General features: G+C 46.0%; 2 pseudogenes; both read right to left on the bottom strand.

The window, feature by feature from the left end:
* Nucleotides 1-17485: 17485 nt before the first annotated feature.
* Nucleotides 17486-31425, bottom strand: LOC146186874 (uncharacterized; annotated as a pseudogene).
* A 31517-nt stretch (nucleotides 31426-62942) lies between these two features.
* LOC146186875 (uncharacterized) lies at nucleotides 62943-67517 on the bottom strand (annotated as a pseudogene).
* Between the last annotated feature and the right edge of the window lie 4572 nt (nucleotides 67518-72089).

Here is a 72089-nt window from a genome sequence, read left to right on the forward strand (position 1 = left end):
TGTGCTAGCTGCATCCACTTAACCCGTGCGAACTTCTTATCCGCCCACCTAAAATTCACCCGCCTTCTGGTACGCTTTCCTTCGCTCGGTATTCAATTTGTTACCCTAAGCGACCATCGGTTGCCCTCTCTACGCACTACACGCCCTCTCCATGCCTATTTCTTCTTGATTAACATTAGCATGTCATTAACTCGAGTTATTTCTCTGACCCACTCTGCACACTTCCTATATCTTAACGTTACAACTACCATTCTTCGTTCCACAGTCCTCTGCGTTGTCCTGATTTTAAGTAGTAGCGTTTTCGTTAGCCTCTATGTTTCAGCATCATATGTGAGTACAGGTAAGGTGCAACGGTTGTATACTTTCTTATTGAGCGATACCGGTAAGCTGCTAGTAGTTGAGAAATGCGCTCGATCCTAATTTTATTCTCCCGTTCCATACAACTATCAATAAGTCTGCGTCCGTTTCTAGCATCCAATTGTTTTTCATATCAATGCCGCAAGTATGTTTACCCGTTTCATTGGTCCCGGTTTTTGTTCGGTGTGATATCTGTCGGCTATTATCTTCTTCTTTAAGAACTCAAACTCTGCTTTCACTCTTTCTAAACTGTACCCATCTTCAGACCACTGGTCTCTCGCAACTTCCCTATACCACTCCGTGAATGAAGCGGACACTCCGTGATTGGCATCAACATCTGCCCCTGCAGCATACAAACGACCATTACGTTCGCCACAGAGATAACTTTGGTTAACGCGTTTTTTTTTTTTCTCGCTACCATGAATGGCGTGAAATCCGAGGTTTAGCCTTGGTCGTCCCGACTGAAATACTATTATCATTTAGAAGTTTCATATTTTCTGATTCTGCACTCTGAGCTTTTTGTTCACGCACTTCCAGCCTCATGCGAACTGCTTTTGCGTTTTTTCATGCGATGCCATTTTTATTCAGTACTTCAACATTTGCCTCGCATTAGGTGGGCAGATCTCTCTAGGTAGGGCATAATATATTTTGTAGGCAATGGCACCATTTGTCGCATTTTCTACATTGCCCTCTTTAGACCTTTTTCATTTTACTTGTTGGACATAACAATTTTCTGATTTGCAGATTTAGACTTTATTTGTGTTATTTTTCTTTTAGCACGGTACAGTGCCCAAACTTGTATATGGGATATTATAGTCAGCTCATACCACAAGATCTACAAGCGATGGAAATTTACGTTTAGAAGAAAGGCAGGCGTATACTGACGTTGGGCAGTGCGTACAACGTTGTCCATTGGACAACGTGTCGAATATCGAAATGTACAGAAAGGGATTGAGAAAGCGAAAGACTCTGGTAGAACAATTATGATGGCAGCATCAGTAGCAGCAGCAACAGCAAACAGTATCACATGCATAATCAGCTAGGTACACGAAAACTATCAGCCTGGTGAAAAGCAAAGTACTATTTGGGTGCCTCCAGCTCTGCACCCCAAGGGTTGAAACACCTCACGTATGTAATTTATGGGTCTGGTATTATAGAAGGTATTGCTGGAAGTTTTGTGCTGAGCTATTGAGCAGGCAGGTACATCAACTAACCTGAGAAATTTAACTACTACATGCAGAACAAACAAGCTCACTTGGTTCTACTCTACATCACGAGACTTCTTAAATCAACTCAAACGATAAATAAAAAAAAAACGGTAATTCTACTGAGCATACTTCTCTTTATGCCAAATGCAAGAGCACGTATTTGAACGAAATGTGATGTCCAAACCTGCTTCCTTCCTTCGGCCACCGGCGCTAAGAGATGATTCCCGTCAGTTTATTAGGTATTTGAATCTTTCCGGGGCATAGCTTTCCATGCGTAACAGGCATCCGCAAACATGGCAGACAACGCACCTTTTTTAATTTCGTGCACGGGGGCTCTATTGCCTAGTAAGATGCCCAAAAGAAGCGAAGATTGACACATTTGGTTAGAGACGATAATTATGGTGGTTTCAAGTAAATTGAATACACACAGAAGCAAGGTCTTCTAAATTAAATCTCGAGCGATGCGAACTTGTGCTTCTGAGGGCACAACAGTTTATTACGCAAGCCTCATTTTATGCATTCAGTTCTTCCTAGAAGAGGTTTCAGCTTTTGCGCGTCATGTGACAATCACTAGCCCGGTTAACTGAGATGAGGGGTCGGCTTTTGGATGTGTAGCCTTCCTCTCATCAAGAGTCAAGGCTCTTCGTCAAGGATTAGTGTCAAGTGGCGCGTATCAAGTTCCGTTCAACTCTCAGCTTCTGCTGAGAATGAAATATCAGAGCTTGGCGAAAACTTGGTCAGTCTTTTCTGTGTTACTTTACAGCGCAGTTCGACTGTAAGTGACGTATGACACCAAACCTTTGCTGAAGTGTAGGTATAAATGAAATCGGGGTCTCAGACTTCGGCGAAACCGGACACTGAGAAGATAGCAGCTTGAAGGACAAATAAAATAAAAAGGAATACAGACTGGTGAGCGCCGTGAGATGGAAGGCCAGTTCGGACCAACGTGACATCCATGGCCGAACCCTTTCTTTCTGTTAGTTCGCTGTATCTCGCTTCTCACGACAGTCAGCTTCGAATTGTACGAGTGACAAGCACAAAAAGACTAGGAGCACCAGAAGATGTAAAAAAGTAACAGACAAAGCGTAATGTTGGATGTCCGGTGATCGATCGGCATCACTCCGAACGACCGTTCCTTATCGGTCCGTTTTGAGTGAAGGCACCTGGACTCGTACGTGCAAGCGCCGAAGGCCGCGGCAATGGATGAGTGACGCTCGAAATTCAGCACCGGAATGGGAACGTCTATCGACCGACAGGGATCCCATGGCAACCCGATAAACGCCGGCTCAGCACATCTTCCTCTCCCGTTGAAGCGCAGCTGCAGTGACGGCCCCGATGTCCCAAGCTGCTCGCTTCCTTCGGCCACCTGAGCTAAGAGACGATTCCCGTCAGTTTATTACTCCGTCCGACTTCTTTTTTCGCCGTCGATGGAAAACTTCAGCCAACTTCTTGCAAAAATGAAAGGAAAAAGTAGCTAGAGCAGAAACAAAACTTAGTCCTTAGGGTGGCCTCTTTTACGACTTTTTCAGTATGTTTGTTCGTCGGGGCTCTGAAACGCACTGCAAGAATTCCTGGCAGCACAGTTGGCTGGGAAGAACTCTTTGCAGTTTATTGCAGAAATATTTATGGCATTGTTTAAAGTAACAAAGCCGAAAAATCTTTGCGCGCCCTGTAATCTAATCAGGCTGTGGAATAAATTTTAGCATCTTTGTCCATGACAATTTTTCATTGTTGATTAGTATCACTTGGTATTCGAATGAGAACCAGAAAGACACACTGAAAGATGACCGCGCACTTTTTCATGCACGCACGGAACCTCATTTTGGTGTCCGCTGTATGGCTCAAGCCACTCATGCGTGATAACCTAACTGTTCTTAGGGATGCTGATTTAAACTAGTGGCTCCTTTATTTATTTTTCGTTAATTAGGTAAAAAGGATCCATCACTTAACAACAGTACACTAAAGGAATCTACTGGTGAAGAACCGGCGCATAGCACAAAACGGCGCACTAAAATGAAGCAATACAGAGCAATGCCACGAGGATATGTAAAGGCGGCTGCTTTTTGAAAGCGGCGACGTAGTAGGCTCTGACCAAGGCTGTAATAAAGGAATCGCTTAAGCGACTGCGCGCAATTTCTTTGGGAAGGCTATCTTGCTTAGAGATGTTGCGAAAATATCCTGAATGCCTAAACTTCATGACAGTCCTTGAGTACATCAGGGTCGATGAGGGTTCAAGGAATACTTTAATATTATAATTGAATTTAAGGCAAGATGATACATGGTTAGCATGATTACAAAACTCAGATTCCAAGCGTGCTCATCATCATCATCAGCCTGACTATACCCACTGCAGGGCGAAGGCCTCTCCCATATTTCTCCACTTAACCCGGTCCTGTGCTAGCTGCATCCACTTGACCCCTGCGTACTCAAACTGTAATGGAATAAAATTACTCACAATCCACCCGCTGTACAGGTCAGATTTCAAGAATTCAACTTAGTGAAACAATTTCTAACTTTTATGCGGCTCGTTCAGGGTAGATCAAGCTAGATGCTTTGGTAAGATGGGAGCGGGGTGGTATAGGATAGTTGCTTTTGATGTCAAAAAGAAAGGCCGTTGTTTTTAAACACGCCCTCTCAGTGCTCGCAGGTCAACACACTCGGGTGCACATAGGTAATGGGCCAATAGGCCATCTGCAGAATTTACGCACAAACGTCCTGAAGGCGACAAAAGTAGTGCGATGAATTAGGCAGTATTCTGCCGCAAAATAAAATTGCTTAAAGCGAAATGCCACCAAAATACACAAAATTCTGCGTTCTGCTTCATCACATGAATCAGTGCATTTTCCATCGTAATAAGTATTTTTCGCAATCTTGAAGATCGTTTCACTGTCAGTCCCAGCAATCGCATGTCTCTGCCTGATCTGTCTCTACTGACGGAGTTTAATAAACTCCGTCATATTACGCAAAAAGTACTAGGGGTGTAGAAGTAGCTCCTTCACAAGCATAAGTAAATTACGAATATTGTGTAACTTAGGTGCAGAATAAAATACGAATTTAGTAGATAAACAATGCGAACAAAATCGATTCATGGTAAAACCTAGTCAAATGCGAACTAATTTTATGCGCGTATTTGGTGATAGTGCGAACATCGTGATGCAAATAATGATTGTGGAAGCAGTGATGTTCTATAGTTCTTTGGCATGGCGCCGTAAGCAGAAATTGGACTACCGGATTTTTATGTTCGGAAAATTCGACATACCATTTTCAGAGTTTACCTCGCAATACGTGGTTCGTTTTTTTTTTTTTTTTTTTTTTGAGGTAATATTTTCTACGGGCCAATTACCGACCGATTTTCATCGGTGTTTTATTGGCACAAACCAGTGTCTTCAAAGGTCACGTTGAACAAATGTCGCCGTTTTTTTGTCTGTATGAGCTATGTATTTACAACTATTATGCGCAAATGGCACTGAAGCTGTCCTTGAAGACGGAATAGTCATTAAAATCTAACCCAAGGTAAATTAGATAGCCGGCTAACAAAACACAACAGCAATTCTCTTCTAAAAATTATGTTTGCATGCTGTCTTTGAGTAACCGCACAGGCATTCGAAAGAAAAGATGCATAATGTAGTCTACGTGTTGATGCCAGCGATGGGTTGTGCCACTAAATCGTCGCTGTAGCAAGAATATAGTTTTCTGACGCTCGCAAACGTTTTTACTTCACAAACCATAGATGAACTGAAAAACCAAGTTAACGGACTAACGGAACGAACTGGGCAATTGCAATAAACAAAGAGTGCTTAGCGAGCTCTCATCGAGTAGATGGTAGTAGAAGGTTTTCACATAGTGCAATGTAGCGGAGAAATATGTGCAATCGCGCGGTTTCGTTGTTTATCCCAAAATTACAACTTCATATCAGACCCCTGGTTTTTACAGTTATCTACTCTGAGTGGTTTTAAACTGCACTCAGTGGTCAACTAGCTATACCTTGCGTGCCAGAAGTACCGGTCGTTTTTACCAGAAGTCTTATTTGGAAATCGAGATTGTACTTCTATCCTCTTTTTTTTTTTCGGCTTAAATTGAGAGGCCCAAGCTCTTGCTATACATTATTTAGCCATAGCTATAGCTGGTAAATAGCACCACATATTTCCAATATAAAGCATGCAACACTTTCAGAGCAATACGTGTATACCGTCGTGCCATATGCGATTTAAAAGTACCATTATGTACGGAAGAAGACTTTAAATAAGCAAGCGCCAGATCACAGTATATTAAAGGAGCAAGAGAGATGTGACATTATATCCGGGAGTGGACATGAAGACACGGTACACTTTGACTTGTTCCTGCCGCGTCAGCTAACCTATCAGGTCGAGCGTGAGTATTATGAACGCTACCACAAACCATTATGGGGTTTAAGCTAGGCTTTAACCCAGTGATGATTAAAGCGAAAGCTGTGAGTGTTGCAGAGATAGCCCCCTGTAACGCCGCCTTTTCAATCCGCGTTTTTTTCCATAAGATTTCTTTCTTTTTAATCCACGTTCTTTTTTCAGATTTTTTTTTTTTAAGTTAGGTGTTGGGGGTTAGCTTTATACTTTTGGGTGGTCATCACGGAATGATGGACACCTACACCTAACCTGGTCAAATTAGTTCTGGTTGATGTTTTTCTTGTAAATTGCAAATTGGTTTATAGGAAAGGAAAGGCGTGTATCTGTGAAGATTATTTGAAGGTCAAATTTGGTGCCACCCGAAGACCACCTCTACCTTCCTTAATGAAACTTTCGCTTCAAAATGGTGCGTCACCTCAGTACACCGTCTGTGCGTCGTAGGCTGACTGGAGCAACACGCTTTATAGGCTGTTCGAGTGAACCGCGTGCGCTCACATTTTAAAACAAAGATGCCGAAAAACACTGTGACATGTCTTATTCGAGCTTTGCGTCATCTCTTCAAGAAATATTCATGAAGGCTTAATTGATGGCTTGTCGATTGGATGATATTATGTGGATCTTGTTTAGCTCTAAATGTGCATATGTAATAAAAAGGAACACAGAAGACCAAAGACTACTCAACTACTTGAAAGTATATCATACATATTTAGAATGTTTTTGAGAATAGACTATTGAACCTGTTCGGTGAATCGAACAAGTAATATTTAATGCATCATTCGAAATTTTAAGGATTTTATTCTATTAACCACATCCTTTCGTTTTTCAGTTTTCTACCGAAGATTAAGCCAGAATTATTAATTTTGCAAGCCAACCGTGTCCATGTTTCCTTTGTGGTGTCCTCTGAAACTCCTAACATCACCTGACGTCTGTCTAGCAATGAGTTTTTAAAGTTGTCAATTTTGTGCAGTGATGGCTTGATCTCAAATAAGACAAACGCTGGTAGGGTCGGAACGTTTCTGTTAAAAATGTACTATTATGTATAAGTTCCAATCTTCCAAGAACCCATTACATTTGCCTCTAAAAAATATCTGAGAGCGACGGTATATTTAATTACTAGTAAACTTTGCGCTAACAAGCACATTCGGAAATAATGCGTGGCGAATCACGCAACAGCTGATCTCGCCTCAAAAAAAATTCCGAGCACTGTGGAATGTACACTGCAGAAATGTGAAAGCCTAAGCGTTGCTGCTGCACACAGTGCATCAGGTTGGTTCTCATCATCACTAAATGCACAGTAATTATCATTGCCAATGTTATCGTTTTCATTATCCCTAGCTGCAGCCTCTTCGTCATCGCTGCTATCATGCTCACGGTAGAAAAGGAGAATTGTGATGTGTGTTTAACGATCTCGGGCGTGGCGCAGGGCCATGCTAATCTTCTTTGTATTGTATTAGCCTGTGTAAGATCAGCATGATAGACGCAGAGCCAGCACGCTCTTTGAAGTCTCGGTTCAGAGAACAGTGTGTTATGGTGCGAGGGGTATATGCTGCGCAGGATCGACCTCCTGCCTGGTTACCTTTACTAGGTGCAGGTATATGTGCTCCGGAATTTTGATGTGTGATCAAAGTGAGAGCTCGATGTTGGTGTAACTGTGAATGACAGGTTGCGGATGCGACCTGCATAGTTTTAAATTGGCTCGAAGTACTTCTATGCAATAAAGAGAAAAAAAATTATCGGGTGGGGCGCAGTCGGCTAAAGCGCTTAGCAGAGATCCAAGGAATGGAGCTTCGATTCCCGGTCGAGATAGATTTTATTTATTTATTTATAACTGCCTTCCTCACGTTAAGCAAGGAGAATTATGATTAGTACGGTTAGTTTCGGTTTCGGCTGATGACGTCATTTGACCGACAGCTATAGTGTGCAACCTGCAACTATTTATTCACTTACGGTCGAGTAAATATATAAACCAAAGAGGGTAAGGGCAAAGAGGAAGATCCCATATGTGCATGATCGAAAAATTATAAAACAAAAAAGAAGAAAATGGCATCATAAACAAGTGTCTCAGAAAAATATAAAAAGAGAACATGGCTCGGAACTTATCCAAAAACACACTTTCATTTTTGTACAACGCAATCCAGGGAGTACTTATACAATCGTGTTATGCACAAATGAAAGTGTGTTTTTGGATAAGTTCTGATCCATGTTCTCTTTCTATATTTTTCTGAGATACGTGTTAATGATGCCATTTTCTTCTTTTTTGTTTTATAATGTTTCGATCATGCGCATACGGGATCTTTCTTTTTGCCCTTACCCTATTTGATCTATATATTGTTACGGTGCCGTAAGCAAGGGGGTGTTTATTTGCAGTGCTGTGGTAGCCGGACCAGGTGAAGCCTGCTAGGCCCAGGCGCCCCAGAAACAACGCTTCTTCCTCTACCTTCTTCCTTCCTCCGTGCTCTGCTTGAGACCGAGTCCGTAACAATATTCACTCGACCGTAAGTGAATAAACAGTTTCAAGGTGCTCATGTCTTTCTTCCCTCTGTGTCGTCTGTTTTACGCACTGTTTTTATTTTTAATCGTGCACCAACTGCCCCCAGAGCGTATTATTAAGCCGAACGGACGCCGACAGTATCAGAGATTAAAGGTTTTCGCCTTAAAAGCATTTCCACTAGCCGGTGGCTAGATGCAGTATTTAATAACCGAGAGTTCTCCGTTATCTGGGGCAGAACACGCATGAGGAATACGAGTTTCACAGTAAGCGTTTTTATTTGTTTCTTTTATACATGGACATAGAGGAATAGCGTGGTCGCAACGTAGCCTAACGGGCGAGATTTCATTGCATAATGTCCCTAGATAGAGGACCCTTGTGCAAGCGCTACAGCTCTTTGTCAGGCGTGGCAACCTGACGGAACTAGTGGCATCCGGTTTCGTGACGCGAATAAGCAATTATCAATGCATTCTTTGCTCTCTCCAGCATAAGCAGCCCACGTGACACCTTCTCAATCATGCTTAGGCCATTGTACGCGCTTTGTATGATGCACATACGAGTGCTGACTGAAGCAAAAGACAGCTAGCTAAATAGTAAGCAAACTTTACTGTTCCACGTTGCTTCTCCATACATCTGGCTTCCTGTCGCATCATAGTTATACTTTACGTTACAGTTGCGGGCCTCATCTCAGTTATTTATACTATGTGCTAACGGTGCACCCCAATTGTAGTTAATAGTATTTCGGTCTTATTTCGCATTAAAGATGGGCAACCTGACGGCATGTTTTGTCACATCAGTCACAAAAATTAATTTATTCTTTTAATGCCACTAAAGCTTTTTCAGCAGAAATATATTTTTACTTTCTCTGCGTTAGCACATAGCAATCAAGAAGAGTAGCTAGATAACCGAGATAATAACAACGGAATTGCCAGAAAAAAAATTAATGCGAGAGTTAGGTTCCGCCTTTAAGAGCATGACGTTGCCTCGTTAATAGTTCCCTTCTGCTGCTTTCCTTTGCAGATACCCATGCGCGTAGGCTTACTTTGCCACTCACCTACCCAGGCAGCGCAACACATGGGCTAAATATTTAAGCGTGTTAGCAGGACCGAACATTTCCAATACGTATGAAATTTGGGCCAATAGTTTGGGCTGCCTAGGTAAGAGCTAATGTTTTAACTTGTTTTTATTACATCACACATGCTAACAAGGGTACAATGATGTTACATTATGTGCAAGATCACTTCTAGTTAATTTCGGTCTTATTTCGCATTATAGATGGGCCACTTGACGGCATGTTTTGTCACATCAGTCACAAAAATTAATTTATGCTGTTAAGCTGTTTACCTCGCCGCCGTGGCTGTGAGGTTAGAGCACTCTACTACGGTTTCTAAGGATGCGCCCAGGCAGCAAGAATAGTGGCCCAATATTGCAACAGTGCTGGTCACGTACGGCCTTTGTAGAACAACTATATTGCCAATGTACTACAATATTGGCCCAAATGTTTGTGCTGCAGGTGTGTTCGGTCTCGGTCATGACTTCCGGTTTTTTTTTTTAGCTGTTCACCAGAAAAGTGGGCAAAACGTTAAATAAAATTTATTTTATTTCGCGCAGTAATATGTACGACAGTACCGGAGTTGTACGATTGATATCCCATGCGAGCTCGTTCCATTGAAGGGTGTACGGAAAGGAGTAATATGCGCTCCCGATATATTCGTGACAGCAAAAAGCTTTCAACAAATGGAATATTTCGGCGTGCTTTCAGAAATGCTGTTTGCGTATTTACGTAGGAACAGTAAGCTTTTTCTAAAGAAAAACCTAGCCAGCGACGCTTCAATGTGCGTCTGAGAGCGATGTGCCATTATGTATGGCGGATGCTGAAAGCGCCGCCGACTGCTGCCCCTGCCTCGGCCTTGTGGCAGCGCTCAAACAGCAAACCTGCTCAAGTAGGCGAGTTTCTAACGCGATAGTATTGAAGGCTCCCCTCCCTACAAAGTCTAGCATCGGCTGTGTAGGCGTTGTGAGCAAAAAAACCACGGGCACGCCAGGGGCAAGTGGTGTGGTACAAAGTGATGTGTGAGCACAGGCTGGTCCCCGGGTTGTGGGACATCGCGAATGGTGGAATCGGGGCAAGCGTTGTCGACTCGGGATGTTTTTATCGGATGTGAGGGGGAGGGGGTAACGCTCGAAACACAGGCCCTTGGATACTGAGTCAGACACGTAACCCCGGTAACAAAAGCATGATCGTACGGATCAGATAAAGAGTCCTTCAAGGCAAAAGCCTTATAGGCTCGTAGGCATGAGCAGAAAGTGTCCGTCCGTAGCATGTGTCCCTCCCTCTCTGTCGTAGCGTGATGTGATTTATTAGCAAAAAATGCTTTTATCATGCAGAGGGTGAAAAAATGTCTCTATGTGCAAAATTTCGCATATGTGAAGCAATTAGTTCGTTCATTAGAGCGAAAACTGTCAAATCGACGTCGGAATAGCCATAGACGTTGATATACTGTCAAGGAGTGTAAACAGCCACGGGCGTAGAAATTGCGCAAGAACCTGCGAAAATGTAAGCTTTAGTGTGAGGCCTCGTGAATGCGTTACAAAAACGAAGAGTCAGTCAAGAGTAAAAGGGGAACATTACTCGAAGAGAAAAAGAGTTAGAACAGTAAAACAAAAAAAAAAAGACGACGAAAAGATCAAAAATAGAGAGTAAAAAAAAACGTAAAAGAACAAAAGAAAGTTAGCGAAAAAGAAAATAAAGAAAAATGCAATTAATCGAGTAAAAAAGCATCAAACGAATGCAATGAATCGGAGTTAAGGCTTTCGCATTACAGCACTTAAGAGAGATGCCTCCAACGAATTTTTAGTTGTTTGTCGGGTGGTATTTCATTAAATGGGGTATCTCGGGACTGCATGCTTCTTAGTATGTTCTGAATCATAGAGAGACACATTAATTGATTGCTGAATAAGTGAGTAGCAAATAGCATGTATACGCGAATCCGCAATGGGAGCCGGCAGACGGGAGCCTTTGATACTAATAAATGAACTAGAGTCTTGAATTGGCCTTATTGGTGAGAATACATGCTAATAAGTGGCAGCCCGAATAGACACGGGCGAACACACAACAACAGGACAGGCGCTTTGACGCTGTCGTGTTATCCCCAAAAAGACGAAGCTTAAGCGTCCCAAACGTTTGTTTAGCCATTGAGTCAGTTCCCCGTTCATTGTTATATATTGCGGTACACCGCTCGTGAGATGGTGCCCTATAAAGTGGGAAATAATTTCACACCATCCCGCGCCACCGGCGGCTATTTGACTCATTTCGGAGACAGCCCTTAAAGTTGTAAAGTTGCGAATCAGGTCACAGGTCAGGTGAAGCCACCGCATATTTGGGAGTATACATGTTGCGAACATGCCTATAATTAATAAACCAGTTATCGGAAGTGCATGTGCGTTTCTTGTTTGTGTGTTCCTTTCGTCTACCCGGTCATTAACGTTAAATAAGATATGAACACATGCCAACTAGGCGATCGGTGCCATTTTGACGTATGTCTTGGTTAAACAAAGCAAGATGGCGAAAAGCACGTAAAAGAGTTGCGAAAGCGACAGCACAAGCGCCATGGGAATTTTGGTAAATATGCAGCTTAATGAAGTGAGTAGTCGTCGAACGTGCCCTCTCCACGTGTACTATATGTCAGATAGCGCACCTGTGAGACTTCGCAAGACATCTAGGCTTAGCAGTGATCGAATGTGATCAGTCGGTGTAATGAACAACGGAGACGAAAACAGTCAGCGTAGCTTTTCACTGCTTTCCTGCACTTTGACCAAACCTCTAATATTCAGAAACTTTCTACCGTTTAAAAAATGTCCAATATTAATCCGTGGAATAGAATATGTGGTTCACTCCCATACCAACGCAATCACTTTTTCCTACCTTTGATGTTTTACCAGCAAATAAAGTCTACTTATGGGTACTGGCACAACAAATCTATAAAAAGAAACTCCACACTATTTACATGCCTGTCTTGGTGCCATATGATATTCTTAACCCCAAAAGGAGAACCCAAAAAGTTAGAACAAACTATGGAAAGCAAGATTTTGAAGTTCAGGTAATAGACATGCTAAATCGCTATGTTTCTATTTTGGATTTCTGTTTGCCGACAAAGGCGTTCAAAGGGCAACTCCGGGCAATTTTGTTTTCTGTTGACAATGTACAGTAACGTTGATAAATCTATGTTTTCTTTATGCCAATATGAACTTTTTCTATGTTTGTGCGACATGAGCTAATGTTCAATGTAAATAATGAAATCGAATTAAGCCGCCCCAGTCCACAGTGGTTGAAAGAATAGAGCCATGCTGTATGTATGTATGCGTGTATTTGTTTTTATTATCTATTTTTTTTCTTTGCCTTCTATGTTCATATTTATGTATTGTACCAGCTTTCTGATGTACTGCTGTAGACTGCTTAGTTTGTTACGGGGGCAGAGACCTTGTCAGGCAATCATGCCTTTTGTCTCTGTCACCCGCAGGAAGGAGTGATTTCCTGCAAATAAAAAAAGACTGACAGACTGACTGACTGACTAAATGTTAGATTCATATTCGAAATTTGAATTATCGTACATAATTCATAAAAACGGAATAACGTGACATAAATCACTCCCATACAACACACTGCGGGGTGGTGAAAGGAGGCCCAATAAAAACGATGCTGAGATGCCGCCATGAAACCGCGAAAGTCGTATGTGTTCAAGATTCGAGTAAAAGAGCGCTAGAGAAAACGGGGCACGCGAACGACAGACTCGATTCTTAAGCATGTACCAACCAGCCCGCATTTTCCCTCTTCATATGCATTCAATACATGAATCTTACAAAGTGCACTACAGTATGAACATGCGGTAGTTGTTTTTTCTTCCATTCCTAGTTCAAAGAACGAACCTCAAGACCCTTCAAAGTCTGAAAACGCAAGCTATTCGTACCTGCCTTAGACCATCTAAATGTCCTTCAACAGCTGCAGCTGGCCTTGGCGCCCGGGGAACATTCTGTTACTACATGCACTGCTGTTGACACCACATATTTGGGACTTAATTCGGATCCTGACTCTGCATTCGTCATCCAGAAACTGTTGCAGTAATATAAGGCCAAACACTGCATTCACCAAATTTAAAGAAGCTCATGGCACCTATATCACTTCGCAGTTCACCACTGCCGCAACCCCATGCTCACCTACAGCAGTCTACATGAACCTTATGTGCAAATTTATATTTCTGGAATTACGAAAAAATATGGAATGTCATTGCCTGGTCTTGAATAAATGACGGTGGACTATCTGCTTTCTAAGCGTCAACATCGCATACATGTCTACACAGATGGCTCACTTAATCCAACCAGTTCCGCGGGTTCTGTGACAATACCGGCCAAGACGGTCCATTTTGATAAAGGTTAAGGCGTCCTGTCTCACTTCTTCTGCTGGTGCTGAACTAGCTGTCCTACGTGCTGCAGTTCAATTCATCACTCGCATGACTAGACCGTGTTCACAGATTGGAAAGCTGCTCTTCAAGGTTTGCAAGCTGCTCTAGGCCGTGGGTGACATGAACCACTCGTTGGAGAAATCCGCCAGCTTTGCCACCGCACCACATTGAAAGATATTATTTTTGAGTGACTGCCCGTCACGGATCTCCGGAGAACGCTCAGGCCGAAAGCGTGAACTAGACTCCAGCCGTATCCACAAGGGCGCACATTTAACACACACACACACACACACACACACACACACACACACACACACACACACACACACACACACACACACACACACACACACACACACACACACACACACACACACACACACACACACACACACACACACACACACACACACACACACACACACACACACACACACACACACACACACACACACACACACACACACACACACACACACACACACACACACACACACACACACACACACACACACACACACACACACACACACACACACACACACACACACACACACACACACACACACACACACACACACACACACACACACACACACACACACACACACACACACACACACACACACACACACACACACACACACACACGCACGCACACACACGCACACACACACGCACACGCACACGCACACGCACGCACACACACACACACACACACACACACACACACACACACACACACACACACACACACACACACACACACACACACACACACACACACACACACACACACACACAACATAACAAAAACTAACACAACCTACAAAGGTGGCGTTCGGCTTGCAATGAGCTGGTCTTGTTGGCCGCAACGGACGACCTCCCGTTGAAGCGTGCGGTGAAGCAACGTTAATGTTCGCGGCGGCGTTGAGGTGAACCACCTGGGCGATGCAGGTGGACGGTGGTACAAGCTTTGGAGGTGCCCCTGGACGTAGGAAGTGGCTGAGTAGTCGCTTCAATCCCCGGAACATGTTGGAGAACGCTTCAACCGGTTCCGATTCGAGCGGCTAATGATCAGTTTGATTTCGAAAGTGTCTCCCGTAAAAATAAATATGAAATTTCTTCACTGCCCATACTACAGCCAAACATTTCTTTTCAATGGTGAAGTAGTTGCGTTCACAAGCGGTTAATATTTTACTAGCAAAGAATACCGAATGTAATTTGTGATTCTCTTCTTGAAAGAGTACTGCTCCCAATGCTCTATCGGATGCATCGGTGCGAAGAACAAACTCTTTGTCGAACTTCGGACCAAGCAGAACAGGCTGTTTTGCCATATGCTGTTTTAAATTCACGAAGGCGTTTTCGTGTTCAGCTATCCTTATTCAGCTTATTACTGGTTTCCTTCCTAGTCAGCTCTACAAGTGGATAGGCTATGTGAGCATAATCGGCAACAAACGCCCTTTAGTACCCAGTTAAACCAAGAAACGATTGTACTTCTTTCTTAGTACTGGGTGTCTGGGCTGCCTGAATTTTCTCCAATATATCGTCTTTTGTCGTGATGCGGCCCATCCCTAGCTTGTGCCCAAGAAAAGAGATAGCCTCAAAGCTATCTCACATTTTGGTGGTTTTACTGTCAGCCTGGCTTGCTAAATTCTGTCAAAGAGCCTCTCTAGCGTAACTACGTGTTCTTCATAAGTATCGGTTGCCACCAGAATATTATCTTTATAATGTTCGACATTTTCGAGCCCATCCATAACTTTCTTCATCAATTTCGTATAAATAGCCGATGCAGTCTTCAATACAAAAGGCATGAACTTAAACTGAAATAATCCCGCTGCACAGGAAAAGGCTGTTTTCTCCTACTATGATTCCTCCATCGGTATTTGCCAATGTCATTTATCTAAATCAAGTTTAGAAAAAATACTTTTTGTTGGCTACCTTAGCGAACACGACGTCCGCTCTTGGAATAGGTTCAGCATCGGGTACCAAGATGTTACTAAGCCGACGAAAATCTGCGCACAATCTGTTGGTGCCATCAGTTTTTTTGGTGACCGAAAGGGGAATTGTGTGCAGACTATGGCCTCTCGAATATACCCAACTCCAACATTTCCCGCACATTCTTTTCAATTGATTCCTGTACCACTAACGGTAGTGAATATTGCTTCATATAGATTAGATTGGTCGGTCTGTAGAGAGTTCTGATTTGCAGCACATGACGTCAGTCTTGCCCGGTACATCCGAAAAAATATTTCCCTTACTTTGTAGCAGAGCCCTTATCTGTGATATTTTGTCCATTCAAATTGAAGTTTATTAATACCTTGTCCCATTCTACACTTTTCTTCAAATTGTAAGAGGGCATCTCGGCAACATGGTCTGATTCTTCTATCATCACAGAGCTATCAACCTTGTCTCCTAACTCTTTCTGTGCTGGAACTCTTTCTTCGTATTTCTTCAACATGTTTGCATGAAAATAACTTATTGGTGTTATTTAATAATAATTCATAATCTATATCGTTTTTCTTCTGTGTCACTAGATAGGGTCATTCCTATTGCAACAATAACTTGTTGCTGTCCGTGCGCAGTAGGATCAGAACCCTGTCGCCTGGAATGAGATTCCAATTGGCGTCGTTCTTGTTGTTGTAGCCTTTATAGCGTACTCGCGCCCTCTCGAGACCTTGATGTGCCATTCTGCATGTCTCCTCCAGCTTGTCTCGCAACTCGAACAAATATGTGTATGTCGTCTTGAGCTCCACTGCAATCTCTTTATTTGCCCACAGCTCCTTGAGTAGTATCAAGGGACCCTTAACGGTTCTCCCATACAGCATCTCGAAGGGAGAGAAACCAAGACTTGCTTGTGGTACTTCGCGGTAAGTAAATAAAAGAGCTGGAAGGTATCTACACCAATCGGTTGGTCCTTCTTGGAACATTTTCTTTGTCATATTTTTGAGCGTGCCATTGAGTCGCTCTACTAGACCATTACATATGGGATGGTAGGGCATTGTTAGTAAATGCCTTATAGACAGAAGGCGGTTAAGCTCTTTCATCAGATCCGACGTGAAGTTTAATCCACGATCACTTAATACCTCGTTGGGAATTCCATAGCGAGCGAACATCTCCAAAATACCTTCAGCAACTTGGATACTGTCGATGGTTTTCAACGGAACGGCGTCAAGATAACGAGTAGCCATGTTGACCAAGGTAAACACATATCTATTGCCTTTAGTAGATCTTGGAGAGATTGGTTTGGTTTGGTTTGTGGGGTTTAACGCGCCACGATGTCAATAGCCACTCTTTGAAACGGTTGGCCGATAGTTGGCATCCTCCCCAGTGGTACGGGACTAAATCTGTCCTTTGAGATTGTGCGTTGGCAAACGTCGCACGACCTGACAAAGCGTTTAACGTCGTTTTGGACGCCTGGCCAAAAAAACTCCTCGGTAATTCTGGACACTGTCTTCTGAACTCCCTGGTGTCCGGCCATGATGGTGTCGTGTACTAAGCGTAAATCAGCCTCTCGCAAATCTTTCGGTAACACAAGTTGTTGGACCTGCCTTCCTTAGCTAAATATGCATTTCCTGTGAAGAAGTCCGTCTACCAATTGAAGCTCTCTACTCGTGTCTCTACTGCCGACGAGAAACTGACGGCCCCATCCCCTTGCTAGCCAATCGTGCGCCTTTCCTCGTTTTGGTGCTTCTCAACATTGATCAGCCTCCACTCAGCATCAGGGTCATTGACGCTTTTTGCACCCGGAACGTTTCCCAAGATGAGATTGTAGATTGTTTGCTCTACGCATTTTACCAATAGCTCTCCGGTATAATAGGGGGTTTACACTAGAATCCTGGCTTCCGGCAGGCACCTAACTGTGCTGTCCCTCAGGGTGACAGCGGACGCTTCCCCTGCTAGGTCTTCATTTCTCATTAGGCTTTTCCGAACACAAACTGTATTGGCTCCACTGTCTCTAAGCACCAATATATGACGGTCCCTATTTGTCCAACCACCACTGACATGGCTGTTTTCGACTTGGGCGTTCCATTCTCCACTTAATTGTTCAGTGGCGTCTGCTCCTTTTTGAGCTGTGGAACGTTGGCTGGTGTGTTAAATTCTTTCTACAGATCAACAACACATGCAGCTCGGGTCTGCGTTCTATACTGGCATTCTTCCACAGCATGTCCTCTCCTGTTGCAACGTCGACACACGACCTGCGTCCTCCGGGCCGCACTGCTAGATCTACAGTCACCTGCATGGTGTCTCACCCTGTTACATTGGAAACATCTGATTAGCGCTTTAAATGCCCCGCAAGAGGGTTTTAATTTTGCTGAATTTAATTCTGAAACCTTCTGATTTTGTTCCTTCCCTTTAATCATTTTCCGGAGACCTTCAGCTTCGAGAACCTGGTCTGCATTCTCGTCAACCTCCTCTAATGAACATAAATTCCTTTATTTCATGAATACCGCTTGATTCGGACTGCAGCACACTAGGAACTGCTGTCATCAGCTTGTCACGCACGCCTTTAAAATTCTTTTCTGTGTTCGACATCTGAAGGTACTTGTTGAAATTGTTGGCTAGCCGACAAGAAAACTGCTTAACGTTTCAGAATCCTCACGTTTCGCGGTGCGGAATCTGTCCCAAAAACTCTCTGCTGTTAGCCTGAATTTTTGGAGAAGTGCCTTCTTGACTTTATCGAAATCCATAAAATAGGACGCAGGCATCCTACCAAACACATTCAGCGCTTACCCGACTAAACACTTACTCAATGCTCTTGCCCATTCACAGCGCCCCCAATCTTGTAAGCTATCCGCTCAAATCGTTGCAGATATGCGTCAAAGTCATCTCTTTTGTCATTAAAAGGAGCCATCAACTTCCTCGGACAAACTCTCGTCGCTCTAGGTGGTGGTGGTGAACAACTTTATATTTGGGAGCCTTAAGAGATTACATGCTAATGACGGGTCGGCTCTTGGCTGCGTGTTGTGGCCGGAAGCTGGTGCTTCCCAGCGACACCCAAAGCCCAGTCCGTCAGCCGCTTTTGAACGGCCGGGTCAGAGCTGGACACCGCAGCCTCCCATCGCTCGAGGTCTGAGAGTTGCCAAGTGGCTGGAGGGTGGAATTCCGAGCATTTGATCATAATATGCTCAAAATCAGCTTTAGGTGCCCCACACAGGGTGCATTGCGGCGAGAACAGTCCTGGATGGATCAAATATAAGAAAGCAGGGGATGGGAATGTACGGGACTGAAGTTGGCTCCACGTCACCTGTTGTAGCTTAGGCGCTCCTATTCCTACCTCAGAGCCCTGATCGTCATCCGTGCTCCCCTCGCGCTCCCCGGTCAGCTTCTACTGCTTCCACAGCAAAAACTCCTTTTGTTTAATTCTTATTTCACGTTCCTCTGCTTACCTCGCTTTCTCCTTCTCACGCGCTACTCTTCTAACTTCGCGTTCCTCTGCTTGCTTCGCTTCACGCACTACTTCACGCTCTCGCTCCGCGGTTTCGCGCGCATCTTTATGTGCCTGTGCTCTTTCATCTCTTAGGAGGAGGAGGAAGAACATTTATTTCCGCCGAATATGGCGCAGCAGCCACCTCCGGATCCGCGCGCAGGCGTCCAGGGAGGCAGTCTGTCGCACCACGGCCGGAGGACACCCGGCTCCGTCTAGGAAAAGAGGTCTTCAGCCTCGGCCGCCAGGCGGACGGCGATTCGCTGAGTTTTTTCGTCGGAGCTTCTTAGCATGGTCTCCCGTTCATCGCTAGTTTTAATCGCGTTGCGCCCTGGGGCCCGAACGCATTTCCATATTATGGGATCTAATGTTGCCACGTGACCGCAAAATTTACAAATTTCGGTTTCTGCACCGTCCCTCTTCTGCTCTCTGGCACCCGTCCAACTCCTCCACAGGGGCGAAAAGAAATTTCTAGCTTGGAGTCTTCTCCAGTCGTATGATTCCTTTTTACTCAGGGATCTATCCGGTGGCGGATATATCCTCCGGTCTTTCTTCAGGTTGTCGGTTACATTCCCTAAACGTACCAATACATTCTTTGCTTTAGGTGTTGTGTAGGCGTCCGCAGCACCCCGAGGTAGCGAGGAGCGGGCGAGCATGTGGGCAGCCTCATTGCAGGCGAGACCGGCGTGTGCTGGGGTCCAAATTATGGTCATGCTTTGGGCGAGAGACGACTCGTTCAGAATTTTTGCAGCAAGATTGCTGACTCTACCCTTGCTAGAATTTCTAACCGCCGCTTTGCTATCGCTGATGACGTGTTTCACGCCTGGTCGTGCAATGGAAATTGCTATTGCAATGTCCTCCGCCTCTACCGGCGGTAGATCTCGGTTTCTTTCGATTCCTATGGCGATCTCGGTGTCTAATAGGGCGACCGAGGTTACGTCGCCTTCTTTCCCGATCGCTGCATCGGTGTAGGCGACCGATCCCGGCGGGAGTTTGTCCAATTTGTTAGCGATGTGCTTAGCTCTGCTTTTCCTCCTCCCCTCGTCGTGTGCGGGGTGCATGCTCTTCTGTATGGGCGAGACGTATAGATGCTTTCTGAGTTTTCGATTCATGCTTTCTCTGATACTTTCGCCTTCCCCGGGCGCTAGTAGGTTTACCCAGTCGAGGATTTGTCTACCCGCCGCCGTTCCTGCGAGTCGCTCTCTCTGGGACAGCCTGACCGCGGCAGCCAGCTCTTTCAACTCATTATGCAACCCCATTTTCTCTAGAATGTCGTTAGAAGTAGTTATGGGGAGTCTTAGAGCGCACTTTGTGCATCTCATAATTATGGTGTTTAATTCGCGTTCTTCGGTCTTGTTGATATTTAGGAATGGAGTCGCGTAGCAGATTCTGCTCGTGACAAAAAGCTTGTACGAGTCTGAGTCTACTAGCCTCCGTGAGACCACTCCTTCTGTTGGACGTCTTCTTAAATACTCTGACTACGAGCTCCGCCTGATCTTTTAATTTCTTAATCAGGCTTTTGTTACTACCCTTGCGGTTGATAATCATACCTAATATTCTAATTTCGTCTACTTTCGGGACTTCGTTCCCGTTGACTTTAATTTTGATATCTGGAGTTATCTTCCCACTACTGCTGGTCATTACCAGGAGCTCCGATTTTTCTGGCGAACAGCATAGACCTACGTCCTCTGCGTGTTTGCTGATTATATCTGCTGCCTCTTGGAGCCTGGATGTGATGTACGAGTCGTTCCCTTCGCACATCCAGACGGTCACATCGTCCGCGTAGATGTTTAGTATTAAGTCATCGAGATGGCCAAGCTTACGGGGGAGCTTCCTCATTACGACGTTAAAAAGGAAAGGTGAGAGCACAGCCCCCTGCGGAGTGCCTCTGTTACCCAGCGAGGACTCCTCCGAATTTAAGCCCTGAAAGCTGATGATCGCCGTCCTGTCTCGCAGGATAACACGATCTGGCGGGCTAGTTGGTAACGATCCATATGTATCAGCAGCGCAAACACAATCAGAGGAAAAGAAGAATAAGAAGCTCCGTCCTTCTTATTCTTCTTTTCCTCTGATTGTGTTTGCGCTGCTGATACATCTGTCTCGCAGGGACCTACAACTACATCTAATGTAGTTGTAGGTTCTTTCGCCTACTCTTAGCTCAGCGAGCTCGTCGAGAATGACGTCGTTGCTGACGTTGTCGAAAGCTTTCTTAAGATCTAAGCCTAGAATAGCTTTCGTATTTTTTTTTGCTGAAGTCTCTGATTACATCGTTATGCAGTCTGAGCGTGGTATCTTGCGTGCAGAGGCCGGGCCTAAATCCGACCAATTCAGCCGGCCACGCATCATTCTCTTCGGTGTATTTGGTTAGCCTCCTCTGAATGACTTTCTCAAGTAGTTTGCCTAAGCAGGATGTTAGGGATATTAGGCGGAGATTCTCCATGCCCGGTGGTTTTCCCTGCTTGTGGATTAGGGTGATCTTAGCCCTCTTCCACTCTTGGTGTACTTGACCACTCTCCCACACCTGATTTAAATATCTGGTCAGGGCATTGATCGATTCGGCGTCCAGATTTGCGAGCATCTTGTTATTAACGAGGTCCGGCCCGGGGGCGGAGCGTCATTTTAGGCCGTGCAGCTCCGCTCTGACTTCTGCCACTGTTATGGACGCGTCAAGCTCGCTGTTCGCCGGTCCGTTGTAATCTCTGTAATACGCTGTGGCGGGGGGAGCTACGTACGTGGACTTGAGCTTGTCAATGAGCTGTTTGTCCTCTTAGCTTTTTCACTTCCTTCTCATAGAGCCTCATCGTCTCCTCTTTTCTTATCCCTAGCTTGAGAGCCACCTCTAATGTCTTCGCCAAGTCCCTACTGTCTGCCGTCGCGAAATTCGAAAGATCCGAAACAAATAGAAAATAAACAAGAAAATGTATCCTGGCAGGCTCGCCACTTGTTTGTTTGTTTGTTTTTGTCACGGATCTCCGCAGAACGTTCCGGCCGAAAGCATGAACTAGACACTAGCCGTACCACACTGACGCACATTTAGTACACACAAACAGACGCTAACATGCAAACAAAATTAACAAAAACTAACTCAACCTGCAAAAACTATTGCCATACCCGATCCTTCACACTTAGAGACAGCGTTCCACTTTTGAGCCTAAAGTTCGAAGCGGGCGACGTGTTTTGTGGGCCCAGACAATGGCTTCGGCGCCGACGTGGCATTCGGTTGCAATGATCTGGTCTTGTTGGCCGCAACGGACGACCTCCTAATGAAGTGTGGGCTGAAGCAACGTTAGCGTTCGCGGCGGCGTTGAGGTGAACCACCTGGGCGATCAGTTGGACAGTGGTCCCCTGGGCCCCTGGACGTAGCAGGTGGCTGAGTAGTCGCTGAATCCCTGAAATTGGTTCGAGAACAGCAGGAAGTCTACGGTGCAGTGCCTTAGAGCATGCGTCTCTGGCTGCTCCCCCCCCCCCCCCCCCCCCAACGCCCCCTTGCATCTTTTTATAACCTCCACGTTGATACACATCATCCTCATTGTCATCTTCATGAACTTCTGTTCATCAATCAGCGCTTGCCATGTCGCCGACTACTTCATTATCTTGTTAATCCTTCGTTGGTCCACGTAATCCTTATCGCCGTCGTCGTCTTCTTTGCTTTCGAAAAAAGCTTTTGTATTTGGCCTCTTACATGTGACAATTCCAGGACACTGTGATAGCAATGGAAACCATACGGCGGACGAGGCTGCCCATTCTGCCTATAACTACGGAGTCCCAGTCAAAATCCCCGTATCGAGGGGTCCCGTATCGCGTTCGCTTCGTTCCTTGGCTCTGGAGAGTTTGCAATTTCAGCCTAGAACAGGGGGGAATTTTGCGGCCGTACCTCAGTGCTTTTGGACCCTGGAATGTCCATTCGCCTTCACCATGAGATAGCTCGTCGAGAGGCGACTATGATGTACGTTTATGGGTGAATGTTGCTTTACAAACAGATATGTTTTCTGGATTGAAAATGCCGAGAGCCTTGTCCGTGACAATTGTGGCTGTGAATAGACAGTTGAACATATTGTGTCAATGGGGTGTATTTGTGAAGGACATAACTTGCCGAGTGCGCTCGATTGCCTTGATCCTTGTCCTTTAACGGCGGTTAAGATCCTTGGTCAGCGGCTATAATAGTCGACTGCCTTCAAGACGTACAAGACTCAGTTTTTTTGGCTGACAACCACCGGCTTGAGTAACAAATTCTGACTGTGCTCCACGTCTTTTTTCCTTACCCTCTTTATTACCCTCATCTGATTTCTCCAGGGAAGGGTAGCCAACCGGAAGCATTTTTGGTTAACATCCCTGCCTTCCCTCTTTTTTCCTATCATATCATCTCAGAAAGGTTTACGTGCAAGGTCTGCACACTTTCACATTATGCGACAAGAACAAAATAGATTGATGAGTTGCACTTCTAATTTGAAAACTAGCATTCAATGCTGAGTGATGTGCATATACCTGTTGAAAGTGGATAAATATTAATTTTATTCTTTTAAATCCAACATTCCGCAACGCTCACATTTTGAGTGCCAGCCCAAGTAAGGAATGCTAATTGGTTTGTTAAATATGACTATCGAGGCTCGCCCCGCCGGGGTGGTGCAGTGGTAAGACGCCCGACTACTGTGCCGGAGTTCCCGGGTTCGAACCCGACCGCGGCGGCTGCGTTTCGATGGAGGCGAAACGAAGAGGCGTCGTGTGCTGTGCGATGTCAGCGCACGTTAAAGATCCCCAGGTGGTCGCAATTTCTCCGTAGCCCTCCACTACGGCTCCTCTTTCTCTCTTTCCACTTTCATTCCCACCTTCCTCCCTTCCCTTACGGCGCGGTTCGGGTGTCCACAAAGCAAGTGTGACAGTTACGGCGCCTTTCCCTTCCTGTGAACCAATTTAACTTATTTATTTAATCGAGGCATTTGGCAATATTAAGAGCTCTCTTATGCGATCAGCACAGTTATTCCATGAGACCCTCAGATAAGAAAATATATTGTCTCGGGGTGCATTCAAGTCCGCTTAGATGAAGTAATACAAAATCACTGCGAGTTCTGTTACCCTGCCTGGTGAAATCTCCCCACACTACGCTAGCGGACCTCGGTCGCACTCGGCCAGATGGCATATGTGCATGGCGTGTTTGCCTAGGTTAATGAAGGAGCGGCGCAGGTGGATTTTCATGAGGATCACGTTGTTCACTGCGCATGGAGAGAGTGTGATATAGTTTTTCACGAGGCGTGATTTGATGGGGCGTTGTATTTTGAGTGTAATAATAAAAAAAAAAACTGCCTTAGTACAGTGCTCTCGTGTCTGGGCCAGGAAAGCGTTCTGGCGTAGGCTCGAAACGCAGTGGCGGCAAAGTTTATTTTATTTATTTACACTTTGTGCGAACGCGTTCTGTCCACAAATTATATCCAAAATTCTTTTCCATGCCACTCATGAGAAAGATGGCTTTGCACAAAAAACCTGCGTGCCGCATAGAATTTATGCTGGAACCTATTTTCTCTTCTCCAAGTTTTTCTTTTGAAGCCACCCATAACGCCAAGCCACTAATGTACACGTGGATTTGTTATTCTCTCGCTCTCTATAATATCAAATTTCTCAGAACGAGCGTCCTCGCAAATAATGTTTTTCAGGGAGTAGCTTACAACCTGGATTCTCTGCTGCTTTATCGCTCCTGCATGCCTTGCTGGGTTCGCATCCCCAAGGCTAAATAACAGTGAGTCCGTGCGGCCTCTGTGAGGACGTTAACGAGCGGCGCAAACACGCGCGCGGTGCTCGCCCAGGCAAACCGGCGCCGGTCAGTCAGGGTGTCCGCACGTGAGCGCTCAGCTCGAAGCAGGCCACATGCAAATGCGCCCCATCCAGTGTGGGACGCTCACGCTTAGCCATTCCACACGCGGCAGCGGCCGACAGAGACCCTGTCACCCGCCGCCGTGCGTCGGAAAAACCGGAACTTCTGGCTTAGTGTGTGTGTGTAATCTCTTCTCGATGCGCGTCAGTGGAATGTGGACGGGGCCAGCGCGCATCGCTTTGTGGAACGTTGTTCTGGATTCTCGTCGATATTGTTACATGACTGAGATGTCCTCCGTGTCTGACAACCCTAACCTTTCCCTCTCACCCTTTCTTCCAATCCACCGTCCCTTACCCCCCGTGTTACCCCCGTCTCATTTTGATTTGCTTTTTGCGAAGCAGTGTCGGAGAATTTTGCCGCAAGCACGTATCCTGTCAGCGAGTTGCGACACGACGGCGGTACAGCGAGGCACAGTGTCTGGCTGTGCTCGCTTCGTTAATGGCATGCCTTTTTGCACGCTCTTTTTATGTGATCGCAATTTTGACGGAGAAAAACAACTAGGAATTAAGTACTATCAACTCTGACGGGCAGCACGGCACGTGTAATTGGTTCAACATTTTACCTTAAGGTAAAATGATCAGTTAAGCTAGCTGACAAAAGCTTGTTGAACGTAAAAGCGCGAACTGATGAAATACAAAGCAAAGAACGAACACCAGAGGCACAGAGAAAACTCAAGATATTTAAAACACAAAGAAAAACAGAAAAAGTGGTAGGGCGGTGAATAGTGCTTTTTAACTGCAGTCCGTCTTGTCTATTCCGATATATGTGGTAGCTTGAGGGGTAAAAAGGAGTGTGCGTTCAACTTTTGACGTCGTGGGTCGGAGTAATAAGAAAAGTCTAAGGCGTATAAAAATGTTTTGAATTAAAGGCAGGAATTCGAGACGCTAATTAAAAATTACATGTTTTTAAAGCAGCCATGCTTTGTAGGTCATAACCAGCGAATTAACCAACCGCTCTGTGAGCGAGTATTTCAGTGTGATAATAGAAACGGGCTTATCTGTGATAAGTCAATGTGGGCTTTAGACATATGTTTTTTATTCAGAACTTTCTTAAACTTTGATGAACATTGTAGAAACGCAGCGACGAGTCTTAATATGAACCTTTAAGAAAATTTAGAAATTTTTCATCCAAATTGCACCCGCCGCCGTGATATGCGCTGGCTGGCTATACTTGTACCGACACGAGCCCGAAGAGAATAGTTCATAACCTCTACGACGAGATAGACTGCTGGCTACCACGTCCCTCGTAGCATGAATCTCTTTGAACTATAACCCCCTGAACCCGTCAGTCGTAACGCTACGCAGTTAGGCCATTGGTATGATAAGGCACCCCAGCGGCAGACTGCACTCTGTTCGCTGTTGCAACACTGCTATGGAAGGGCGCGCGCATGGAAAGTAACAGCCAAAATTGAACAAAAACAAAATGCGTTTGAATTTTTTGTCTCAGAGCAGCGGAAAAATAAATGACAAAATTTCCTTGACCCTTCCTTTGAAGCTACTCTACCGATTGCCAAGAACCCATGTTGGAGAGTCAAACATTACAGAGTTCCGAACTTTCCAAGTAAGCAGTGGCACTCACGCGCTGTATACTAAAATGCCGAGACGTGGTTTCCAAGAATTTAGGACAGCGATCTTAACATGTTTTTGCACATCTTAGATACGCGGAATGTGTGCGTATGCAGGGTCGCTAACTTCATGTTTTCTGAAGGTCGGTGAAGTAACAGGATTAGGATATCAAAGCTATTTCGAAATTCTTACAGGACGCAAGACTCCCGGGGCAGGGTAAAATTCATTGCTTTTTCTTTCTCCCACTGGGCAACTAAGGCAGAAAAATCGCCCACCTGATCAATGTAACGCTAATCATGGCCAAAATTAAACTCTGCAACAAGGACTAACGGTAGTTTTGTTACCGTGGAGCGCATGACAAAGCTCCACTAGCTGTATTGAAGTCATGTAAAGCTAAGGCCGCCGTGGGTTCAGAAGCTGCTACTGCACATGCACCGTAACCATGACAACCGGCTGAACCTTTCCACATGTGTTCTGCTGCTGCGCTAGTTACAGAGCGGAGGAGAAGGGTAGTTCTCGCACTGTGCATGTGAACGCCACCGCGGTGAGCTCAAAGAGTGCAAAAGCAAAGCGTCTGCCGGTACTGCATGAGCAGGGAATGAAAGTGGATTCCGCCTACAACGGAATAATTTCGGCCACCTGGGGATCTTAAACGTGCAATGACATCACACAGCCCAAGAACAAAACTGCATTTCGTCTTCATCGAAATGCAGCTGCCGGTGGTCGGCTTCGCACCCGGTTACCCGGGCTCCGCAGTCACTTTCGCTCCACATTCGGTTCAACAACGTTGAACTCCCTATTTTTTTTTTTGAAAACAAAACCTACTTTGCGATGCAGAAAGTTTGATCCTGCGGCTTGGCAAGTGCGGAAATCCGGTCGGATGTAGGCCGACGAATGCTCCCGGCATGGACGTATTAGCTTATAACCATGCACCGGGAGAAAGAGCGTGCATGGTTATGAAAACTGCATTTTACAGTTTGCTTTGGTTTGTATAAAATACACCCCTGATCAAAGCAATGTCAGTTCTTTCCCTGCTTCACTTTTAGAAATTTCAAAAAGCATTCGGGAAGAAACATTCCTCCTGAATTGTGCTTTTTTTGCTTCCTTGTCGTACATTTTTTGTCTCTTCCACGGGCTCACAGTTAAATGCTGAAAAGTATTAAAACCTGCCTTAGGCATGGTGCCGAAATGCTGCTGTTTTTGACAGGTGGTGGAGATTACCGAGTAAATAAATAGTGTGGAGAAATTCTAAACGTAAGATGCAGCTGTGAAAAACATTCTGCCTTTTCCGTAATGCAGATAGGCATACAATGGGTCTGTTGCCAGCGTTATCATGCAGTCTGACTACATTTTTCGGCTTAGGCAGTTATGATGCTGACGTCGTTAGTTATGCTCGACGCTTAGCAGCTTACACGCAATGACCCCACTGCAATGGCACGCCCGTACTTGCTGATCAGTAGGAGGATTATTTCTTGGTCACCTCCTAAGCGCGCCCAGTGGTCAGACCATGCCCCTGTCTTAATACTGCGCATGAGCTGAGGGCGTCCGGTAAACAAGCATACGCCTACTCTATCGCTCCTCCACTGCGATGAATGTGTCTATTGTCCCCATGTGCCGCTTTGGACCGAACCTCCGAGTGTTCGTTTGAGACACAATATTCGTGTCTAAAGCCTTACTTGCATGGTTGTGCGTTCGTGCTTACGGCGACTTCAAGACCCGTGGCGACCGCGTAGCACTAATACGGTAAATGCGGCAGATAGCAGTCCTATACTCCGTTTCATACATCAAGTGCAACACTACCAGGGGACGACGATGAAGATGAAATTGGGCCGTCGCCCTGTCTCTACCGATTGGCAATTTTTGTTCTTTTTAAGCTGTGTTCACTTCGCCGCCTATAATGTCAGCTGTTAACGCTGCCTAAAGATCCCAGGAGCTTCAGAAAGCCTCAAGACGACCCCTCCAGTGCACCCATCACAATGCCAACGTTCACTTCGTGAGGCGCCTAGGCCTATCTCAACTTGGCCAACGGACATGAACAATAACTATGACATGGAAAGATCGCATGCAGTTGTCACCACCTCTACTGCTTCGCCTAACCTTCCACCTCAAGGATGTTTCTTAAGCAACTCAGCACCTACTTCATCGCTACTAAAGTCGCCGCGTCCAGCTTCAGGGGATCAACCGACTTCAGCTTCCAACAGCTTGCCTACTCCTGTGACCATTCCTATGCGGTCTCTTACCGATTCAACAGAACCAGCTGCAAAGAAGGTAAAACCCTCTTCAGACGATCATAATTCGTCAAGAACCCCATCGAAATACGGGCTCCCTGACGCAGACTGCTCCTTCCGAGTACATATTAAGCCTACATTTCAATATGACATAACGTCAATTTCTTCAAGATCAGTGCAACAGCTTATTGACCGCGCACTGGGTACAACAGGCTACCGAGGATTTATTTACCACCGTCCCTCTAATTCAATCACAGTGCAAGTAGCCTCCCTTGGCGATGCTGAGAAAATCTGTCATATTGATAAAATATATATCAGTGACTCTCAATATGTACCTGTGCACGCATACCTAGCATCTGGACCTGGCTTGCAAAGATGTGTCATTTATAACCTGGATCCTAAGGCACCTCCAAATGAGGTTATGGCGGATCTTTTATCAGACACGCACTCTGTGCTAAATGCCCGCCAACTAGGTAACCGAGGCACATTTCTTCTACTTTTGAAGGGTCCTTTAGAACTCCCTACTCATTTGTTCGACAACGGGCTGGTCGTTCATCCGAAGCCTTTCCGGCCTGCCCCAGTGTTTTGCTACCGATGCCTACGACAAGGCCACATCAAAAAAGTATGCCCTGCATCCGAGGACACTTTACCAAAACAATCAGCGGACGGCCTCCCCTTCTTCACGTGTCCGTTCTGTAAAACAAACGATCACGACATTACGTATCCCAAGTGCCCTCGCAAGAAACGTCGTGTAGTACATAAGCCTACTTTTGATGCAGTCAAGATTTCAAACCGTTTTGCTGCTCTATCAAACCACACAGATGAGGATAGTACCGACTTGACGCCAACATATTTACCTCCGCCCTCTCAAATCCGCTCATCTTATGCATCTGTTTCGAAGCACAGTTCCCGTACTCTTCGTCAAACGGAAGATGAATTTCCACCAATTAGTTCCCCTATGCCTAACAATATTTCTGTCATAGATGAAGAGATTGCCAAAGTTCGCCAACAGCTTGATCACCTTTGCAAACGTCGGTTAATCTTACTGCAACGTTTGCACCAATCGCCTGTTGAGCCTACACGTCAAGTACATCATCGCTCTAATGAGTACAGTCATTTTGAGTCAAATTATGCCCAACCTCAAAAATCTGCAGCTACAACTTCAATGACATCACTGATTACACTGCTGCAGAAACTGCCTGAAATGATAGCATCTGTTCTGCAAACTAATGACCACTAACCATAAATCCCTTATAATGCAATGGAACTGTAGAGGTCTCACTAACAAACTACCTGAATTGAAGCTCCGTATTCAAGAAGGAAAACTTAATGCATGGGCTTTCCTTTTACAAGAGCATAACGCTATTCTACCTCTATCTGGTTACTGCATATATCACTGCCCCTCGATACCCGACCGCCGCAGTGGTCTTGCTCCAGGTAAAGCGGCAATATATGTTCATTCATCCACTCCTCATTCTCCAATAGACCTATCCCGTTGGTGCAATACCCGTCAAGAAGTGACCGCCATTATTACTAAGCCACAACGTACTCCAGTTATATTGGTATCATTTTACGCACGACCGATATCTACTGTACTCAACTTTGGATGGCTCACACATCTACGCACCTCATACCCAGGTGTACCTATACTTGTTGGAGGAGATTTCAATGGACCGCACACAGCCTGGGGTTATATACAAGACTCTAAGCGTGGACGTCAAATTTACGACACATTTTTTGACCAGTCGTTTACACTTCTCAACAGTTTGACAAAATGTACCCGCCCGCGTGCACCGGCGTCGACTCCGGACCTTACGTGGTGGCTAGGGCCTGGGAATCCTCGCTGGAATTGCGAACCAGACACCTGGGGCAGTGACCACTCCCCCATTCTAATCGATTTTACCTCAAGCACACTTCGTAAAATTCGCCGCAAAATTCACATTACTTCTTGGGATACTCTACGTACAGATGCTCGCCTCATCTCAATAACTCCTGATTCGGCACTTACTACTTTCATGCAAGTTCTAAATCAGCACACCATGTCTTCAACCATCAATGAAGACCAACCAAACCCTGACCTTCACCTCCTTAACCTCTGGGCACGGCGCAAGCAAATGGACGTATACGTCAGTCAGCATCCGTCCAATAATATTGCCATAGCAGAACTTCATAAACTAACCGCTAAAGCCCGTCGGTATTCTAAGCACCTTCTACACAAACGTTGGACAGACTGGTGTTCTCACATAAGTACTCCGATCGGAAACCGCCACCTATGGCGTGTGTTTCATTCAATGGAACGAAAACCCTCAGTTAAAGACTACGCAGAGAGTATTCGAATAGCCCTGCGTCTTTCACCGCAAGAATTTGCCAAGCAAGCAGCTCTTCAGTTCTTCCCCAATTATGACTGCCAACCTGCACCGGTTCCACTCAGTCTCGACAACCATCTCCCAGAAAATAAGATCACGAACCCTTTCACCATGGCTGAGCTGATCGCTGCGATTGAAGATATCCGCCCAAACACCACACCCGGTCATGATGGTGTGCCTTATACACTATTCCGCAATCTAGAAGGTGAATCATTGACCTCACTTCTGAGAATTTTCAATGAAATCTGGATTTCCAGTGAAATGCCACCAGATTGGAAACATTCTGTAGTAGTTCCCATACCAAAGCCCGGAAAACCACCTACAACCCTTGGTGCTCTACGCCCGATTTCTCTTACCCCAACTATCTGTAAATTGTACGAAAAGCTACTTGCCATTCGAATATCCTGGTGGCTTGACCATCATCACAAATATTCGTCTTCACAGATTGGCTTTCGGCCTGGTTACGGATCTGAAGATGGTCTTCAACTTTTTGCCAATGAAGTAATATATTGTTCATCTCACAGTCGTCTCGTCCGCACAGTCGTGGCAACAGATATCACGAAAGCCTACGACAACATCCTCCACACAGCAATCCTCAATACTATGTCATCACTTGGAATGCCCTTACAGCTTTGTCGTGCAATTCACGCGTTCCTCTCCCACCGAACGTTTGCTATTCGTGTAAATGGAAAACCAACAGGACATTTCATTTCTAATCGTGGAGTACCGCAGGGCTCAGTTTTAGCCCCAACTTTGTTTAATATTGCATTTATTCCTCTCATACATGAACTGGCCTCAATTCCTAATATTAAAGTGCTAGTCTACGCAGATGACATTACTATGTGGTCTAGAAACCGCTCAGTGCAGGTGCAGCAAGACTCCCTGCAAAATGCCATAAATATCCTTCAAAACTTTCTCAACAACACAGGCCTATCCCTCAACCTCACTAAAACATGCTATGTCCATGTGGGCAATAAGGCCGGCCGCAGAAGTTTCAAAGCTAATCCATTCGCGTTGACAATTGACAATACACCCCTCCTTGAAGTGGAACATACCAAGGTGTTGGGTCTCCATGTACATTCTTCAGGAAAAGGCACAGTTTGGCTATCCGATGTACGGAAAAGTGCCATGAACACACTGGGACTAATTCGAAGAATAGCAAATCGTTCTGGTGGTGCCCGATCAGATACCGCTTGCCGACTTGTCCGTGCTGTCTTTCAACCGCGGCTTCTATACCAGGCACAGTTTCAGAAACTGACAAAACGGCAATGGTCTACACTCGAGGCACTCAACCACGAGGCCATGCGAGTCATTACGGGACTGCCTCGATCAACTCCTATCCGTCTGCTCCAGGAGTACGCCCACCTTAACTCGCTGGCAGAATTAACTGTCCAAAGACAGACGAACAGAGCAAGAAAAGCTTCCCTTCGTCTTGAATTAGAGAACCAACCACCTCCATGGGACTACTACCACCTTACTTCTAATAAGCCACTACTCACCAAGAAGTCGCAGCTCTCATCATCATTCCCAATAACGTCTTGCGCAACACATGATGACTGTATAATTTACACAGATGCAGCCGTAACCCCAACAGGTGGTTCAGTTGCTTTTATAAGCCCAACCCACCCTCACCTGAACACCAATCGAAGTTGCCTTACCGACGCCAAATCAACTCTTGCATTCGAACTGCAAGCTACCTTAAACACCATAGAAGCGTTACCTGCCGACCCTACGTTTAAAAAAGTACAAATAATGACTCACTCTAAAGAAGCCTTAAAACATTTAAAGAAAGTCCATAGCACTCTTAGGGTCGCACAGACTATACATGCTGCTTGTCACCGTTATCCAGTGACTATAACCATTCACTGGGTTCAAGACAACAAAAATTTGAATACCATAACAGCAGACGTGCTTCCTCATGCAGATGATGTGTCACAACCTATTCATGATTCCTTGCCACCGGATCCACTCCTGACCCATTTGACATCATCAGCATCCCTCAGGCAGCGTACACGTGCTCTAATTCCCCCGTGATCGTACCCCCTTCCCCCCAATCTAACAAGGGTGGAGGAGGTATCTCTGAGACGGCTGAGGGTCGGAGTGGCTCTTACGCCCGCCGTTCGACACCAGTGGCAAAGTACTACTATTCCAGTTCCCGACAAATGCCCACACTGCGAGGAACCGGCTTGCGACACCACTGTACGGCATCTAATATGGACATGCCCAGGAACTTCGCATATGCGCAACACCATACTACAAAAAGCTGGACTTTCACCAAGCAATGACTCTCATTTCCACTTATGGACAACAAATAACATTTATGCACGCAGTTTGTGTGACTTCTTGCACATGGCTGCGCTCCACACATTCCTGTGACGCTATACCACCACCTTTTATGCCGTGTGGGAAACTCAGCGCCATAAATAAATAAATAAATAAATAAATAAATAAATAAATAAAGTGCAACACTACCAAAGCTACAGCTCTTGTTTGCGCTCTCCGCATCCGCGATAAAAAATAGTGCCTGCTCTTGACGAGAGAAATTAATAGTTGCTTTGTCTGCAAGCTCAATACATTTTGCATTTGCCATCAACTTCAAAAAAAGCACCTTTTTTAGGAAGAAAAGGTCGGATTCGGCTAATTTGTATGTTTTTTATGTCATTTTTGTTCGTGCCGCGTTTTGCTGCCCCGCAACCTTGCCAGCTGTGCCACCAGATGGCGCTGGCTGTGCCCTCCGCGCTGCGCATCTCTTTTTGAGAAAATGGTTCTTTGGTGCGCATTTTTTCTATAAGATCCGCTCTGTGAAGATGTCTAAGCATGCGAAGCATGTTATTGCAAACGTGTATGCTTGGAATAGAGCCCGTTTCGGCAGGAACCACTCGCCTACAGAACGAGCGCGTAGTTATACACCTCCTGTTTTTTTTTTCTTGCGGACTACTTGCGTAGCTTTCGCTGCGTTGCACCTGATGTATGAAACGGAGTATAAGCTTAAGGCGTACCGTACTCGAGGGCGTCTCATGTCTGCTTCGGCATTCGTCTCCACTGACGGCCATGTTCTAGGCCCCTAATGAGGCGATTTAGCTTTGCGCCTTTTCGGCTTTAGAAAATTTCTGTACACTTTCTCGAGTGTTGACGAAGCTTCGAGGCGCCCACCAAGAAGCAAGATATACTTTTGCATCTTTTCGATTTTCACCCTCGAAACCACCACGAAATAAAGGGAGACTTTTGTTGGCACGTGCGTTTTTCTAACGCGAATGCATCATGCAAGCACCCGGGTTTTAAACATGAAATTCGTTCGCCTAAAGTTTGGTGCCGTGATCTCACCGCTGTGCTTAGACTTTGAACACGTCGACATGATTACTTCGGATCAATCGTCCATTGATGTAGTTACAGCAAAAGAAAAGTTTCAGCCACAAGGAAGAAATAGATGTTTATGAAGAAGGCTAATGCAAAGGGCGACAATTAAAAGGAAGAAAATGAACTTGTTGGGCAAGACAGTACTTGGAACAGTGCTAATTTGCAGATGTAAGAAAGAACAGACATGACTTCCACAAAATGTGATTATTGACAGACTTTGTCAAGAGAAAAATAATATACTAGCTTATTCATTTCAACCCTGCGTCCACAGTTGGGGACGTGATGTAAACAGAAAAGAATTCTCGTATAGGAAGCGACCTGACATATCTGAACACCGTGTTCTGATTATGTGGACACTGCCTGTCAAGTCCGTACCTTCGTCTCTCATATCCTCCGCTAAACGTGTGTCTATGTAACAAGTAAAAGTAAAGATCAAATGGTTAGTTTGTAAATGTATTTGGATAAGGTAATATTTTAACGGCAGTTTCGTGTTATTTACCGTAGGCAAATTGATGAAGTTAAATGTTACCATATTAATCACGAGTGCTGTACGAAATTCCCTCATCATCTAGAGGGTCTCAAAATGGTCATTTTAAAGTAATGTGCTTGCCCCAACAAAGAGGACAAACATTATTCTTGAAGAGCGCAGGAGAAGATGTTTCTCAAGGCAACATTTTAAGACGATGAAGCGGATGGACATTCAAATGCCTCTAGCAATATTGGAGAAAACTACGCTACTTGTGTTACTGATCCCGATAGAAAACCAGTTGCTGAAGGGAGGAGATGTTCTGATCAGAGTATTTTAGAAAACGGAGTCTCCTTGCACGTTAACAAAACTATACCGTTAGCATGGCATCAACTCTGACGGGCAGAGGTGAAGTGAACACATTCCGAAGCTAGAGAGTGGCTGCAAAATCTGATCTGCCTTTGAGTTTGAACACGCTCAAGTAATGATCAAATAAAACAAGTAAATGCAAGCCGCCAACAAGCTAGCAGTTTTAGTCTCGCTGAAGCAATTCCGTGAACGGTGCCCAAAAGCTATAGAACGGCCGGCACGTGCATATTCGGCATTTTGCTGCATTTGTTCTTTGCAGCAATCTTTGGAAAATCTCCGCGCTGCATATAGGGAGCGACTTCAGAAAAAACAACCATGGTAGACTTGCTAACATTTCAGAGAATTTTTCGCTCCCTAGTATCCTGCAAGGAAGTACCTGCAAATGAGCACTGCAGGACTAGCAACGAAACCCCACAGATGGCCCCAGTGAAGAACTGCAGTGGTTACCTGATGCCAACGTGCACATAATGCTTTATGTATGACATCATTGATCTTAGGAGCGGCACACGCTAAAGGCATAACGACACTGATCAGAAGACTGCACATAAAATATCAATGTTTGGTGCAGGAAATGTGGAATCGAAATGAGCCTTTTATATCGTTCATAAAAAGTACAATTCCATCAGAACTTAGTGCGTACTTAGATCAGCGTGGCTGCGCACATACATAGCACCATTGCGCCCAAGCCTTGGACAGGAAACCTCCATAGAAGCCCATTGTGTCCTTCATTTAAGGCGCTAGCTCCTATTCATTTCATAGCGGCCGGAGCGATGCCTATTAAAGTGTTGTTAAGAAATTTCGCCTTCGAGCGGGATTAGAACCACCCCCGGCGAAAAAGGTGTACCCCGATTTCGGCGGTTTTGACAACTCGGCCACCGCCACATCTCATTGTGTCAACCGTGTAAACAGAGAGCCATTCTTTGATAAACATTAATTTCCTTCAGTCGCCAGGTGCGCTGGAGTAGTTCGGACCGAAAATAGCTGGCATTTCCTACCCGTGCCAAAACCTGCAGCTAACGCATGCAAAATGACCAGCCAATCCTAAGCAACCATCCTCAGGTTCACTCTTCTCGTCTGCCACTCTACGTCGATTTGAGGACGTGGTAGACGTCATAAGATAAATAATTCTACTCGCCGAGGTGGCTTAGCATTCTACATGCAGCCACCGGCCTGCTCAGGGGCAGGATCATGTACTCCAGCAGAGCGTCGATAGCAGCACTTGGCGGTCGTGGTAGCAGGTTTGACGGGCCATAAGCCAGATTATTATGGCGAAAGCCCTTATAGGTGTTGTAATGGTTGCATGCGGTATAGGGCGGAAACGTGTGTGTGGTCAAACGCTCGCTGATGTGCAGTAATTATCTAGTTAGAGCCTAAAAAGTTGATTCTTTGTCAAAATAGCGAAGAACGTCGATATAGTGTGCAGTCGTCAAAACAGCCACGGACGTCGAAAGTCACGCAAAAACGTTACAAATCTTTAATGTCACGCTTTGTCCTTGTGCTGCTAATCGAAAACAGTAAATCAAGAAAAAAAGCAGTGAAAAATTAAAAAAAAAACTATAAAAACAGTAAAAACAAAGAAACAGAACAACCAAGAGAGAAAAAGTGAAAGAGTAGATAGGGAAGAAAGATCAAAATAAGAGAAAAGGAATAGCAGCAAAAAAGAAAAAGACGGATAAATGGCCAAATGAGTCCAAATAATTACAAGAAAGGCTTTCGATTTACCGCACATAGAATAGAACTGAGCACATCCAAAACATTTAGCCTCAGTTTCTGAGCAGACAGGTTCTTTTAAACCTACTTTTCTTCATGGTAATACGCTCGTCAAGCCGTTACCACCTAGGTCTTGACAAGGCCAGTGCACCCCAGCAGCCCACCTAATCTGCGTATGGGCAATAAAGTCCTAGCAAATAAAACTGTGGGCGTAGATCCCAAAGGAAAAACGTGGTGTCTTCATGCCACAATGTCCATGCCTGCGCGCGCAGGTTCATTTGTCGACTCTTTATCGCCCTTCCGCTCTATTTCCGGTAACCATTGAAAACTTTATTTGTTGTTGTTTTCTATAGTCACCAGCATGTGGTCTTAACACCGGGAATCTGACGCGTGAGATGATTGTGGGCTCTGCATTTTTTTTACGCGCGGTATCGCAAGACTCGCCTTTATCACTTTTCTTGTCGCGGAACATGCGCTGAGATGTACCTGGAATGTCCCAGCCAGACGTATTTGTTTTCAGTGTTCCAGTTCGTTCTGATTGGCTTTGCGGCTAGATGTGTGTTCGTTGGTGTTAACTTGAGCTCTGAGGGACACAACTGCCATTAGTAATTCTCCCACCGATGAGCACGATTGCTGCTATTCATGCTGTCCGAATGTCCTAATTCTCTTGAGGGCGCAAGTCAGCCCAATAAAGTTCATTTCAGTGAAATCCTAGTCTGTTCGCTTGTTGCCTACAGACTAGTCATTATTGCCTGACATCTGGTGGAGGTGCTTAACCCGGACATCATGACGCATCTCCGAAGATAGCACCCGCAAAACAGAAACCGTCTTTGGTTCTCCTGAAGTCCCGTTAGCCCCCTGCTTCCAAGGATGACCGGATGAAAATGCGAAAGAGTGGCTTTCGAGCGTGTGGCAACATTGAACGCTTGGACCACATCTACAAAACTGAGGCCAGTTTACTTCGATCTTCACGGATCTCCTTGGATCTGGCTTCAGATCTGTAAAGGGTCTTTGAAGGCTTGCGACACTTGCAAGGCGGAGCTCTTGAGTACATTTACAAGTGCCGTTAGGAAAAGAGTAAGTCAAGAATTCAACCACCGAATGAGGTTCTTCTGGCTTACGTAGAAAACATATAAAGCGTCTTTTCCGCCATGCCGATCCCAACATGACTGAGGAGACCAAGGTCAATCTGCTGATGCGCAGTAAAAAATACCATTTATTGGCGGGCCATTTTCGCCAGCCGCCAAACACTGTGGTGGCGTTCTGCCCTATTTAAAATGTTTTGGACGCAAAGGCGTGCCTCTACAGCCGGTCCCTTCAAGTAATCTCTGCAAGCCACCGCGACACCGCAGCTACAAGCGAAGTAGCCTTCTTGATATTTTCCGTGAAATCGTTTGAGAAGAGTTGCGCTAACTCCTGCCGTCGCCAACGCAGCCTCAGATTTCGTCGCTCATGGAAATAATCCATGAGTAAGTCAAGCATTGGGCATTCCTCAAGTGTCGGCTCCGACGCAAGATGCCACAGCGATGAACTATGCTAACGCGTTACTGCGTCCTGCACTCCGATGAGACCTTCCAAGCCCCCCTTGATGCTACCAAGCTCTTCCTGCACGCCGCCCCTTGGCATCGGCCATCAATCCTATGACCAAATTCAAAGCCACAGGAAATGCGGCGCCTGGACACTGTCAACAACTTCCTACTCTGCTTCCACTGTGGAAAGACAGGCTACATTTTCTGGCCCTGCAAATAGATACGAGTTGGTCTGCGTGGTTTCGCCATCAATGCCCCACGACCCTGTCCTGGCGAGTAGCCACTAGAAGTCGAAGGATTCCTGCGGAGGGGAAAGCACGCATCACCAAGCCATCTGTCACGCTCTCCTTCACAGTTAAGGTCTCGCTTTGTGTCAAGGAAGGTCCTTAGCCGCCACTGGGAAACTAAAGAGAGTCACCTTTGGAGGTGAGGTTGCTTCACGGAGAAAACATGCAGATTCTCCACCACCGACTACGAGTGATAATACTGCAACCCTACACCGTCGCTCCACACGACGACATTCATAACAATTTCCGAGCAGGGTTCTAGCTTGCATCACCGCAGAGCGAAATTACAGCGGTATGCCGCGGCCATGTCCTCAGTACACGTCGTCGAAGCCGAAATCAGAGAGCGAGACTAACATGCAGCGCAAGCACCCGTACAAATTACCTTGATGTAGCAGTCGGCGATCAACCAGTTCCTTCGTTAAGTACACGGGAGTCCACTGCTCAGTGATCAGTGGACCATTCACTTCCAAGCTGAAGGAAATGATGACGACATGGAATGGCCCGCTGATCCTCACTGCTGGTGACAACAATATTACGCCATCTGGACGCCGCCCCGCAAGAGTAATAGTAAATGAAGGTACTTATCCAAAGAGCTTTGCGGCCGTCCTGCGGAAATGCTCCCGCTACCTGATTCACGGACTTTCTGAATGCACATAAGGAGGTCATCGACCTTTGCTCAAATCTGATGAAGCTTTCAACGCACAACGCCATACCTGCTGCGGCAAGTTCAGCTTGTATCGTTTCTCGTAATATCCTCGACGAAGAATTAGGTCTACCACTCCGATCAAGCCTCGTCTTATCTGTGAGTGCCGGATACATTGAAAGTACAGAAGATTTCCACGATGGAAACGCCCAGTTGCTATTGGGTCGGGAAGTAGAAATCTCGAGACGCTTCGCCCATTTCCGGCATGAACAAGCTCAGAGTCTGGACAGGAACTTCACAGAATACCGGCATCTCAATTACGGCACGAAAATCGCTTTTCTCGACGTCTTAGCAGACATCCTTGACGTCTTCGCCCACACCGACCGACTCAAAGACGATGTGCCTAACCAAGGCAACCGGCCCACATTCGACATCAGCGCAGCGCTACCCCGAAGCAGACAAGACCAGACACGCCTCTTTCTTCAAAGCTACGGCGAGTGCTTCCCGTCAGCATTTAAGCTGCGACAAACACCACTTGCCGAGCATCGCATATAATAGCGGACAAACACGCCCGACCTCTGCACCTCTGCACCAATGCTCCTACCTCGTATCGCCGCGAGAAAGTCAAGCCATCCGCGAGCAAGTTAGAACAGCCCCTGGGTAACCCTTGTCGTTCTGGTGAAGAAGAAAGACGGCACACTGAGCTTCTGCGCTCATTACTGCCGCTTGAACAATATAACAAAGAATGATAACTATTCCCTCTCCCGCTTCGAAAACTCTACATCGGCTCAACAAGGCAATGCATTTCTCACCGTTGTACCTTAACTGAGGCTACTGGCATATAACATTGACGAAAGAGATAGTTAAAGACCGCGTTCATCACTCCGAACAGCCTCTTCGAGTTGAAGATGGTGCTATCTGGCCTCTGTTCCGCAGCGGTGACGCTCCAGTGAATAACGGGCACTCTACTGCTTGGCTTGAAGTGACTGCACGGTTAGAAGTGACAAATGTGTCCTGGTATTTTTGAATGACATCGCTGTCTTTTCGCCTACCTTTGAAGACTACCTCCAGACACCTTTGAAGAATACTTCGGACAGCGCTGACGGCCATCATGTTGAACGGGCCGAGCGTTAAGCAGAAACAGGCCCCTTCACCAACAAGGATCTGCTATTCCTTAGCCATATCGTAACCAAGGACGATGTTCGCCCAGAGTCGCATAAAACGGCTGCGTTCGCCCAGTCTCCATAGCATGCTGACAAGAAGCCGTGCGCCGATTCTCTTTTTTAAGCGCGCACTATCCGCCATTTTTGAGCAACATTTGGTGCATCGCCGAACCTTTTATGCTGCTCAAAAGGGCTGACATGCCTTTTAAATGCGAAGCACCGAAAGCAGAAGCTTTCCAGGAACTTAAACGCCGCTTACAGTTCTCTCTTGTCTCCGGGCACTTTGACGAAAAAGTCAACACTGAAATTCATGCAGGCCTAGGTTCCGTTCCCGTTGAGGAGAGCAAAACGTCATCACGTGAGCTAGCCGTTCGCTCTGGAAAGCCGAAGCCAATTACTCGACCACGGAGAAAGAGCGATCGCGATCATCCGGGCCACTTCAATGTTCCGTTCTTAACTTTCCGAGGTAAGAACGGAACGGAAGGCGCCGACCGGTCTGACCAATCTATGTGGCTTCACAGGACAGGGGAATACTGTGAACAACACCTGTTTTACAGGCCACAATCGTATCCCTGTGCACAATGCCACAGCCTTCTTTTTTATTGGCCTTTTTCTCCCACTGGCAGAGCAGAGCTCTTTGAGCTTTACGGGGGCTGAACGAAACACGCAAACATTATACATGCTTCCTACGTTCTTTAACCAATGGGAGACGCGATGTACATATGGCAACACAACTTTCTCATTTTTTTCAGGCTGGATATCTGTCCGTTTTCTTTTGCGATAGGGAGATTGCGTTTCTCGGGAGTTCTTGAAGGTGTTACGAGCATATTTGGAAAGTGTTTTAAGTGTTGTGTTTTTCATATTTCTGTGACCGTTTGTTTGAGTGTTCTGTTATAAATTAAGGTGGTAGTGAATAAACAACTAGTTACGACTCAGCGCTCATCCTGTGCCCTTTCTTCTTTTCTTGTCCCTTGTTCGCGCTGGTTACATTATGAGCATCTACCAACTCGTCCAATTTAACGTTTTGCTAATCTCTATACATTGGCATCATCGTAAACTTTGCTCTCAATAGGACTACTCACCTCTTTGTCGTTCCTAAAAACCCCAGAAATGAAATCTTGCAAGCGTTCCATGATCAACCGACAGCAGGCATCTCGGGTTTGCACACATTCTATTTTCGGCCGTGATTATTCGCACACATTTCACATTACGTGAAATCGTACCGTGAATGACAGCTACGCAAGACGCCCTCGATCAGACCAGCTGGGCCACTGAACCTGATACCGTCCCCCGACGATGCCCCACAAATTGGAATGGATCTCTGCCCTTTCCCGATTTGTTCAAGAGGTAACAAGTGGATCCCCGTGGACACTGACTACCTTGCCCGCTACGCCTAAGCGAAAGTCATGCTTAATGGTTCTGCAGCTGAGGTCACGAAGTTTTTGTTATGCGACACGGCGCCCTCAGTACGGACAAGGAAAAGGTTTACGGCGGGACAAACAAAATTCATCTTGAAATACAGCCTAACAAGCCACCGAAAGACAACTGCATACCATCCGCAGATCAACCAAATAACAGAATGTCTCAATAAGACTATCGACGATATGATGCCACGTACGAATGTCAACACCGTACACATGGGACCCCATCGTGCCCTAGGTGACCTTCGTCAATAAAACTGCCGCCCAAGAGACAAACGCGTTACAACTTGTGTATGGCAGGGAACCTACGACCACGCTCGACTCAATGCTGCCGTATGTGAGAGACGAGGACCACGCCGACTTCGCCGCCTTCGCCGCCTTCGCCGCCTAGCAGCTCCTTGACGTCCGACGCTGCAACTTGCGACGTTTCGACGCAGAGTATACAATACGGGAGACAGAGTCTAGGTTTGGACATCGATTCGCCTTCGTGGACTAAGTGTAAAGTTATTACGGAGAAACGTTTACCATACAACGTCCTTCGCAGTGTTAGACAGTTGGACTACTAAGTCATTCTCGACGGCGCGACAGCTTCCCAGCGGCGACGCGCGCACCTGGAAATCGAACATGTACCCTCTTATGATCGGGCTTCCAGCCGGGATTCGCACGGGTCCTGCAGCAGTCAACAAGAGCCGACGGGTTGTCGATGAGCGCCTGAAGCCCCTTGAGAAGCCCAGTGCTGCCCCAGATGGCACTAACGCACTGAAACCCAAATGATGAAGCCCAATTCAATATTTTACACCACTACTACTACTAATCGGCATCAGACAAATCTGAGCACGTATTCCGAGTTTGCGTCGTTATTAAAGTGTCGCTATCTCACGTGACCTGGAATCCTCTGATTGGTGGAAGCGCCGGAGCATGATGTTGCCCCTCTTCCTGTTCCGTAGTGGCAACACCCGATACCGGCGTTTCGACTAACCAGATGACTCGAGGTCACGTGAGAGTACGACACCTAGATAACGACGCTAACTCGGAATGCGGGCGCTTGACAAGTTTGGATGACTCCGGGGCGCCTCGACCCGCCGTCGGCCCCTTAGCGGCGTCTTCTCCTTTTACCCTCGTGCCGGGGCCAATTACCAGCGCGGTCGCTATTGGACCTCTTGGGTCGCCGCCAACCGCGCTTCCGGATTGGACAATTCGAGAAGACCAGCTACCTGGCCGCTAGAGGAAGGGGCTCTGCCGCTTCGCGATGGAGACCGTCGAGAGCTTCCATCGAATACTGTGCTGCTCGTCTAGAGTGGACGCGGCAGAACCTACCTGGCCGTCGCGGCTAAGGAACGGAGATTTACACTGAGAACCGAGACGAGGTGCAACTACGCTTTAAGCTATATTAGCGTACTGAAGAACTCTCGATGTTTAAATGTTTTAATATATATGTTTGCCCTTCTCCGTTTATATTGGAAGTGTTGAGGCGATGTCTTTATTTACGTATAGTGCTGGAAACTATTGAAAACTTTATTCGCTGTTGTTGTTATAGCAGCCAGCATGCGACCTTGTCACCGTAATTGTAGCGCATTAATGGATCGTGTACTCTTTATATTTTTTTACACTTGGTATCGCAAGACGCGGCTTTATCATTTTCGCTGTTGAAGAAGATGCGCCTAGATGTATCTAAACATTTCCAGTCAGTCGCGTTTGTTTCCATAATGTTCCATTTCGTTGTGGTAAGCTTTGCGGCTTTATCTGTATGTTCTTCTCTGACTTCAAACGGAGCGCTGAGGAGCACAACTGCCGCTTGTAATTAGACGACCACTGAGCACAACTGGTGTATTGCCACCGTCGAGCTGCTTAATTCGTTTGAGGGCCAAGTCAGCCCAATAACGAGTTCCTTTTAGTAAAATAAAAGTTTGTTCGCATGTTGTCTTGGACCTAGCCACGTGACAGCATAGTGACGTTCGCTGCTGGGAGAGAACGTCATGAACTCGGCTTGTTAGATTCTCGGTGGTGTCGGTCAAGCCCTTCCGAATAGAGGATGTTTTCGGCACACTGGCCTAAACAGGTGGGCTGATAGGCGTTGGTGTAGGGGGCCTATCAAGTAAACCACGTATGGGTAGTAACTTTCATCAGTGGTGAAGCAGCGAGGCGTCTCTTTGCCTTGAAGGAGCTGCAAGTTAAAGAAAGATGCCAGTGTACTTCTTCGACCCAGAATTGCAGCAGGTAAAGCTTCGGCATGGCTGGATGCTGTAAGGTGCCTCGGAATACGACATCCCGGCGGCGTTCCCTCCGTTTGACAAGTTTACAGAAGTGACACAAGAGCGGTGGCGCATCCATGATGTCCACAAAAAAAGGCTAAACGACCAGCACCGTGCTGCTCAAAATAAAACCCGCTGGGATATTGGCAGACCCGCCTCACTAACTGCGCGTGGCCAGTGAGCTGGCCCTGTCAGGACTCTTAGTACCTATAGCTATGCTGCCGTAGCACGGGTCACGCTAGCCGCGAGTGCAAGGTGCTCTGCTGCTCATAATGCAGGCACTTTAGTCACAGCGGCACCAAGTGATTCCATACATATGCGACGGCTGTGGGCCTTTTAAAGAAAAACGAATCTACGGACCTCCTTATGGACGCTGCCGAAGCAGAGCACGAGGCTCAAGGGGTCGAGTATGCAGGAAGGTCGGCAGTGACCGCGAACGATTCAGAGCCTACCACCGGTGGTGCGACTAGCCCAGGTAACGAGGGCCGCCGTACTGAGCTTGAAGATTAGCCGGGTAGAAAACAGGGCACGTCAACCGATGGCGCCGGTCTTTCATTCAGCCAAGGTGGACTAGCCGACCAGAGGCGAGCACCATCAGGCTGTGAGCCCCGCCCCATGGCTAACGTCCCCACTCCAGCTGAACGTTCTCACTCACTAATCGGCGTCGAGGAGAAGTGAGAAAAAAAGTTCGCCCAGGCCGTCGGTCCACTCTGGCCTCGGCCCACCCTAAAGTCGGTCAGGCGTGCCAGTGAGAAGGGGCTTGTACAGTACTGGCGTGCATTGTACCGTATTTTACACCTATTGGCGCACGTCCACAGCAGCTTCCGGTTCCACTGGACGCCGCGCCGCCCGCACGTCCTGGCAGGTCCAGACCGGCGGTGGCGTGCGTTTCTTTTTTTCGACGCTGGACGTCGAGTGCGCGCCGTCGAGCGAAAAACGTCGGCTTGACGCGACAAAAACGCTCTCCATGTATCCCGGCCTTTAGTGGTAGCATTAGTAGGATTACTGAAAGCATGTGGTTGGCTGTTCTTTAGTAGCGTCTTGAGTGTTATGACTAGACACTAGTCATGATCACGACTTTGATTGTTTTACACAAGTCATAGACTCCATTGTCATGTCAATTAGATCTTGTATCTGATTATTTCATGAAAAGTGACTATCACCCATGACTAAACTCTAATGACTCTCATGAAATGCCTAGGCATAAAAATACATTTATATACCACTTCTCATTACATACACATTATTGACTACCAGTGTCCTCGTAACGTCATATCACAGGTTACATTTTGTTTCCACGTTTCGTGGACATGTTTTCGCAAGCATTGCCAAGTAAGGCCTCCGCTTATTTATTTTTATATTTCCAGCACCGACTGTAGTTGGCAGAGAAAATAACTCTCTAATCAAAGAAGCTTCCGATTCCCGCGAACGACTCATAAAAACAGGTACACCTATTTCAGACGTTCCGCCTACCGTTAGATATTTCAAATGAAAAAGCACTGGTTTGCCTTGGACGATTGATACACATGACGATATACGTAGAGCACATATCATCACATAAAGCTTATACGCGTGACAAGCCTAGTGCACTCCTGGGACTCGCAGTCACGGCCAACACAAATAATCAGAAAACCAAAATTCCGAGAACACTGCAGATTCTGCACTGGAGAAATACGTAAGCCTGAGCATTTTGTTGGCCGAGAGACGTGTCAGCGGGATTAAAAGAAGGCTGCTGGAAGCGATTCTAATGGCTATTATGGATGCTGGTTGCCATTCCTTTATATGTTTAAAAGGCACGTGCCCATCGTGCTGCAAATTTGACTGGTCCTTGATACAGCGTAGTAATTCTGGCTCAAAATAACTCCACAAACGCAGTTGTCAAATATGATTTATCACGACTGCTAAGAGGTTATTACCTAAAAGACGTTTCGCATTCGTGTACACTGGAGTTTCTGCGATATTGCCAGGCTTCTCCGGCATTTGGTCGGACAGTTAACGATATAGACAGTATCATTATGTAATATCCTAATGAGCATCAGCCTAACCATACAGCTCCTGTGATACACAGGCATCTCCTATGCCCGACCACTTATCCCTGTCCACTATCTGCTCCGTCCACCTTTCCTCTGGAAGCTTCTTAATCAGATCAAAACACGTCATTCTTAAACGTCCCGTGCAACCGAAATCTAAAACAGTGGAAGTTTTGCTGCACTACGGATGCGATAATGAGTACGACAGCAGTCACTTAGCTTTTCTCTATCTCGCGCGAAAAGAGCTCACTTATATCCTTCCTATAACTGCACTAGCTAGGACATGAAATTTGACCTTCGTTTAGGCAGAGTTTTTAAAATAAATAATGACTTGCTATGGCAGTAGTGCACGCATCCTGATCGTTTTCTGGTGTCTGAGTTTTCGGCGCATTATCACATTCGATAGCGAATCAATTACTTTTCCTCTGATCGCTTCTTAAGATATTTGTTTTTTATGAAAGATCAGGCGTTAGTGTTTATGGTGTTTAAAGCGAACCTCTAATGACAGAATTACATCTTCTATTAGTAGGGAGAAAGCAACTGCACAAATATTACGCACGTGTGCTAAATTTGCATATAGGCTGAGCCGAACGATATTGGCTCTTTCAGCACACCCATATTAATGACATGAACGTGTACACCTTTCTTCCCTTTGACCATTCATCGTGCACACGCTGTGCATGGCGTCTATGAGATAGTAGTCCGCGCTTTTAACGTTAAAAAAGAAGGTCTGGTGTACGTACAACACTTTGTCAAACACGAAAAATAAAGGTACGCTACTTTCCAGTAACCCCACAAAGTGAGTAAGTCCGCAAAAGGGACAAGGAATCGCGAAACAAATTATGCAGGAAAGTGGAAGTATGCCACGTGTAGTATCTGGGTTCCTTGACCCTGCTTAATTTTCGGCGTGGCTGGTAGAGCGTGGCGCCTCCAGCCTACGCAACAGTGGCAGCTGACTACAGCGCCTTCTCGGATGACGAAAGATCAGCTCATCTTTCGGGCTTTCAAAGTTCTGTAACGAGGGAACCCACCCGCTTTTCCTTCTCTTCGCCCAACGGAGGCATTTTAATCGACTCGTTCGTGGCTGGCGCGCCCTCTCGTTTTTTGCAGCAAAGATCGGGAGGGTGTGCACCGTGAATTCCTGTCTCTAGGTGCTCCGAATCCGACGAATGGAATACCGATGACACATTGAAAAGGAAACCCAGAAAAGCCGCTCTTACGTAACTCGTTACATGCAATGCTCGTCACAAGAGGGCTCTGAGAGACCCCATGATTAGTGCTTAGTTCTTGAAACCTTTGCCTGTTACTCTTTATTCTCCTTGCTGGGCTCGGAATAAGGCAGCGACATCGTTTATATTATCTAGAGAATGGCTGGGTGGCTCTTGGACAGTAATTCGCAAATTTCAACGAGCATTCTTTAAAATCCACCACAAAGGAGCTGAATTTTCGAAAGCGGGAATATTATGACGGATTTCGCTCACTTATATGGAAGATTTATTTCCTATTGGTCGATGCAATGCAGCAATGATGGCGGCTGCAGCCATTAATGAAATTTTTTTGGTAAAATACGTCTCCTGAGTAAATGCCCACAGATAAAATGGCCCTGGAATTAACATCCCCGAAGAAAGGGCTCTTTCTGCGAAGTAGAAAAAATGTCGCCAAACGTGTAGTTTTTGCGCTATAGACCTTAGGAAAAATTTCTGCCATCTATCGGACCTTCAGCGAACCGCGCTACGCGACGCCATGTTGAAGGGTTGAGTGAGTCGGCTGCGCTAGCTGCGTCTGCTTTGTGATGTAATTTCCGTGGTATTTGTTGGCATTCAGTGCAAAAAAAGATGGAATAATAGACGACTGACTTTTCAATGCTGCCTACATTCCAATTTTACTTCGTGAAGCGATACTGCACTGCAAAAACTTCTTGCGAACGGTGGCATCAGCGTAGCTACAAACGGCAAAACCTTCGTTGCTGCTCCGGCAGATTCCTTGATACTGCCTAAATACGCGTCCATGAAAGTGCAAAACGTATTGATATTGCTTCCGGGTGTAAAAGATGTCTGTGATTTCATTACGCTGCGTCAATCACCGCGGGATGTTTTCTAGTCCACATCAATGTTGTTTCTTTTTTTTTTCTTTTTGGAGCGTAGGACTGATGCTTAATAAACACTGCTCCTATGGCCCTTCACAATTTCCAGTACAGTGCGCGCACTACTGTTCCGATCCTCTGTCTGAACGTTTGACCGCGGATGTATCTCGTCAGCGTGTAAACAATCATATAGCAGTTTCCATATTGCATATGTTATTGGCTAAAACCCTGGACCACGTGAATTTGCCGGCTAAACACGTAACGTCAACGACGTGATTTCTTGCGCGCTGATCCTTCTCATATATGTAGCTCCTGTCACCGTCACATCGCGGTTCTGTTTCGTGAAAATCAATATACAGCAGATACTGCTGTCTCCGAAGTCACATAGCAGAAGTTTGCCTTATACCCAGACGCAGTGTCAAGTTCCTTCACGGACGCTTATTCGAGCAGTGCTTTCAGCAATGCGGACTTTTTGCAGCGAAGTCATTCTCCTCTGCAATGCCGCATTGTTTTTCTTTTCTTTTTCTTTCCGTAATTATTGATGGAAATCAAGTATTTCAATTTTGTTTTCGTTTTCCAGGTCATGGATGAGCTCAGTAGTGAGGCACGCACCAACTATCAGAGCCTATTCAGAGTCTGTATCAGTTTCTAGCGTTTGAGAAAAGCTGTTTCTGTTAAGTATTTTTTTTTTGGGGGGGGGGAGGGGGGGCGAACGAGATTTAATGGTTTTCTTAATTTGCTTGTGAAGATTTTTAATGAAGAAAACTAATAGCACTGCATTACCATGCGATATCCGACACTAGCGACATTCTTCACGAAATCGTTTTGTGAAAACGTATATAGCGAACATATAAGGGTTTTCTAATGTTAAAAGGCGGTTTTCTTCTTATAGCTGCCGAACATATTTTGCAAAGTCCGAATTTATGGGGAGTGCAGTTAGTTGACACCTTAAAGAACAGAAGTGTCGTCAGTGTGGAGCTGTGATGCAAGATGTTTTTTTTTTTTTTTTGCCATATTGCAAAATAACAAACATTACTTGCCAGGAGCAATTCAGGGAACCAGTAGAATGTACCGAGCAATGCGCATACAGAAAATGCAATGCATACATTTATAGAGCTGAATATTTTAAACAAATAAAGTTGAAAGATATCTGTGGGCTCATCTTTGTTTCTACTGCGTTATACGCAGTAGCAAACTTCATTGCTATGCGCGGTAAGGCTCGCTACAAACGATATTTCACTGTGGATAGTGTAAAAAAATGGTTGACAGTTTTAGTTCCTACCTCGCTTTGGTGGCACGCTACGATGGTAACGAAAAAAATGGCATTATTCAGTGATATGGATGGGAGAAAACAAACCTGCCCTAGTCCAAATTATGGCGTAACTCCTTTTCTATGCTCCTCAGAAAACTCGCAGAGAAAAAATTTCGCACTAACAAAAAATAGCAAAAAGCGCGGTGACCGCCATCACCATAGCAACAACAATCATGCAAACTCGCGTTGGACGAGAGCAGCTAAATGAGAGAAGCAGTTGCTGGCACTTATCTATAATTTGAGTCATTCCTTTTGCAAGTCATGTTCTGGAGACGCATCTCAACAACTGAAGCTTGGACGTAGTCGACTATATTCGATTTGTCGATGAATCCAATACGTAAAGACGTCAGAATATCGCGCTGAAATTTAAAAGAACAGTCTGTCGCCTTTGAAGTGCCGAAACGTGTTCTATCTGGGTAGCTATATATACGGCAAAATTTCTTGACAGCTTGTATGCGTGAAACCGTAAAAACTGGGATGAGTTGGCGCTACAAAGAAATCAGGAACAACACTGTTCCATATCTTTTACGGGAAAAGGCGATGCGTAGTCCTTCTGCGTGCAAATTTAAAACACCGTGGTCGTCTGCCTTAGCACCGAGTACGGATTTGCAATCTTCCAAGGCACGCTAAATTAGATACCATTTTACAATTCGGGTGCGCCGTTGATCAAAAGTGCACCTAGCGCGACAACCACGCGAGAGCATATCAACACAAGCCTCAAGAAATAAAAATCTGAAGTGATATAACTTGCACTTCTTTTCTTCTACACGTTTATTTTATTTTTGCATACTTCAAGGGACACAACAGTACGCCTATATTATCGGCGACAACGAACATTAACGCAGGCGGCCACGCAACTCCGTACTATGCCACTTGCCGCTCCTCAATTCAGCTACCCTTAAACATGGCGGAAACGCGCGCGGCAGCCAGTAGATGGCAGCAATTTTGCATAAGTCTATTATAGCACATAGACTGCGTTACCTCATGACGGGCTGGGATGTGGCCGAACATAGAACTGATGAGGGGCGTTCAATAAAAAAATCAATGATTACAGCTATAACACAGTGACAGCGCCTTGTCTTCGCTTTCTTTGCCGGGAAAGGGCGAGCTTTAGTGCGCCAGAAGCTTGGGCCAATAGTTTAGGATGAGCATGGTGCACGACCGCTTAAGCATCGGCCTGCCTTTCCTAATAAAGCATCTCCATCATCGCCGGAATCGCAGCAAGGATTAAACACCATCATAAGAAAAAGGGTTAATCCTCGTCATCATAAGGTCTGGAAGGTAATAAAGGAGTAATTACTCGGAAAGTAGTACTCGTGATGCCTTCTGTTTGAATGATTCTCCAAGACTGCCACGCGCCGATACCCTTGTTCCATTCTCAGTGGTTAGAATGCTAGAACCCTAGCTAGTGAGGTTTAAGCAATGATGTTATAGGAACTAGAGGGAATGAAATGGATATAATAACTTAGTTAGGATAGGAGTCCAAATGAGCCATATATACTGTGCTGAAGGGCGGGCATGAACTGTATTATTAACGTTTACTGGAAAAGCGAGAACTAGGAGTAGGTTTCCTTTTCAATAATAATAGAGCTGGCAATATAGAGCAATTCTATAGAATTATTGAGAGGGTGGAATGCATCGTAGTTATAGCTCAAAAAGCAGTATACAAACTAATGATTGTACAGCCCTATGCACCAACATATAGTCATGATGACTATGCAGTTGACAGCCTCTACGGAGATGTAGAATCGGCAATGCGGAAATGAAAGACAAAGTCTATTGTACTAACGGCCGAATTCAGTGCCAAGATAGGGAAAAAGTTGGCAGGTGACCAGGCAGTGGGGGACTACGGTACTGGCTCTACGAATGGCAGGGGGGAGTTACTAGTGGAGTTAGCAGAGCGCAATAACTTAAGAATCATGAATACCTTCTTCAGCAAATGAAAACAAAAGCGGGAAGCGGTCAAGTAAAAATCCTAAACGGGAGAACAGGCAGTGGGGGACTATGGCACTGGCTCTACGACTAGCAGGGGGGAGTTACTAGTTGATCTTGCAGAGCGTAATAACTTAAGAATCATGAATACTTTCTTCAGCAAACGGAAGAACGGGAAATGGTCATGTAAAAGTCCTAACCGGGAGAATAAAAATGAAACTAACTTCATACTTTGATCAAACCCCGTCATAATGCAGGATGTGGAGTTAATCGGCAAACTGTGATGCAGTGACCACGGCATGGTAAGGTCTCAAAATAGTCTAAATCTGAAGAGGGAACGAAACAGATTATTAAGAGAAAGGTTCATACTTGAATTAGTGGTGAGGGGAAGGCAGAAGATTTCAGGATCCCTCTGCAGAATAGATATTCACCTCTAACCGAAGATAACATTAGCCTAGAAGCAATGAGCAATAATTTGAAAGATGTAATTAATGTGCGCGCTGAAGAAGTAACGCCAAAGTAGGAACGCTTCCAACCCAAGAGACCAACTAGAGCTGCCAGAGATATCAAAGCTAATCAATAAGCCTAAGGTAGCCGATATAAGGAAGTATAACGTGGAGAAAATTGAGCATGCTGTCAACACCACGGGAAGGTAAAGAAGAAATTGAGCATAGGCAAGAATGAGATGTATGCGCTAACGGACAAAGCGGGCAATGTCATCATGAATATGGACAAGATAGGCAAAGCAGCTGAGGAGTAATAGACTGATCTGTACACTAGCACAAATAATCAGGGCAATAATGAGTGTGGCAGTAAGGACAAGCAGTCAGACGTTCCGCCAGTGACGAAAGAATAGGTTAAGAAAGCTTAGAAACTATGAAAAGAGGAAAGCAGCTGGAGAGGGCCAAGTAACTGCAGATTTGCTGAAGGACGAGGGGAACATCGTGCTAGGAATACTGGCCACCCTGTAGACGCAACGCTGGTGTAATCGACGTTACCGGAACTATCATCACCATCATCAGCCTGACTGTACCCACTGCAGGGCGAAGGCGTTTACCATAGAAACCCGGTTCTGTGCTAGCTGCATCCACTTGACCCCTGCGAACTTCTTAACCTCATCCGCCCACCTAACTTTCTGCCGCCCCCTGCTACGCTTTCCTTCCCTTGAAATCCAGTTTGTTACCCTAAGCGAACGTCGGTTATCTTCTCTTCGCACTACATGGCCTGCCCATGCCCATTTCTTCTTCTTAATTTCCACTAGAATGGCAGTAACTTGAGTTATTTCTCTGACCCACTCTGCACGCTTCCTATCTCTTAATGTTACCCCTACCATTTCTCGTTCCATAACCCTCTGAATTATCCTCGGAACCCTTTTGGTTAGCCTCCACGTTTCAGCCTCACAGGTGAGTACAGGTAAGATGCAACTGTTGTATACTTTCCTCTTGAGCGATACCGGTGAGCTGCTAGTCATAATTTGCGAGTGCTTGCCAAATGCGCTCCATCCCAATCTTATTCTTCTCGTTATTTCCTTTTCATGGTCCGGATCTGCGGTTACTATCTGTCCTAAGTAGACATATTCGCCCACTACTTCCAGTACTTCGCTACCTAATGTAAACTGCCTTTCCTTCCTGAGGCTGTTGAACATAACCTTAGTCTTCTGCATATTGATTTTCAAGCCTACCTTTCTACTTTCTTGTCTAGGTCATTAATCATTATTGGCAGTTCATCCCCCGAGTTGCTTAGCAATGCAATGTCATCAGCAAATCACATATTACAGAGGTATTCTCCAACTACCCTTGTCCCTAACTGCTACCATTCCAAGTCTCTGAATACTTCCTCTAAGCAAGCTGTGAATAGTACTGGGGAGATTTTGTCTCCTTGCCTAAGACCTTTCTTTATGGGAATTTTGTTACTTTCTTTATGCAGAACCATGGTTGCTGTGCAGCCACTATACATATCTTCCAGTACTTTCACGTACGGCTCGTCTACCCCTGATTTCGCAATGCCTGCATCACCGCCGAGGTTTCAACTGAGTCAAATGCTTTTTCGTAATCAATGAATGCTATGTATAAGGGTTGGTTATATTCCGAGCATTTTTCTATCACCTGATTGATGGTATGGATATGATCGATAGTAGAGTAGCGCTTCCGAAAACCTGCTTGATCCTTTGCTTGACTGCAGCGGTTGGCGTAGCGGTAGAACATCCGCCTCGCAGGCAAAAGAACCGGGATTCAAATCCCGGTGCCGCGCAACTCTCCACCGGATTAAAAAAAAAAATCCGCGTGTCGATGGATTTGCATTAACAGGTTTGGGGCGCGACCTGATGCCGGCGAACATCTCCGGCAACGCACTCCCTCACCAGAACAGAAGTTGGCCACCCTGGTGCAGTAACAGGCCGCAACCTCTCATGATAAGCTCCATAAAACCCCGGCCCTCAGTCATCAGTGGCTGCGGAACAAGTGAGCACGGCGGCGGTCAGACCTGTGACGCAGCAGGGGGCGGTGAGAATTCCTGGCTCCGCTGGACAGGCCGCCAATGAAAACTGACCCTGGCAACGTTAACCGCTAGAATCCTAGCTAGTGAAGCTAGTTTAGCAGTGCTGTTAGAGGAACTAGAGGGTATGACATGAGATATCATAGGACTTAGCGAGGTTAAGAGCCCGAATGAGGCATATACTGTACTGAAGGATGGGCATGTACTGTGTTATCGAGGTTTACCAGAGAGGCGACAACTAGGAGTAGGTTTCCTTGTCAATACGTATATAGCTGACAATATCGATTAATTATGTAGAATTAATGAGAGGGTGGCAAGTATAGTAATTATGCTTAATAAGCGGTATAAACTGAAGGTTGTACAGGCCTATGTACCTACATGTAGTTATGATGACCATGGCAGTTGAAAGCTTCTACGAAGATGTAGAATCGCCAATGCGAAAAGTAAAGACGCAGTACACTGTACTAATGGGGGACTTCAATGCCAAGATAGGGAAAACGCAGGCAGGAGACCAGGCAATAGGTGACTATGGCATTGGTTCTAGGAATAGCAGGGGGGAGTTACTAGTTGAGTTTGCAGAGGGCAATAACTTAAGAATCATGAATACCTTCTTGAGCAAACGGAAGAACCAGAAATGGACATGGAAAAGTCCTAACGGGGAGACCAAAAATGAAATTGGCTTCATAATGTGTTCAACCCCCGCCATTATGCAAGATATAGAGGTAATCGGGAAAGTGCGATGCAGTGACCACAGGCTCGTGAGGTCCCGAATTAGCCTAAATCTGAAGAAGGAACGCAACAGATTAGTAAGATAGAAACCAATCAACGAATTAGCGGTGAGTGGGAGGGCAAAAGAGTTCAGGATCTCGCTACAGAATAGATATTCAGCTCTAACTGAGGATGGCGACATTACCCTAGAAGCAATGAACAATAATTTCAGAGATATCATTACTGAGTGCGCGGTAGAAGTAGGCGGTAGAATAGTTAGAGATGATACCGGTAAGCTGTCTAAGGAGACGAAAGACTTGATTAAGAAACGCCAGAGTATGAAAGCTTCCAATCCAACAGACCAGATCGAAATGGCCGAGATATCAAAGGTAATCAATAAGCGCAAGGTGGCCGTATAATCCATCAGTCCATACCATCAATCGGGTGATATAAAAATGCTCGGAATATAACCAGCCCTTATACATAGCATTCATGATTACGAAAAAGCATTTGACTCAGTTGAAACCTCGGCGGTGATGCAGGCATTGCGAAATCAGGAGGTAGACGAGCCGTACGTGAAAGTGCTGGAAAATATATACAGTGGCTGCACAGCAACCATAGTTCTGCATAAAGAAAGTAACAAAATTCCCATAAAGAAAGGTGTTAGGCAAGGAGACACAATCTTCCAGTACTATACACAGCTTGCTTAGAGGAAGTATTCATAGACTTGGAATGGGAGCAGTTAGGGATAAGGGTAGATGGAGAATACCTCAGTAATCTACAATTTGCTGATGACATTGCCTTGCTAAGCAACTCGGGAGATGAACTACAAATAATGATTGATGACCTAGACAGGAAAAATAGAAAGGTAGGATTGAAAATCAATATGCAGAAGACTAAGGTAATGTTCAACAGTTCGGGAAGGAACAGCAGTTTACATTAGGTAGCGAAGTACTGGAAGCAGTAGGCGAATATGTCTACTTAGGACAGGTAGTAACCGCAGATCCGGACCATGAAAAGCAAATAACAAGAAGAATAAGATTGGGATGGAGCGCATTTGGCAAGCACTCGCAGATTATATCTAGCAGCTTACCGTTATCGCTAAAGAGGAAAGTATACAACAGTTGCATCTTACCTGTACTCACCTATGGGGCTGGAACGTGGAGGCTAACCAAGAGAGTTCTACTTAAGTTGAGGACAACCCAGAGGGCTATGGAACGAAAAATGGTAGGGGTAACATTAAGAGATAGGAAGCGTGCAGAGTGGGTCAGAGAAATAACTCAAGTTACCGACATTCTAGTGGAAATTAAGAAGAAGAAATGGACATGGGCAGGACATGTAGTGCAAGAGAGGATAACCGATGGTCGCTTAGGGTAACAAACTGGATTCCAAGGGAAGGAAAGCGTAGCAGGGGGCGGCAGAAAGTTAGGTGTGCGGATGAGATTAAGAAGTTCGCAGGGGTCAAGTGGATGCAGCTATAGCACAAAACCGGGTTAAGTGGTGAAATATGGGAGAGGCCTTCGCCCTGCAGTGGGTATAGTCAGGCTGCTGCTGCTGCTGCTGATGATGATGATGATTGCCGATATAAGGAAGTATAACATGGAGAAAATTTAGCATGCTGTAAAGAACGGGGGAAGCCTTAAAGCGGCAAAGAAGAAATTAGGCATAGGCAAAAGCTAGATGTATGCGATAAGAGACAAGGCGGGCAATGGCATCACGAATATGGACAAGATAGTCAAAGTAGCCGAGGAGTTCTATACAGATCTTTACAGTAGCCAAAGTAGTCAGGACCGTAATGAGATTGGCGGTAGGGAAAAACAGTCAGAAGTTCCACCAGTGACGAAGGTCGAGGTCAAGAAAGCATTAGAAACTATGAAACGGGGGAAATCAGCTGGAGAAGATCAGATAACTACAGATTTGTTGAAGGACGGGGGGGATATCATGCTGGAAAAACTGGCCACCTTGTATACGCAGTGCCTGGTGTCATCGAGGATACCGGAACCATGGAAGAATGCAAACATTATCCTTATTCATACGAAAGGGGACTCTAAGGACCTTAAAAATTACAGACCAATCAGCTTACTGTCTGTTACGTGTAAGGTATTTACTAAGGTAATCGGTAATAGAATCAGGACAACCATAGACCAGAACTGTAGACGAACGCAAAAAATTATCTTAATTCATTTAACATACTTGAGGACTTGAAAAATTACAGGCCGATCAGCTTACTATCTGTTACATATGAGGCATTTACTAAGGTTCTCTAACAGAATCAGGAGAACCTTAGACTTCAATCATACAAAATCTCAAGCAGGTTTTCGGTGAGGGTGCTCTATTATCGATCATGCTAATACTGTTGTGACGCATGAACACGTGCTTATCTATCGAGATACCTGCTAAGCCACTGTTAACGGCAGTAGCTGCGGTGACGTGGCTAGCCAACGGCTATAAATACTACTAACCTTTAATAAAGCTTGTTCGTTCTTCGCCAACCACTTCTCGATTCACTTCAGTGGCGACGAGGCTGCCCACAGCCGGGCACTGTCTGCTCGATGGCGGCCCACGCCGGACCGCCGGGTTTCGACGAAACGGAAGACAGTTGGGAAGCCTATCAGGTGCGTCTGGAATCTTATTTTGAAGCTTACGGAATCGATGACTCGAAGAAACGACGGGCTCTTCTAACGGCAGCTTTAAGTACAGCAACAGTCGGCATAATAACGGGACGTTGCGCGCCGGTCAAGATTCAAGAGCTAGCCTACGAGCAGCTGGTTCTGCTGCTGACTGAGCATTTCGCGCCGCAAGGCAATGAAATTGCGGAGTCGTACAAGTTCTTCACAAGACGCCAGCGTCCGGACGAAACAGTGAAGGACTTTGTTGCCGAAATTCGGAAGCAAGCCTGTAGGTGCAACTTTGGCGATGCAAGGGACAGGATGTTACGAGACAGACTTGTTTGCGGTCTGCGTGACACCGGCGTTCAGCGGAAACTCTTGTCAAAAGCTTCACTAACGCTGAAAGAAGCCGAGGATATAGCGTTAGCGGCAGAGATGGCAGCCCTTAACGTGGACCACATGGATAAGACAAAGGATCATGGCAATATTAATGCCGTAAGGAGCAAGCAGCAGGGCCAACCGTATTGCCACAAAACTCGTACGCACACGGCATCTAAACCAAGCCCAGGTGACGCTTGCCCGTGTTGCGGTAGCACTGAGCACAAGGCAGGGAAGTGCAAGTTTCGCCGGGCGGAGTGTTTTCGCTGCCGACGGAAAGGGCACCTAGCTAAAATGTGCGCGTTGAAACAACCAGGAGTGGCACTTTGTGAAGAGCATTCCTCGTCAAGTGATGGCAACGAGCTTTGTCTACTTAGTTTGTACACTGCATCTGTTAACTTGACCACTCCCATTATTCGCACATTCCGTTGGAGCGGGATTCCGATCAAGATGCAAGTAGACACAGGCTCGCCGGTCTCCATCATTACGTGGAAAACCTACTGCAAGCATCGGCATGCCTGGCCTGCGCTACTCAAGACGTCTTTGCAGTTGTCCTGCTTCCTGGGCAAGCTCCCCGTGAAGGGCCAGCTCAAGATTCCTGTCTCGTACGCGGGAAAAACCTTGGAAGCGACGCTGACCGTGCTGCAGTGCGCTGGCCCGGACTTGTGCGGACGTGACATCATCAGCGCATTTGAGCATAGCGGAAGACCCGTCCTCAGCATTGCCAGCGATGCAACCTCTGGTGAGCAAGATTTGTCGCACCAACCTTCCGTTAGCGCACTGTTAGAAGAGTTCAGTGATTTGTTTACGCCAGGTCTAGGGCGCATTAACGGTCCCGCAGTTCATCTGCGGTTGCATGAAAATGCGAAACCGCGTTTCTGCAAAGCTCGTTCTGTGCCATATGCAATGCGGGAGCAAGTGTCTAATGAAATAGACCGGCTTGTTAAAGATGGCATTCTCTCGCCTATCGACAGTGCGGATTGGGCCACGCCTCTGGTTCCCGTGATCAAGAAGAATGGTTCCATTCGGTTGTGTGGTGATTTTAAGGTGACCGCAAACTCTGCATGCATTACGGAGCAGTACCCATTGCCGAAAATACGGGATATTTTCGCCAACCTAAACGGCGGGGAAGTCTTCAGCACTATCGACTTGAAAGATGCTTACAATCAGTTGCCGCTTGATGAGGAAACCAGGAAGCTTTTGGTCGTAAACACCCCGAAAGGCCTGTTTTGCTTCAATCGACTTCCGTTTGGTGTAGCCTCTGCTCCTGCAATTTTTCAGAGACGCATGGAAGGCATCCTACAAGGCATTCCGGGCGTTCAAGTTTATCTGGACGACGTAGTAGTCGCGGAAAAACACGGGAACTCTGACACACTGCGTGAAGTTTTCAGGCGTTTCCGGCAGCATGGTGTGAAGTTGCATCCCCAGAAATGCAAGTTTCGGCAAGCACAAGTTGAATTTCTGGGGCATCGTATAAGCGCGGACGGGTTGTTACCTAAGGCAGATAACACTGCCGCCATAGCAAAGATGCCGAAGCCAACGTGCGTTGCGGAACTGCGGGCATTCTTGGGGTTTGTAACCTATTACCACGCATTTCTGGGAAATTTGGCTATGGTTCTGGAGCCGCTGCATGAACTACTAAGAAAGAACGCACGCTGGAAGTGGGGGGCGAGACAAGATAACGCTTTCCGGACAACGAAGCGGCTGCTAGAGGAAGCAAAGTTCTTGGCACACTACGATCCAAGTAAGCCCCTTTTCTTGGAAACCGATGCTTCATCGTGTGGCGTTGGCGCCGTACTATACCACAGAGTAAATGGGCAAGATCTACCAATCGGGTTCCGATCGCGAACTCTTTCAGCTGCTGAGCGCAATTACGCGCAGATTGAAAGAGAGGCATTGGCGGTAGTATTTGGTGTTACAAAGTTCCGGGAATATCTGCTCGGGAATCTGTTCACGCTCGTCACTGATCACAGACCTCTCGTGAGCCTTTTCAGCCCCGACAAGCCCGTTCCAGCCATGGCCGCTGCACGGATTCAGCGTTGGTCTCTCCTGCTGAGCGCCTACAACTACAAAATCCAGTACAAACCAGGGAAGGCACTGATTCCTGCCGACACCCTTAGCCGTTTGCCTGTGCGGGAGAAGCAAAACGCTAAGATTGCAGAAGATGATGCGCGTGAGTACGTTCTTCTAACAGATCACCTAAATTCTGGTCCGCTCTCAGCGAGTGATTTGGCTAAGATGACGGGCAGTGATAGCGACCTCGCGCAAGTCCGCCAATACATTCACAATGGCTGGCCACGATACTGGCAGCCCAGTCAGGAGCCATTACGCGCATATATGCACAGGAAGGACGAACTGACTTGCAGCCACGGAATTGTATACTGGGGTCATCGTGCGGTAATTCCGACGGCTGCGAGGCTACCAATGCTGCGTATGCTGCATGACGCGCATCAAGGTATAACGGCCATGAAGAACTTGGCTCGGTCTGTATTCTGGTATCCAGGACTCGATCGGGACATTGAGAAGCTTGTCAACGCGTGTCCAACATGCATAGAATGCGGCAGCATGCCCGCGGCCCAACAACCCGTTCCTTGGCCGAAAACGGAAGAGCCCTGGTCTAGAATCCATGTCGATTTTGCGGGGCCCTTGGAAGGTCACATGTTGATGGTTGTGGTCGATTCTCATACGAAATGGATCGAGGTTGCTGCTATGAAGACTGCCACTTCAATGAAAACAATTGAAGCACTGCAGACAATGTTCAGCCGATTCGGCTTGCCAAGGACTCTCGTGACTGATAACGGGCCGCAGTTTAGTAGCGAGGAGTTCAGGGCATATATGATGCGCAATGGCATCATTCATTTGCGGACAGCTCCTTACAAGCCGCAGTCTAACGGCCTGGCGGAAAGGGCGGTACGTACTGTGAAGCAAGGACTACGCAAGAACACGCACGGTAGTCTGCAAGCACGCCTGGACCACATTCTGTCTCATTATCGGCGTACCCCCCATCTAAACGGGAAAACCCCGGCCTTCATGCTTCTCGGTTACGAGCCGCGCTGTTTACTGCACAATATCGTGTCACGACCTTTTCCCTCTGCAGGCGCTTGCAACAACGGCAAACCGCTGCGCAAGGAAATCTGGTTCAAGAACTACGGAGCAGGTGACAAGTGGAAACCAGGTGTGATAGAGTCCACCGAGGGCTCGCGCATGACAACCGTAAAGACCGCAGATGGGGAGCAACATCGCCGCCACCTGGACCAGTTAAAGACCAGGAGAACCAGTGTGGAAGGAGCGGAGGTTAAACCCGAGGCCCCCACGGAGGCATCAATGGCTGAAGACAGCCCAAGCGTATCGGGAGAGCCGCAGTCTCAAGTGCACGGCAGCAGCGAGAGCCAGTGTCAAGCGGGCGCTGACATGCAAACGCCGTCAGGCTCACAAGCTGAGGACAGTACAAACGAGGCACCGGTGACTGGCGGCGCTGGAGTGACACTGCGTAGGTCAAAAAGGAACACCCGACGCCCCGACCGCTTCACTCCTTAAGAGGGGAGAATTGTTGTGACGCATGAACACGTGCTTATCTATCGAGATACCTGCTAAGCCACTGTTAACGGCAGTAGCTGCGGTGACGTGGCTAGCCAACGGCTATAAATACTACTAACCTTTAATAAAGCTTGTTCGTTCTTCGCCAACCACTTCTCGATTCACTTCAAATACCATCAACAAGGTGATCGAAAAATGCTAGGAATATAACCAGGCCTTATACATAGCATTCATTAATTACGAAAATCATTGACTCAGTAGAAACATCTGCTGTTAAGCAGGTATTGCGAAATCAGGGTGTCGACGAGCCATATGTGAAAGTACTAGAAGATATATATAGTGGCTGCACAGAAACCATAGTTCTGCATAAAGAAAGCCAAAAAATTCTTATACAAAAGGGGTTAAGTAAGGAGACACAATCTCTCTAATGCTCTTTACAACTTGCATCGAGGAAGCATTCAGAGACTTGAAATGGGAGCAGTTCAAGTTAAAGGTAGATGGAGTATACCTCAATAATCGCTGATGACATTGCCTTGCTAAGTAGCTCAGGGGATAAACTGCAAATAATGATTGACGACCTAGATAGGAAAAGCAGAAAGGTAGGTTTGTAAACTAATATGCAGAAGACGGAGGTAATGTTTAACAGCCTCAAAAAGAAACAGCAGTTTATATCAGGTAGAGAAGCACTGGAAGTAGTGTGCGAATATGTCTACTTAGGACAGGTGGTAACCACGGACCAGGAGCATCAAAGGAAAATTGCAAAAAGAACAAGATTGGGATGGAGCGCATTTCTCAAGTACTCGCAGATGAGACTAGCAGCTTACCGTTATCGCTCAAGAGTAAAGTATGCAACATTTGCATATTGCCTGTACTCACGTATTTGGGGTAACTGACTATCCACCTAGCTCTGCCTTCCTGCGTGTATGCATGTTTTTTCTCTCGCACTGTTTTCATTATAGTGCATAGCTGCCAGCTGAGTCCTGGAACAATTATGTGAACCCAATTTATCTCTGTCATGTAGGGATACTAAAATTGTGAAAATGTTTTATGCAAGCCCATGATGAAGAAGACATGCAAAGTAAGAACAGTTGACTTTTAGCTGAATAAACCAAACCTCGCTAAACGACTTTTTGACAATGGCCTGGATTCGCTCATAAGCAGTCATGCCATGAAAAATCTGCCCCTCAAATATACTTGAAAAACTGTTTCAGTTCACATTGCGACAATCTGGAAGAGGCAGTTTCCTCCTCTGAAGTACTTTGCTTGCTTGATTTAAACATGTGTTCATGAGGCAGCTGTAAAGTTAAAATACCTAGTTACCTTGCCTCAATTCCCTAAAAATAGTACTGGCAAAACTTGCGTGCAAAATGAAGCAGCATACTATGGAAAGCTTCTAAGTCATATGAATGAAATTTTGTTGTCCGCTGTGGCAAATCCATCAGGAGGGCCTTGCAGATCACTACCTTCTTCAGTTTCTGGGAAGCCTTTGACGCTGAAAGAAAATGCAGAAGTCCAAATGCATACACCAATTTCACCTGTGGATAAGCAAACTGGCCGCTGCACTTGATGTCATTTGACTAAGGGAGTAACTTTACCTATTTCATTACTAAGCTAAGAATGTATGCGCTGGATTTATACTACTTCGCATCATTAGTCTGACTGTGACGCTAAACATGTAGCTGGTTTTGGCCGGTTACCTTGGAAATCACAAAACATAACCTGTGCATGCTACTAGACCCACAGCAACGTAAAAAATGCCTGGGGCTTAGCTTTGGTTAAGCCTGTTAGGCTGCGAAAGCAATACATCTTAGCTACGCCTTGGCAGAGCTTGTGGTTCCTCACTGGTGAATGAACACGTGGATACACAGTCAGCTTCGCTGTTCAGGACATCCATCATTTTCCAGTCTGAGTAATCGCCAGATGAGCAGAATTCACGAGAAGATCGACGTGCCCGCCTAGCTGCACCTTGAGCACGCCGTCAAGCGAGACGCTCTTCGCGCTGTTCATCTGTCTCCGTAGCTCGCATTTGCTTCCTAGCAGCAGCGAGGCGACGCGTCTTCTCTTGCGGAGGGGCGGCATGGCGATTTACTTGGCAGATGGTGCACGCGAGTATATACTCCTGGCTCCGCCACCTGGTTGGTTGTACAACTTTCACTTCCATCGGAAACGGGGAGTCGTGCTCCCGCGGATTAGAGGCTGGCAGGTAGCCCTTGGCTTGTTGCGGCCTCTTCCGCCAGATGGACGGTGCGGTGCTGGATCGCAGGGTCCGCGCTTCGCAGCAGGGTATCCCAGGCTTCTCTACTTGTAATATTTGGTCCTATCCCTGGAGATTGTGGGCACTCCCAAATTATGTGGTCGCCACCTAGCTCTCTATTGTGACGTCAAAGCGAGCTCAACGCTTCCAACAGAAGGAACGCAATGCGCCGCTTCTTAACGCGTGGCTACTGGCCGCCGCTACGAGACGACTCGACTTGGTAGCCCATCTCTCACTCCTGGTATGACATCTGAGGTCTAGCGCGCAGCACCTCTAGCGGGAGGAGCGCGGCGCGCCGTGGCTACCGGCCGTCGCTACGCTACGAGTCGACTTCGTGGCCCGTCTCTCACCCTGGTATGACGTCACAGGTCATTCTAAAGGTCAAACTTGGCTACCAGCCGCCGCTACGCGAAAGGCCGTTCATGACCGTAGTATTGCTTTCGCAATGAATAGACGCCAAAAAAAACGGAATTTCTCAGAAAGCAATGCCCAAATGATTATATGGCTTTAGCTGCAAAAGGCTACCCAATCTTTATTAGATGGCCAATGGCGATGCACTCACATGCCACTGCTTTGTACAGCTTAAATATTTTACGTTAATATATTTTATATTTTCATTAAAAGACGATGTACCAGCACTGAGCCAACCCCTTGGTTCAGTATCTCCATGGAGGTAGGACAGAAACAGTGCATCTTAATGGCTGTGAACGCCACTGATATGGTTCAACAGTGACTGTTTGGAACAATCAGTTCTTTGTGGCTCTCATTTTAGATAGCTGACCAGTAGAGATGGCTTCCAACAACTTTTGTCCATGCTTTGAGATCATGGAGCCATTTCTCTTTGACTAAGCATGCAGCTTTTTGTTAACACCTGAAATATATAACAGAAAATTGATACACACAGTGTTTGCAAAAACACGTAACGCAAGCAAAAATATTTTCATCAAGTAATATATAGATTATAAGATACCTTCAACGACATGCCAGACATCGAATTCATGCGTCATGTCTGACCTCTCCTTCCGCAGCTATTTGATCTGGGCGTGCCGATAGGTCACCATAGACTCTACATCCACATAGAAATTTGGGGCCCCGTTACAGGCCTTCCACTTTCTTGTGCCAGCTTCCACCTACTTCATTACCTTGCAATTAGTGTTAAAATTAAATACGTTAATACATTACAATGGTATGTCCTCTAAAAACAGGATGAAAATAAGTTGCATATTTGGTCACAGACCTATCCTTTTGCACTGGTTGTTAGAAATACAGCATACTATAAAAGCATGTCGAAGTTCAAGCATACCTATGCAAGCTGAAAATGCGTCATTTTGTTGTTGTCAAGGTGCAGGAAAGTGTATGTGCCGAAGTTAGCACTGAGTCTAGGGGAATCGGCCCTGCCGTCACAGCAAGTTTAAACTTTTGCTGCCCTGCTCGGCAAGCAGCTTTGCTGTTCCGTTTTCCACACCTTAAAAATTCCAACAGCAGTAAGCACTTCTAGTCAATTATTCGAAATACCTTTAAAAAATTTACTTACTGTCTCAATTGCAAGCCAAGGATGAGAACGTTGGATATTAAAAAATAGTCCTTTCTTCGAAAACTTGTGCTCTAATAAACGAAGGCGTCCGGAGTGTAGCTGTTGGGTTAAACCCAGAAAACCATATGGCCGTAGAAAACACTAGGTTCAGCTCAGGAAGCTGCTGGATGCAGTCCTAATTTTTCTACGAAAGCATGCGGCTGGACAAGCAGAGTGTTTTCACATAAGAAGAGTTCCTATGCATTGCACATCATAAGATTCCAAACATTTTCAGCACGAATTGAAAAGCATCCTAGGCTGGTTTTCGTGCACTGCAATAATTATTTTATTTTCAGGAGCGTCACCGCAGTCCTCACTCAATATTCTTGATCAGTGTCTATACTTCTGGAATAAAAAACAGTTCTTAAGCTGAATTGCATATCACCAACAAAATCAGCACGCGAAACTACTGCACCTACTCTGCAACTTTCAGTTCAGTTCAGTCGTTCAGTCGTGTCCGACTCTTCGTGACCCTATGGACCATGTCACGTCACGCCTTCCGGTCTCTCACTATCTTCCTAACATCACATAACTTCATCTGCAGTGCCTCAAGGATGCAATCTAACCATCGCGTTCGCTGCCTACCCCTTCTCCGGCGACCCTCAACCTTTCCCAACATCAAATCTTCCTCCAGTGACTCCGCTCTTCTCATCAGATGACCAAAGTAGCTGAGCTTTAAATTTGAAATTTGACCCTCCAATGAGCACGCAGGGTTGATGGTCGACAATATAGACTGATTCGATCTTCTGGAAGTCCAAGCAACTCTAAAGAGTCTCTGCCAGCACCACAATTCAAACGCGTCAATTCTTCGGCGGTCAGCCTTCTTCACAGTCCAACTCTCGCATCCATACATCACAACTGGAAAGACCATAGCACGAGTTATACGGATCTTGGTTGGCAGACTAATGTCTCTGCTCTTTACTAGGCGGTCAAGGCTAACCATGGCTCTCTTTCCCAGAAGCAGGCGTCTCCTAATTTCATGGCTGCCGTCTCCTTCCGGGTAATCTTGGAGCTCAAGAAGAGAAAATCTGTCTCAGCTTCCACTTCTTGTCCCTTGACGCTCCAGGACTTGATAGGGCAAGACGCCATGATCTTTGTCTTTTTAATGTTCAGTTTAAGCCCTAACTTCTCACTCCCTTCTTGTACGCGCATCTCTTGAGTTCCAGTTCACTTTCTGTCATTAAAGTGGTATCATCCGCATATCTAAGGTTGTTGATATGTTTTACAGCAATCTTCACTCCAGCTGAAGACTCTTCCAGACCGACCTTCCACATGATGCACTCTGCATATAGGTTAAATAGGCAGGACGACAGTATGCAGCCTTGCCTCCCTCCTTTCTCAATCGGAAACCAATCAGTAAGACCATGCCCAGTTTTGACTGTATCCCCTTGCCCTTCATACAGATTCCTGAGGAGACAGATGAGGTCAATTGAAACTCCCATCTCTTGGAGAGCTGGCCACAATCTGCTGTGATCTACGCAGTAAAACGCTTTCGCATAATCAATAAAGCAGAATTAGATGGGTTCCTGGACCTCTCTTGCTTTTTCCATGATCCAGCGAAGGTTGGAAATCTGGTCTCTAGTTCCTCTGCCCTTGCGAAACCCAGCTTGCACGTCCGGAAGCTCGCGATCCACAAACTGCTGCAGATTACCTTGGAGGATTTTCAACATCACCTTGCTAGCATGTGAAATAAGCGCGATCGTGTGGTAGTTGGAACAATCTTTGGCGCTTCCTTTCTTTGAAATGGGGGTGTAAACTGACCTCCTCCAATCCTTTGACCACTGCAGGGTTGTCGAAATCTTCTGACATAATGTATGCTGTCAACTTTGCAACTTTAACAGGTAAATATTCACACCTAAAACATTCAGATAGAATTGGAATTTCTATCAGCATTGAGTTAACATACCCGTCTGTCCAGTCGTTCAACGAGCAATAGTCGTCATCACAGCTGTATGAATTGCCATCGTCACTATCATCATCACTGATCTCATCATCACTGTGATCGTCACAGCTTCCTTCATGCGCTTTAGTGCCCAACTGTACTTGGGTGGTTTCATGGACCATGGCGGCACCAACCTGAATACCTAAAAAAAAGTGGGGCATATATACAATTCAATTCAGTTCAGTCGTTCAGTCATGTCCGACTCTTCGTGACCCTATGGACCATGTAACGCCACGCTTCCCGGTTTCTCACTATCTTCCTAACATCACATAACTTCATCTGCAGCGCCTCGAGGATGCCATCTAACCATCGCGTTCGCTGCCTACCCCTTCTCCGGCGACCCTCAACCTTTCCCAACATCAAATCTTTCTCCAGTGACCCCTCTCTTCTCATCAGATGACCAAAGTAGCTGAGCTTTAACTTTAGAATTTGACCCTCCAATGAGCAGGTAGGGTTTACGGTCGACAATATCGACTGATTTGATCTTCTGGCAGTCCAAGGAACTCTCAGTAGTTATAGTAGTTATAACTAAATGATGTTTGCTTTATTCAAAGAAGACCGTGTCCACCAAATCCGTTGTTCCTAAAGCTTGAAAATTTGCAGTATTACAGAAAGTCAATGATTCACTCTTTTCACAACTTATAAGTTTACTAGTCATTTATATGAAAGGGCGAGATAAATTAATCGGAACATGCCTATAGAAATGCAATGAGGTTTCGTCTGATGCCTTCGATGAGATTCATCTTCATGTTGACTTGGGAATTTATACATACTGCAGCAGCCCCATGCCTTAGAGACCACTGATGGCACTTTTCATGACCTTGATAACAGTTCAACGCTGGTTCTTTAACATGTACCAGTGGCATATTGCTTGTTGTGCCCTCTTAGTTTATGTTGTCATCTGCCGTGGATTCTTGGTGTGCAGTGCCATCTGGTATGCAGTCATCTAATGTGTCGTCACCTGGTGAGCGGTCGCCTGGTGTTCTTTCTTTAGTGCTAGCAGAATTATTCAGCACTTCAGCAAGAATCTGAAAAGGCATAAAAATGTGATGTTCTTGCTGCAAGTAGAACACACAAAAGTGCACTTGAATAGGCGTAAAATTCTGAGGCTTCTTTCATAATTCCCTTCAATGCTTCGCCTAACGGCTCAGATAAATGTTGGCACTGTGTTGTAAATCACTTATGCCAGCTCAATGCAAAGTGGCATCACCTATTATAAATGTTGCATTTTCTCCGCAACCGTATTGAATTATGCAGCTGGGTTAGACAAATAGGTACCATAGGTGAAAACTCTGCTCTCAGACAGCTTTGACGCCTTTATGAGAGGTGATGAGTCTGCTGCCAGGGACTATACAGAGGGTATTTTTTTTTAATTTCGGTTGCCAATGATTAGAATAAATAGTGTGACGTGTTTTTCTTTTTAGTGTAAATTGAGAACCAACAATAGACAAGGCAGCTGAAATAACAACCCCGACTCAGTATTTTTCCTGCTGCCTTGTCTATTTTTATTTCTCAGTTTACGTTAAAAAAGAGCATATGTGATCTTAAATTCCAATCATTGCCAACGGAAATAAAAAAATTCCTCCGCAGTCCCTGCCATTAGACTGTTAATCATTTCCTTAATTGCATCTTAGCGAGTCGGTCACGCCCCCTTGTTCACCTCTCTGGGAGGTTATAAAACACGCATGGGAAGGAGGCCAAGCAGAATATTCTACTCCTCCATGATCACGAAGTAAATGCCTATTTTGTGCGTTGTGGTTTCCTTCATTTACATTTTTATTTGCGCCATTCGATGCTATAAGGAATGCTTTATTGGCCCGGCTACCAGAAGCCTTCTCTTCGGCTAAACGTTTTCTCAGCCGTCCCAGCACGAAAAAAAGGGGGCAGCTAGCATACAATTTCCTAACACGTTTTGGTCGCAGAGGTATAGGCACGGATCCTCAACTTCAACAAAATGATGTGAACGCGTATGCATATCCCTTCATCTCACGCGCAGTCTTTGGTTGTGATCTTCGCTATAATCATCCAATGCTGGTTTCGCATAGCATCGCTGCAGCATCGATATGTGACATGGTGGGAGTGCTGCGCACAAGCCTAATGGCCAGTCTTCATTAGTACGCAGCAGTTAGCTGCCGTTCTAATACCAGAGAGGTTTCACTCATGCGTAATCAAACGGTAATAACGTGGCGCGGGCATCATTTAGCTGAATCGTCAGACTCTCAATCACGATATTACGCGCAGTAAACTAAACAGCGCCAGTTCGCGCAGCGAGATTCTTATCTCAAGCTTCCGTCTTTTTGCAAAAGCTGGCCTTGATAGCGGTGCTTTACTTTCGTGCGCGAAGACTGACAGTACTCCGCCGGGCCTGAGTCTAGCTGACTTGACAAACCCAGTGCACGCATTATTGTCAAACTCTGGTAGTAGTCATCACCATTAAAGTGATCAGAGCACAGCACTGTTTTTCCCGACGATTAGAAGTTTTTTAGCTTTCTTTTGTCTAAATAAAGTTTTTCGTTGATTCATTCGCTTCCCAGCAGCAAACCACTTCACGGAAAGCTTCGTCTCTTGTGGGAAGTAATGGAAGACTACATCGTCGCGACCGCTGGTGTTCGTGCAACCGAAGGCCGAGCAGAAAGTCTACATGATAGGCCAGCCACTTGACTCATTGTTGCATGTGTTGCACTACCACTCCACAAACACGCAATCACAGAGGGTCGATCGACGCTGGTTGAACGAGCAGGGAACAAGCACGGACGCGGAGGCTACGAAGGCTCCGCAGAGCCGGGTTCCGGAACACAGCGTGGACGTCACCACTCCGCGGTTTCCGGTTTCAGCCCGCACAGTGCTCGGCGCGCGACGGGGGCGGAGCGAGAGTCTGACTTTAAGCAGCGATTACGGCGCTCCAAGTGATGAATGAGGAAATATTTTTCACCCGACTGATTTATAAGGCTTCCAAGTTCATACCTGCGCATCCTACTGAATTTGATACTCTTTAGCTTCCCTTTAACGGCACGCGCTGAAGTATAAATTAAAAGTGGCAGCCTTGCTTGCATAGAAGCCCACATGTTAAAAACATGAAAGTTTGTGGAACGAAGGCAACACATTCATCGGATGGTGAAGACAACTAAATAACTGCCTCCTAAGTAAAAAAAAAAACTGTAGAACTTCTATACTTCAACTAAGTTTCACGAGTGTGGGCCATGGGCCGCAGCGAGAGTCGGTGCTGCCGCTTCGACCTTGGCTCGCTTCCGCCCTCGGTAAACTTATCCGCAACAGTCTAATCTGGCTCCTTTTTGTTCGATGATCTCGGTAGCCAGTTGTTGTTCTTGTTTCTTTTTTTTTTTTGACAAATAACTTGTGGCACATGCTCACACAGGGGGATCTACCGAGAATTGGGCAGCAAAGGAGGTTTTTGAAGTATGCCTCCATGTCAAAAAAGAGTATGATTAGAGGGGTAGAAAAAAAAATAAAAGGCGAAATCATTGAAATGAAAATGGAAAGGCATAACGCACACGGAAGATTAAGGCTGGAATTTTTAGAACGAGTGGTGCTTGAAAAATTTTGCGAGGCAAACGATTTGATTCCAGGTAAAAAATTTAGACGGCAGTAAAATAAACAGACCTGTGACTGTGTCTAAGGATGATTGCACCAAATGATAATATTATCGGACTACTTAAACTAAGCCAAAGCTGTTGCAATGGCTTTTCCGTCAACTGTCTTTTGCGAAAACGCACGGGAATCCCCGATGACCCTCGACTAAAAACTCACCGATTGTCCGCTGGCATGACAGATCTCAGCGACTGCGAGTCAGTGGCGAGTAACGCTGATGGCTGCCTTCCCTAACCGGCAACCAAACCACCTAGAGCTCTGGCAGTGGAACTATCGCTCCTTCAAGAGGAAACGCAGCTCCCTGCAGATGTTTATTCAAAATCAACCGATACCTCTGGACGTCATCTGTCTCCAAGAAACAGGATGCACAACATGCCTCAAAGGATACCTCACATACACCCATGACACGGCACCTAAAATAGCTACACTAGGGGCCCCCACACTAACAGTCATACCGCACGACCTTCCCTTCAGTGAAATTAATCAAGTTCTCATCGAGATCATCTCTCAAAAAAGAAGAAAGCAGAGTGTGATTGTCCTAAACCTTTACAGTCCTCCAAGCAACACGCAGGAAGATTTTAAGCCACTTTTACTGGAATGCACACGCATAGCGGGAACGAACCGCCTTATTATTATGGGGGACCTAAACGCTGTACATACGGCATGGGGCTACCACAAGGACACCCCGAAGGGAACCAAGTTGTTGGAAGCGGCTGAGCAGCTGGATCTCTGTCTTATGACGGACACCATGTCCCCCACTAGAATAGGAAACAGTGTAAGCAGAGACACCTGCCCAGACCTAGCTTTCACCAAAAACATAAGACATTGCACCTGGACCAATCTAGAAGAAACACTTGGCAGCGATCACAAAATCCTTAGCTTATCCCTAATGACAACCCGTATGAAAAGGAACATTGGCTTTACTAAAATAACAGACTGGGATCAGTTCAGACAAATTAGACCGCCACACGACGGCATCACAACAATTGAAGATTGGGTTCAAAGCCTGAAGGATGCTCATGCAAAAACGACCAAGACCATCAACACAACGACAAAAACCCCAGAAGTAGACAGACATCTCCTAC

This window comes from Amblyomma maculatum, chromosome 6 (genome assembly GCF_055883805.1).
Source record: "Amblyomma maculatum isolate TAMU_Amacu chromosome 6, ASM5588380v1, whole genome shotgun sequence".
Classification (NCBI taxonomy): domain Eukaryota; kingdom Metazoa; phylum Arthropoda; class Arachnida; order Ixodida; family Ixodidae; genus Amblyomma; species Amblyomma maculatum.